Source organism: Mus musculus, chromosome 1 (genome assembly GCF_000001635.26).
Source record: "Mus musculus strain C57BL/6J chromosome 1, GRCm38.p6 C57BL/6J".
In the NCBI taxonomy this organism is placed as follows: domain Eukaryota; kingdom Metazoa; phylum Chordata; class Mammalia; order Rodentia; family Muridae; genus Mus; species Mus musculus.
Genome location: NC_000067.6, coordinates 134,055,393 through 134,108,495, shown reverse-complemented (window position 1 = coordinate 134,108,495; position 53,103 = coordinate 134,055,393). Strand labels below are relative to the sequence as shown.

Here is a 53,103-nt window from a genome sequence, read left to right as displayed (position 1 = left end):
TGTCCTGTAATCACTGGGCTGCATCTTCCCCGGGTTCCCTGGGTGTCAGGTTGATCTATTCTAGGGTGGCTCTTGACTATACGAGAGAACCAAGGAGGAAAGGTGACCAAAAGAAACCCTCTCCTAGGTGACAACAGGAGCCTTGAGGATTGCGTGTCACTCACTCCAGCAGACACACAGCCTACAAAGGTCCCTGGAGAGGTAATATGACGTCCCAACTTGGAGCCCATGCTGCAGGTAGCCAGGACTAGATAGGAGTGGGGAGAGCCAGCCCCTAACTCAGTCAAAGCACTTACTGATGATGAAGGTCCAGCGAGCAGAGACCAAACAGCCAGTCCCATGAAAAGCAGCACGTGTGCTCTGTCCCGACTGTGTGAGACACGAGCGGCCTCATGGCCCTGGGCATGCTGAGCACAGAGGGAAGGTGCCCAGGAGTCCCCTGGTAAAGACAGGCCTGGCCCACGCTCTCTGAGGAGATTCTACGTGACCTCCAGCCATGCCCTGGGTATGTGATATGCACTTCAGTGCTCCCTGGTCATCTGGGGTGCCCCCCAACCCCACTGCCCTTGGATGGAAGCTTCTTCATGGGAGAGATGTCACAACCTCTTGTCCCAGACTTAAGTACCCCCTACAGGCCCTTGGTCTGTTAGGGGCTTTTTCTGTGGATTCCTGTCTCCACCCACCTCATGAGTAGTCAGTCAGCAATGATCGATGTCTGCTCACCTCAGCTGTTCCTGGCAGAATGGGATTGGAATAGGGAAATGGTTCAGAGCTGGCCGGGATGGGGTGGAATTAAGAAGGGAGTTGGTGCAAGTGAGATGGTTTAGTAGATAAAGATGCCTAAGGTAACCTGATGACGAGTTTGATACTTGGGGCCCACATGGCAGAAAGGACTTTGGGACCCGCACGACGGAAGTAGAGAACCAAAGTTTTCTCTGACCCCTCGCCCTTCCACTGTGTTATGTTTATGTGAGCGCACACATACAAACACGTACACTGTAAATAAACTAAAATGAAAAGTGCCGGGGAGTAGGGCTATGGTTCGGTGAGTAACCTGAACTTGAAGGCATTTGCTTACCAAGCCTGAAAACTTGAGATGAATTCCCAGGGTCCATGGTGAGAAGAGAGAATTGGCTCCAAGTGTTGTCTTCTGGTCCTCACAGATATGTGCAAACAAATAAATAATAGTGGTGTTGGTGGTGGTAGTGGTGGAGGTGATGATGATGGTGATGGTGATGGTGATGATGATAACTTTTAAATGAAAAGAGGAGTGTTGGCTGATAGGGCAAGATCTGGAAGGAGGCTGACACATGAGCTGCCTGTAACTCTCTGTGAGCACTTTGAACACCAGCATCTCTTTCATACAGCAGAGAGAGGACGCCTAACTTTGGAAGGATGGGCAGAACTCACTGTTGCCTCCTAAAATAAAAAGAAAGAGATCACTGGGCGCCTACATCCTTCATCTTCTCCATAGAGTGAGACTTTTCCCAGCTTTTAATGGGCCCATCTTGGGGTATGTTCTCAAAGTGACCAGCAGGGGGAGGAAGACCTCCATTTTGGTCCCAAGCGGCACTTGATGGGGAGGGACCTGTCTGAATAGGTACGCTCCAGGCCAGGTGTGACTCAGCCCAGAAAAGGAACCTGTCGTTCCAAGAAGTCTGAACTGAGCCTGGATGTTTATTTATAAAGACAATCACTATTTCCCACTCTGACTTCCTCTGAGAGTGTTTGTGATTGGGAGTCTCTCTCTCTCTCTCTCTCTCTCTCTCTCTCTCTCTGTGTGTGTGTGTGTGTGTGTGTGTGTGTGTGTGTGTGTGTGCATGTATAACCCTGTCTGTGTGCAGGGGAGTCAGCCTAAATCCTGGACTCTGGCTGTGACCACCAGGATGATCCCAAATCTTGGAGAAGGGAACTGTGGAGTCAGGGCCAGGTCCCCTTCTGCAGAGACAGAGAACATGTGCGCAGATACCTTCTGCAGGAGAGGGATCTATGAATGATTCCCATGAGGGACATTCATCTAGGATGGGCATAATCTGAGAGGCAGGCAAGAAAGGTTGACCAGGCCCCTCTCCACTGCTTTTTTGCCCCTCCTGAACCCATCCCCTCTCCCTGGACACTGACGGAAGGGTCATCTTGAATTCCTCTTCAAAATGGGGCATGGGCAGGAACCTATAGAACAAGAGGTCATTGAACCATAACCCTGTGGAAGAAAAGCCCTGGAGGAAGTCCTGACCAGGGTCAGGTGTTGGAGAGGATCAGTCCAGTGGCCTCCAGAGGAGGTGATGTAACCCAGACCTTCACCCTTTACCCTGTGTCCAAGCAGGTGACAGGAGATGGCTACACTATTACTCCTGTCCTTCAGGGTCTGGTGGCTCACATGGTAGGCCTGATAATTCAGGGCTTTACAGTTTGCCATAATTTTGAACATAAACTGATTTTGCAAGGAAGAGCAGAAAGGTGAGCTCAGAGAAACTTGTGTAAACAACCAGTGCACTGCCCACACCTGTAGATTTAAATTCTCAGGTCGAGCCTAAACTAGTTCCTTAAGTGGCCTCTGCCCCTCCCTCTGCTGTCCCAACTTCCTGAGGAACAGCAGGTCGGGTCTTGGCTTAATAACTCTGTAGCTTGTTTTGTTTCCACCTTCAGATTACACTACCTGGCTAACATCTACAGGCTTGGCTCTCAGGCAACCACATATGCAGGAGACAGGTGTACAACAGACTGCTACTGTAATCCCGTGTGGTGAGTGTGCAAATATGTCTAAAAGGCTGGTGTAGGGAGAGTGTATAAGTGTGTGCACACAGGCTGGGTGCTGGGGATGAAACCCTGAGACTACACCCTGTCCTACATCATAGCCTGGGGTGCTGGGCATTTGTCAGCTTAGGGCATCCATTCTTCCCAGGGAGGCCCAGCAAGGCAGAGGGAAGGGCTTCCAGGAGGGTCACTTCACACATGAGAGGTGTGTGATGTGTGTGGGAGATCGGGGAAAGGTGCCTTAACTCTGCCGCATCTAAGTCCTCAGCACTGCGCACACAGCAGCTGCTCAAGCCCCCACCTTCTTTCCCTGATTGATGGAGACATCAGTCACTAAACACTTCAGACACCTTGACAGAACAAAAGAGAGGATATGCGTTGAACAGCCCTGAGAGCACAGTGTCCAAATCATCGTGGCTCTCATCGTTGGCAGGTACTAGGTGGTTTCCATGTCCCCAGATGGCAGGTTTACAGTCACTGTCTCCAAGCAGATCCTGGTCAATGCTAGTCCCTGCCGCAGACCACTTCTGCTTTCCTGAGTGCTCCTCTCCTCTCCTCTCCTCTCCTCTCCTCTCCTCTCCTCTCCTCTCCTCTCCTCTCCTCTCCTCTCCTCTCCTCTCCCCACGATGAAGCGCCCACTGGGCACAGTGTCCTCAGAGGATGTCAAAGGCGTGGAGAAGATCTGAAGATGCCTCTCAGCCTTCACCACACACCTTTCCTGATGTGCTGTCATCCAAGAAGATAGGCTTCCAAAGCCAGTGCCTGCGACAGCACCCTACTGTGTGTGACCTTGGTGCACTCTAGGACTGTGAGTTCTGAGTTCCAAATCTGTTGGCTGCAGCTCTCTAGCCATGCAGTTGCAGAGACAATTGCGGGAGAAATGGCAAGCCTCACCATGTTGCTCAGGCTAGCCTCCAACCCCAGGGCTTAAGCCATTCTCTTACCTTAGCCTGACAAGTAGCTGGGCATGCCATAGCCATAGCAAGAGAGGATTACAGCGCAAGCATGAGGCATGCCTGTGCCTGGGAGGCAGCATGTATGCACATGTACACAGACACATATTTGTAATTAAATGGTGATTATGATGGTGTGTGTGTGTGTGTGTGTGTGTGTGTGTGTGTGTGTGTGCATGCAGGTCTTCCAGTGTCAAACTGAGTTTATGGAGGTCAGAGAACAACCTATAGAAATCAGCTGGGATTGAATGCAAGCCATGAGGCTTGCAATACACAACTTGACCTGCTGAACCATTTCACCAGTCACCACCACTCCTCAGTGTAAAAAGAAAAATTCAATGTCTTTGTGTCTGTCTGTCTCTTTCCTTCCACTACTAGGATTCAAAGGATAAAGGTTCATGGAATCAGACATGGTAAAGTCACCCTGCCCTCCTTCTCTATCTCTACCCAGAATGGACCTGGGACCACTGGCTAGGGTTCCCCTCCCAACCCACTGTGGAGTCAGCTTATCCTTAACAGGCTCTTAAAGTGAAATGTTTGCTTGGATGTCCTAAGTGGGCCCAGGATATGACAATTACATTCCTGCCCGCCTCCCCCATAGCCTTCTGGGTAATGCTATTGCTGCTGCGACAAAGGCAGCTCAGGAGCCAAGAGGCAGAGGCAGAGGCAGAGGCAGAGCCAGAGCCAGAGCCAGAGCCAGAGTCAATGCCCTCAGGGTGCAGAGACTCCAGCCAAAGCCTGTCTGAATGTATTTATAGACCATCACACACATGCACACAAGCTGGGGGAGAGCACTGTGTATTTCCTGGAAGCATGCGCTCACTCTCTCTGTTATAGAAGATCTTCTGGGAAGGGCATTGTCTACAGGGAAAGGGGCCTCTCTGCCCTCGTGTCTGCCCTCCACGGAAGGAGAGTTCTTTGGGAAACTCAGGCCTGACACCTCACACTCTCCCATCCCCACCCCATTGTACCTTCAGAACCTGTAGTGGCTCCCTGGCCTCTGACTGCTGGCTCCAGGCCTGCCCATGTTCTTTCCAACCCAAATGCTGGGTTCACCCCTCTGAGTGGCTGGGCCATCCAGGGATGTTTGCCCAAATCTTATCTTGTGCAAAGCCTACTCCATCTCCACTTGGTACATCCTTCCAAATGTCTTCTCTCTCCTCCCCACCGTGGGCATGTGGCCTGTCTCTTCATCATCTCTAAGGCCCCATCTGTTTACCTAATATTATTTTTCATTACCTGGATCTCCTTCTCCAAACCATGCTTTTCAGGGTCAAAAACTGGACCTTACTCGTCTTGTGCTCCTACCTATGTACAGCCCAGTGACACAGAGCTGTTGTGCACAGGAGCAGGTGTGTGTGTGTGTGTGTGTGTGTGTGTGTGTGTGTGTTGGGGGGGGGGTACTCCAGGCTGTTCTCAGCAGAAGATTTGGCTTAAGCCAGGCCTAGTTATGGAATTTGCTAGCTAAGTGATTTTTCTCAAGCTCTCCAAAATGTGAGTTTTCCAATGTGCAAAGTGGGACATCAAAGTGACCCTTACATGATTAAGAGACTGCATGCCATGGGTCTCATGGACACACACTATCCTGTGGGGTTCCCTTTCAAAATAGCAGTGGGCTCCTGATTCCTGTTCAACAACAGCCCAACTCAAGTCACTGTCTATACTACCACTGTTTACCGATACCTCCCTGATCTCTGTCTGTCTTCACCCTTGTCCCACTTCATCTGTTCCCATCACAGCTGTCAGACACGATCCCTTAAGAATATGTCATGTGTTGTGACTCCTTCACACACTGAGAGAAAACGCCTGTGTCTTCACATGGCCCTGCTTTGTGATTTTCCTCTCTTGTTCTTCCATCTCCAGCCACACTGTTCTGGCCTGATGTCTTTCCACTGAATGCTTCTTATTAGAATCCTTCTGCCTTCCTACTTAGAGTCTTGAGTTCATGAGATGGTCTCTGCCTACCCAGACTAAACTCACCCCTGAGCCAAGCATAGTGGCAGATACCTTTAATCCTAGTACTTGGAAGAGACAGGCAGGTAGATCTTTATGAGTTCAAGGCCAGCTTGGTGGTCTAAAGAGTGAGTTCCAGGACAGGCAGAGCTACATAGTGAGACCCTCTTAAAAAGAAAGGAAGAAACAAACAACACCCATTTGATATTGCCTATCCCTTTTCTCTGCCATATTCTTTCACCTTAGCCTTTGATGTTGGCTAGTTTTTTTGTCAACTTGACACAAGCTAAAGTTATTTGGGAAGAGGTCCTTCAATTAAGAAAACGTTTCTATCTGATTGTCTGTAGGTGAGCTTGTAGGGTATCTTCTTGATTAATGATTAATGTGAGAGGCCAAGCCCACTGTGGGTGGTGTCACCCCTAGGCAAATGGTTGGAGCAGTCAGTACAAGAAAGAAGGCTGAGCAAGCCAAAGAGAAAGCCAGGAAGCACTGTTTCTCCGTAATCTTCACTTCCATTTCTACCTCCAGTTTCCTGCTTTACTTCCTACCCTGACTTCCCTCAGTGATAGATTGTGACTTGGGAAGTTTAAGATGAAATTAACCATTTGCTCCCCATCATAGCAGTAGCAAGCAAACCAAGACAGATGTTAATAAACACTTTTATTTTGTGTATCCACTGATTGGTTGTTTGTCTCCCCCAGTAGAAGATGAGCAACACAGGAGTGGGAATTTTTCCTACACTGTTTCCTGTGGTGTCCTCAGCCTCCTGTGATGCCTGGTATAAATAAGTGCCCTATAAATGCCTTATTAAGGGAGATCTGCTCTGGGCAGTGTATCTTGGGAGCTCTCTGAGCATGAGTGGACGACCCTGAGACCATGGGGATAGCATCCCAGACTGTGGTACAAACCTGCATAGGAGTCTTCCAAAGTCTGGGCTGGGTCTGGTCTCTTCTCTCTGGCCTTGGGCATCAGAACTGACTCAGAAGGCAGCACTAGGCCCTGGTTCTGCCTCAGACTGGACTTTCCCCTCCTCCTGCCCAGCCCAGCCACCTCCAGTGGAGGGTTTGGCTGGGAACTCCAAACTCATCCTTTTCTCTGGGATGAATGGGTACTGAGCCTCCACCCAGGGAGAGAGAGAGAGGGTATTAGTCACCTTTGCAGCCCGGTGACAAACATACTCGAGAGAATCAACTTAAGGGCTCATGGTTTCAGAAGTTTTAGCATAGGATCTCTGGATCCATCCCTTGGACCCTGATGTGAGGCTGAAGATGATGGTGGTGGGAGCCAGTGGGGAAGAAGATTTCTCATCCTGTGGCAGCCAGGGAGTATAGAAAAGGAGAGGAAAGGACACAAGACAAAATAACCCATTCAAGGCCCATTGCCTGCTGATAGACTTCCTTTGACCAGGCTCAAGGATACCCAGTCTATCCCAAGATTGACTAGGGTCTCCTAAGAGCACCAATTAGCTTCAGAACAAGCTTTCCTCCATGAGCCTTTGGGAGATATTTAAGATTCAGACTGTATTTTCAGCAGGAGATAGTCCCCAAACTAGAGCCCACAACACTGCCCATCGCTGCTTTTTGTCCAGTTTTATTGGGGTTCTCACAGGGCCTTCCTAGGGGGAAGTTAGTGTCACCATCCTGGGATTTAGATTCTAAGAATAGCAACATTCCTCTAAGTGAACCAGATCCTCACACTCTGGGATCAAGCCCGGGCTTGTTCCTTGCAACTCTTGTCTAGATATTCTCCGATCTACCCTAAGGGAGCTGGCAGGAGGATGGGAGGCTGCCTGGGGTAGGAATGGGAGCCTCTTCTGTTCTTGCTACTCAGGGTAACGTCTCCCTCTTCCCCACTATTTGGTTTCCTCATCCTCTCCTGTGGCCTCTGCCTATGTCTCATCTTCATCCTTAGGAAGTGCCTGGTAAAAGTCATGGATCTCTGTCCCCAAGCCCTTCTGGATGAGGGCTCATTAGCGGGGTAGAGCAGGTACTATTTAAGGAGGAAGGTGATAATCTCCCACAATGATCTTGTCCCCAGCCCACAAGGACTCACAGAGGCCCCAGATAGGGTGGAACCTGGAGTTAGTCTACCTATAAGGTGCTATCTAGTATCTTCTATGTAAGAGGCTTGCGCCACTCTACACCCTCTGCCACGGGCCTGAGTGCTGAGCTACTCACTCACAGAATGTGTGGAGCCTAGGTGAGGCTCTCTCTTCATCCAGCAATGCCCCCCCCCCCAATTTAAAGTAGCCACGACTCTGCAGCTCTCTCTCACCAGGAGGTTTACCTGAGCTGCCCTGCCAAACCTCCTCTGCTCTAGATCCTAAGGACCCAGTGGTCAGCACCATCATGGTAGTATTTGGTGGCTAGCCAGGCCACTGTGTTGCTCATGAGCCGTTCACAGGTGTCCTTGCGTTCTCAGGAAGCCCACCTGTTTGCTGATGGAATAAAGCCTCGTCTTTAGTTTCCTAGGTCAGCGCCTAAGCCTGGACATTTCTCGATGAGTCTTTGTGACCTTTAGAGAAAACCCACGGGGCACAGCTGTCCGTGTTCAGGTCTGGGATCATGCTAGGGCCTAGAAGGGCTCGCGTGACAGGGTTCCTTTAAAGTTCCTTTACCCTGGATGGAGGATGAGAAACCATACAGCAACAGGCATTTGTAGCAGTTAATATTTATTGAGGTTTTACTCCATGCTGGTCCAAGCATTCCACATGAGTTAGCTCACTGAATATTCACGGGTCACTGGGGCAAGGACTACTATTATACATACCACATGCAGCCCACGGGCCTGCGCTGTGTGGGAGAGGTGGTGATGGAGCAGGTGTTGGGTGAACAGGCATGAGACAAGATGATGAGCAAAGGGGACAGAGTGGCCTAAGAGACCCAGGGATATTCAAGAAGAGCATGTGCCCACAGTCCTGACACCTCAGCGTCAGACTTTCCCGGGACTTAGGAATGTCTGTTGGGATTTTCCAGTCTCTAGTCCAACCTCCCCAAACACAACATAGCAAAAGGCCAGGTGTTAGGAATGGTCTGTCCAGTGTGCTGGCCAGTTTTGATCCATTCAGCCAGACTTCTCCACCGTCTGAATTGGAGTGAAAAAGCTTAAATCACCTGACCCATCACTTAGACTCGAGCTTCACGGGTGAACTGGGAGAGGCCCTCGGCCGTCTTTCATTTTAACCCTCATAAGAATGGCAGACAGCAGGGCAGGGTGATATCATTCTGACTTTCTTTCCTGCCGGTCTCCCCTTCCCAAGCCTCAGTCTCCCAGTTAGGAACTGCTCCTGCCAGCTTCCCTCCACAGGTCTCATCGGTGAGTGACAGTCAGTGGTCAGTGAGACACTTCGGCTGGAATGTTGATCTGTAAGCGGAGGAAACTGGTAGGACGGGAGAAAGTCCGGAGAAAGCCGCTAGAGAAACCTGAGCTGGAAGCCAATGAGCTGCCAGTATGGAGGCTGAGCCATTAGACGAGCAGCCAATGAGCTACCGGTATGGAGGCTGGGCCATTAGACAAGTTTTGTAAATAACATCCGGCTTGTGTTTAGAACCGTGATGTTCCATTCCCCAAATAGAACTTGACTCTCTGCGTAAGGCATTCCTCGGGGCCTTGGGGAGCTGCACTAGTCCCTCCCCTAGTTGCTCTGGAGTCAGGACCGGGAGCACAGAGCGGCCCAGCTCAGTCTGGCAGGTTAGTGTGGACTTGTAGTCATTCCATGCAACACTTTGATACTAGAGGCAAGCCAGATGGTGTCTCTTCTCCCAAATACAGGCAGATTTGGTTGCTGAGGGACACCAGAACAGGCTCAATGGACATCTATTTTTAAGTCCCTCCAGACTTCATCCATTACCTTGTGTCTTGGATTTCCCAGGAGGCCCCTGGCAGGGTGTGCACTGGGCACCTGGAATCGACTCCAAGGCAGAGCTGTTGACAGTGTGGTCAGACCCTGACCAAAGTGAGATAGGGCTTTCTGTCCCGTTTGCGTTGTTTCCTGGGCCACCCACACACTGTTTTTAACTCTAAGAACCCCTTCCTGCCCCGGGGAGCAGCAGGGTCACTCTGAGGAGTCTTCCATCTGTCTTCACCATCCCACACTACAGGTCCTTACACAGGAGTAATCTAAACGACTTGGAACTCCAGATAAGATCCTTGCTTCCATTAAACATTGACAAGACCCAGGCCTGGCAACTGAGAGTGCTTGTGTGCAGCGGAACTTCTGGGAGACCATGGCAGCTGGACTATTAAAAATGAATGGGCTCCGACGCCTCCCAGGTTCTGCCTCTCAATGTGGCAGTTCTCCAGTGGCTGGGAGGAGGAGCCAGGAGGGTTCAGAAAGGGCCAGCAGGACCTAGACCTCAAGCGACAGCAGTCTCGGGCATCTGCTCCCTTATATTCCGGCTGGAAAGTATACAGCCTCTCTGTCAGAAAGGAAAGCCTGACCTAGCCCTATAGCATGGCACTCTGAGCTGAAATTCAAAAGCTGCTTCTTGGGTACTCAAAAGGTTCATATAACCTGGTGTGTGGCAGCACTTGAAAGCTGAGGCAGGAGGATTGAGAGTTCAAGGCCAGTCTGGGCAGCATGGTCTGACTGCCTCAAGGAAGGAAGGACAGTGGGAGCAGCTTGTGGTGTTTGGAGCCTGCAGCCTCCGCGTTCAGGAAGCGGAGGTAGAAGTACTGCGCAAGGTTCAAACCCACAAGGAGTTACTGGGTTAAGTGTGAATTCCTGACCAGCCTAGGCTAGCCTGAGTCACAAATAAACAAACACAAACTTCAAAACCTGCCCTCCTCCCCCGAGATCTTGATTTTTATCAGTTGTTGGCCTGCGGGTCCTCTCTACTACTCTGTGGCCACTGCAGATTTCTCCAGTACCTGCCTAGTGTGTACTACTAGTTGTTTGGGGAGTGAGGAAAAAAACATAACAAAAGGCCTTTAATAGGATGTACACAAGGCCAGCCAAGCGAACGCAAGTGGCAGAGGATGGAGGGCGTTGGGAGCACAAGGTACAAAGAAAATTATCAAGCTATCTGGGTATCTTAACTCATGGTCAGCCAACAATCCCAGTTTACAGTGAGGGAGACCGGGGCCCAGCAAGATGGTGGCACAGCCAGGGAGTTCCAGAGGCACTTGACTTCTGGCTTCATGCTGGAGAGCTGGGGTGGGTGGGCTGACTGTCTGTTCCCCATGGCAGGGTAGGACAGTATTATCCAGTAGGTACCAGTGGGCAAGGATACAGGACTCACTGACTCCCGCTTCTAGAGTCAGTTCAGAATGTACTTGGATCCAGGTATGTTTATGAATTCCAGGCCTCTGAGTACCTGAAGTGTTTGTGTAACAGGCTGTGTTTATACTGGGCTCTACTAACTTGAGTTCTAGCAATCTTGTCATGAACTTCCTTGATTCCAGGAGGGCAGGGATAAGACATCATTGAAGAGGGAAAAGGAGCCAATTCTGACATGGCCAGCCCTTTCCCTATACCATGTCTGCCCCAAATATTACCCATGGATTGACCCTGATACCAAGTCACCCTTCTTTGAGGGATCTTGAACTCCACTCCCAAACTCCTTGGGGCTTCATCAGTGGACCAGCCCAGGGCAAAGCTGCTGGGAGTGGAGAGGAGCTGCTGGGAGCTACAGGGCCCGGTTGGCCTCTCTAATCACATAGCCTGTCTATGAGATCATTGGGAAGATTGGAGGATAGGGTAAACCAGAAGCTATGGGAGATGATCAACACCGATCGATCGAAGGGGGGAAGAGGGGAATGTGCCAACGAGGCACTCTTAGGCCAATCAGATGTCTTTCATGTAAAGAGTTCTCAGAAAAGATAAACAGAAATGCCTTTTAGATTTCCTATCTCCCAGTCCCCTCCAAAGGATCGTCTCTCTCACTGCTATTGGTGAAGCACTCATGGGCTTTCACTATATACAGAGGAGAAAAAAAGCAAGGCCCTCAGCAGCCCTGGGGGTGTGGACTGATAAGCAGTGTGCCAGCTGCTCTTCGAGCAGAGTGTACTAGGCACGCTTGCCCCCACCACTCCTTCCGTGGAAACCCTGGGCTAGGTACTCGGCCTGGCGAGAATGGACAGCTGGGACCTTTATGACCGGCTCCCTTCATCCCTCTCCCAACAGTTCTCTGCGAAGCCCCACAGAGCTTGGTCCTCCAGCGCCTTCTGGACTTCTGTGGGCAGCTGCTTTCCCGTGCTCATTACTGGGTCCTGGTGAATCCAAAATTACCCCTACTCACAAGAAGGGAAAGACACACACCCTCTATAGCTGGAGAGCAATTTGTCTTTGTGGTTTTATGTAGTAGAAACATCCCCCCCCGCCCCCCGCAAGAAACCGCTTGGCTGTGTGCCCTCTTCCAAACACACACCCATTCAGTGCTGCAGGTTCTCCTGAGCTAGGGAGAACAAAGAGGTTCTGGCTGCTCTCCCACACTCCTGGCGTGACAGGCTTACACACCCTTACCATGCTGGGCAGGAGACCCAGAGTCTAAGAGAAATGCGCAATCTTGGGGGGGCACTTGAGGGTACTTTTCATGTCTTCTGCCCCACCCCCAGCAACAGATGGAAGTTAAATAAGTCAGCCCCAGAGAATCAGGGTAGGGCGCGCTCAGCTTCGGAGGAGGCTGGCCTCTACTGGGTGTTCAGAGAGGTAGGGCCACTTGCAGGGATGGCAGCTGGTAGAGACCCAGGGCTAGGAAAGGTGACAGACGGAAGAGCATGTGTACCCATGGTGGCATTGCTTAGGATAAGAGTCTCCTGAACACCTCACAGCCTCTCCCTAGTCTTCCCACAGCCTCAGAAAACAGAGTTCACCGTCATTTTCTGGATGAAGAATCTGAAGCTCCCATCATTTCTGAGGGGTCTGGATCTCAGGGCTTCCGGGACACCCTCTTTATGTTCTTTCCCTGTTGGCTATGCCCGGGGGAGTTGTGACCCTCTTTGGGAGGGTCAGCCTTCCTCATAGACATCTGCCTCTCCTTAGAGGGGTTCTTCCCACTTGGGAGGAAATTTCCCTAGGAGCCAAGTTATGGTGGTAGGAAGAATGAATGCCCAGGGCCATGCCAGTGGGCAACGGCAGGTCAGAAGACTCAGGACACAGGAGGGGCCCAAGGCATTCAGGTGTGAGTGGAGTAGGTCACACACGCACACACACATGCACACACACACACACACACACAGCCTCAGGAAAATAAGAATAGGTCTAAATGAGAGAGGTGTGGGCCCCAGGCTTGCCCCTGTGTACCAGAAAAGCAGGGTCTAAGCCTGGGAATACCTGATTGCCAAAGTTTTTAGCTAGCCCAGGTAAGAGGGGTGAGAAGTCCCATTTGTAAGCCAACCAGCTACAGGATAGCTGCTGTTTCAGTGAGCTCTGCTGAAAAGGGTGGCCGGACGCATGGGAGAGGGGAGGGGCAGGCTTTGGGGAATGTCCTAGCTGGGAGGAGGCAGACTTCTCACCCAAGGTCCCTTCTGTAAAGAGCACCCACCTTCCTCTCGGGAATAAGACAGGTGGGGCTCTCGACACGGAGGGCTGTGAACCCAGCTAGGAAGGCCCTTCCTCTTCCCTCCTGTCCCCCATAAAGAGGGACAGAGTTTACTTCCCCAAATTCTTTGGGGTCACTTCCTTCTGCCTTTGCCACTTGGGTTTGCTGATAGACAAAAAGAAACTGACTCTGATGGGGGCTCATACTGGGTGCCCTGCCCTGGGCTTGACGAGCTGCCCTGTATTAAGGCATCCTACCTGGTGAATGCTCACCGAGGGAGGCAGTATCAGCTTCCAGAACTTGGTGGGAAAGGGAAAGCTATCAACAAAGCTATGAACAGAGTGTGAGACAGCCCCAGCTACAGGAGCGGCTGGGGATGAAAAGGGAGATTTAAAATGGAGAGGCCAGGGCTGTTTGCAGAGTCCCTTTACCAACTTTAATCTCCTACCACAGGGGCTCCAATTTGAAGGTGTTCCCCCCCATTCCATGGAGTGGGGACACCAAGGCTCAGAAGGGTCCCATGTCACAGGCATGACAGAGATGGGGTGTAGAGCTGTCTAGTTTTCTTACCATGGGTACTCTTCCCTGGAAGCCTGGCTAGTGATTAGCTGCAGGGGGTAAGGGGAATGACAAGGGTCCTGGAAGAACTAAGAGGAAAGGACCCTACAGGCGAACCTGGAGCACCCGATGATCCCGGAGAGCATCCATTACTGTCATTGCCGCTAAAGCTGTAACCGTTACTGTGAAGTGTTCACTCTGTGCCTGTAGCTCAACACTGTAGAAAGAAGGTACGTATGTGCAACATGTTTAATAAGCACGTCTCCCCCCCCCCCCCCCCGTCAGTCCTCAAAGGAACAAATAAGACTAATACTTTCATTGCTATTTCTCAAATGAGGAAATCAGGATCCAGAGAAGTGAGAAGCTGGCCAAGACCTCACAGTGAGTGGCAGGGCTAACGTCCCCAAAGTTTACACATAGCCACATGCATGAACACAAACTCTATCCTGCTGCCGGCTCCACACCCACACCCAACACCGCTGGCATCATCCAATTCCCAAGACAATGGCTGGGAAGAAAGGCGCTGTTCCCGTGCCTTTAAAACACTGAGACTATGTGTTCATAGCCAAGACAAACCAGTCACATCCTTGCTCATGCCCTGTCAGAAGCCATCCCCTCCCTCCCTATAAGCCTGGCTCCCCTCTGTCACTGTGCCCAGAGGGTGGAATGGGGTGAGGCTTCCATACAGCGGCTCCACCAAGCAGAACCTGAGTTCAAGGAAGTGGACAGAGGAAGTGGGCCTTAGAGGAGGGAGGTTGTGTGTGGGTAAGCAGTGTGGTAGGCATAAAGAAAGTCCAGGGACTTTCCCTTCCCCATACCCCTCCCCTAGACAACCAAGTTCCCCAAGCCACCGCGGGCTGAGAGCTCTGGTTAGGTCTCACTCTTCCCAATTGCCTTCTGTGTGTCTCCCATCTTGTCAGCAATCTATCCATTCTCTCCGCCTCCGGGAATCTTTTACTACACACAGCTCCCATGGCCTTTCCACCCACTACGTCCTTGCGGGTGCATGGCATTGGGGCAGAGTTTGATACGGATGCTGTCACAGGTTTCTCTGGCACTGGGACTGGGCACCTTAGCTGCCCTCCCAGAAGTGTCTCTGGTTCTGTTCCCCCTCTCTCTAGTTCTGCTCCCCCTCCTGCTAGGCAGCTGCCAGATACCCCTGTCTCACAGCCTCTCCTCTATCTGCCCCATAGGCCAGGTCTTACCACCTGACTTGGCTGGGGGCAGGTGGGGAGGGAAGCCTGTCTCTTTACCCAAGGGAGGTGGAACCATGTTGTTTTTGTTTGAAGACCAGGTTTCCACTGCACAGTGATTGTTTTAAATACCCAGGAGCAAACTCCCTCAGCTTTCCATGAAAACCACACCCAAGCCCACTTGGGACTGCGGTGAACTGCCTTGCCACCTGGAGGTACACAACCAACCACAAGACGCTGTCCCATGGGCCCCAGAAGGGTGCCCGGCTGAGGAAGCTATCTGGCTACGTCGGATGACATGCTGGAGAGGGTGACCCTCTGGAGAGGGTACCAGGTTTAAGGGTGGGGGTGGGGTGCTCCCCGTCTGCTCCGGCCGCGTCACCGCGGTCTCCGTACACCTCCCCCGCGCCGCTGACGTGGCCGCCGCGCGTCAAGCAATCCTCCGGGAAGCGCTGTCCTTATTTGGGCGCAGACCCGGTGCGGCTGCGGGCGGGGAAATTGCGTGGCCGTAGCCGCCCTGCGCAGCAGCCCCGCCCTCCTGTCCCAGCCAGGGCGGGGCGGGCGCACAGCCAGTCACGTCTTGAGAAGGGACGCTGGCTCCGTGTCACCTCTGGGCCGGGAGGGGGGCCAGACAGCCTTCCCAGGCGTTATCTCCCATCTCCAGGGTTTCTCATGAAATGTCAAAGCTAGGTAGAAACACAGATGGCCAGTCACAGATGCCTTAATCCTTTGAGACCGGAAGGCTGGGACGCCAGGGCCTTTGTGAGCTGGTGCAAAGGGAAGGCTTGCACTTAAACTAATCCTAATGCCAACAGTTCTCAGTTTCCTCCAAAGAGCAGAGAGCATATCAGCCAACGTCGGTGTTTGTGAGGATATCTATCAATGCACCACCCGCCTTGGTGTGAAAAGTTTCCTAAACCGTGCTTGCTGTTCAGTTTTCCAGTGGTCACTGGGCGATGGGGAGGAACCTGGCCTGGTATCCATCTTAAGGTAAAGGCCAGTGTTGACACCTACCTACCAATCCGTGTGTCTGGGGCCTCATCCAGCTGCACTGAGAATGACCTCTGACTTCACTGAAGGCTTAAACTTTGTCAACAATGTCATCTGGTGTTGGCCTCCTTTTTTCTCAGGGCTGTTTGTTTGGGGCTGGTGACTACTCTTCCAGGATAGCCAGGAAGAGGGTGGGAACTGTCAAAGTCTCCAGGCAGTCATGGTGAGCAACAGGCACTGTGTACCACACACCTGTGTTTCGCTGCTAACAAGTCCTGTTTCCCCCTTTCCAATGTAACTCCGACTCCTAACCTAAGCCCTAGAAAGCCTTTCCCTGTAGGACTCCAGCTGCAGTTGACGCCCTCATTCCAACACTCTTGCTGGGTCTGAACTGTGTCCATTCTAGGCTTTGCTGCCCTTGTTCTCTGTCTGCTGGTGGCTGAGCACTATGCCCTGGGTGGCTCTCCCTTCTTGGGAATTTGGCGTGTCCAGAGGGCAGGAGACCTTTCTTTAAAAAATTAGAGCCCTCCACCTCTGGCCATGTTTAGAGGGTGATTACATCCTCTTCCCCTGATCTCTTTAGTCTTAAAACAAGGACAAAGGTGCTCAGATCCCACGGACAAATGATGGATTTATGATCCAACCACAAATGGCAGTGAGTCACAGGGCCAGGGAGAGCGGGCAGATCTCAGTCTCCTCCCCACACAAAGGATCTGTTGGGTGGCCAAGACAAAGATGGTACAGTGGACAGACAGGCACCTCCCTTTGGAGGTGGCTGTCCTCATTTAAAGAAAGTCCCTTGAGGATGACACCTAATCGCATGTATTTAAAGGGTGAACTATGTGTCAGGTCAGCTGTTCCTAAGTACTGGGTGAGGTTGGCCTAATATCTCCTTCTAAACTGGATAGGAGAGTCCAGGACTCCTCAGTTCCCCCTGAGAGTGGGGCAGAGGGCAAGACCTGTTGCCTCTGGCTGGAGCCCCTGTTTGCCTCAAGTCAGCTCAGTTTAGGGGGGGGGTGCTGCTACAGTTCTGGAAGGCTTCACACCGTGCCGAGGCAGAGCTCAGCCCTGTTCTTTGCTTCTACCTATGAACACAGAAGCCCTTGCCCCCTTCGAGACAGGGTCTCACTAGCCTCCCTTCAAACTCTTGATCCTCCCACCTCTGCTGTGATTCCAGGAGAGAGGCCTTCGACCTGCAGCACCTCAAAACATAGCTACTTGGCTGAAGGTGGAGCAGTAGCATGGTTGATTCAGCAAGGGTACGAACAACTAGGAAACGGGGTGGTGGTGGACACTTATGTTCTCAGAACTTCCTTCTCCCTCCCTGATGTGAGGGCAGAATAAGGTAGGCTCCTCTGGGTTTCCTCTTCCCCGTTTATGACTCTCACAGACAACACCAAGCCTCCCTAAAGAGTCATTGAGATGGTCCAGTGTTCCAAGGAGTCAGTTCATAAGCAAAGAGTCCTTCTCCTAAGCAGGGCTGCCAGGCTGGGGGTAGCCTCGGAATGGGTATAATCTTTCTCAGACTTAATGCTGCCTCTGTCTTAGGATTTCTAGTGCTATGATGAAAAACCATGACCAAAGCAATTTGAGGGAGTAAGGGGTTTATTTGGCATATACTTCCACATCATAGTCCATCACTGAAGGAAGTCAGGATAGGAACTCAAACAGGGCTGGAACCTGGAGGCAGGAGCTGATGCAGAGGCCATGGAGGGGTGCTGCTTACTCACTTTCTCCTCATGGCTTGCTTAACTTGCTTTCTTATAGAACCCAGGACCACCAGCCTAGGAATGGTATCACCCACAATGGGCTGGGCCCTTCCACTTCAATCAGTAATTAAGAAAATGCCCTAAAGCCAGATCTTACACAGACATTTTCTCAATTGGGATTCCTTCCTTTCGGATGACTCTAGCTTGTGTTGAGTCGACACAAGCATAGCCAGCACACTCGCTGACAGGAGACTTGACTTTAGATTCAGAAGCTGGGCAAAGAGAGACTGTCTTTCTCGGCGCTTGCTTACCTGTTTCCCCACTATGATCCTCACACACTTCAGATTTGGAGGCTCAGTAGAAAGACTCTAGATGTCAATCAAATTCCTCTGTCCATTCAACTTGGCTATGAGTTTTCCCTTGCTCTGCCCTGGTCTTTGGCTGGAAGAAAGCAGCTGGACACCTGGGGCACCAGGCTATTTCTGCCCCAACAGGGCTCATCCCTGACTCCACGGAGTTCCTGAGCCAAGAAGAAGGGGAGACAACTCTGGGCTAGAATGGAACAGATGTTTGTTTATTACCCCATGCCATTGTCCTGATTCTGAAGCCTCCTGACATCATTATGGTCCCTTATTAGTGGCCAAAGCCCAATTAAGGATGACACTAAAAGCCAAGTGAGGGGTAACTTTAGATTCCTCTGCTCCATACAATTTGCTAAACGCATGAAACTCAAGAAGAACGAAGACCAAAGTGTGGACACTTTGCCCCTTCCTAGAAATGGGAACAAAACACCCATGGAAGGAGTTACAGAGACAAAATTTGGAGCTGTGACGAAAGGATGGACCATCTAGTGATTGCCATATCCAGGGATCCATCCCATAATCAGCTTCCAAACGCTGACACCATTGCATACACTAGCAAGATTTTGCTGTAAGGACCCAGATATAGCTGTCTCTTGTGAGACTATGCCGGGGCCTAGCAAACACAGAAGTGGATCCTCACAGTCAGCTATTGGATGGATCACACGGCCCCCAATGGAGGAGCTAGAGAAAGTACCCAAGGAGCTAAAGGGAACTGCAACCCTATAGGTGGAACAACAATATGAACTAACCAGTACCCCGGAGCTCTTGTCTCTAGCTGCATATGTATCAAAAGATGGCCTAGTCGACCATCACTGGAAAGAGAGGCCCTTTGGACTTGCAAACTTTATATGCCCCAGTACAGGGGAACGCCAGGGCCAAAAAGGGGGAGTGGGTGGGTAGGGGATTGGGGGGGTGGGTATGGGGGACTTTTGGGATAGCATTGGAAATGTAAACGAGGAAAATACCTAATTAAAAAAAAAAGATTGTTCTGCTCCAATATTCCAGTGGGGCAAGAGGGTTGCACATGAATTCCTTTTGGGGGTGGGGTATATGCAAGTCATAGCATATGTGTGAAGGTCTGAGGGAAACTTGCAGGAGTGAGTTATCTCCTTTACCACGTGGGTCCCAGGTCTAGAACTCAGTTTATCATACTCGGTTGTAAGCATCTTTACTCCACTGAACCGTATCACTGACCCAAGTATTTTAAAGCTTTTTAGTTTTGTGTTTGTGCGCGCTCACGCGCATATGCACACATGTGTGTGTATGCCACTTGTGTGCACATGATCAGAGAGGCACCCCCTGGAGCTGGAGTTACAAGTTGTGAGCTACCCAGCATAGGCACTGTAAACTGAACTCTGGACCTCTGGAAAAACAGCTAACATTTTAATTGCTGAAACAATGCATCAGCCTTGGCCTGGGTATTTTAACAGGCTAACTTGAGTGTTTTCTTATGTTTCATAACAAAGCTATATAATGCATATATTTCTCCTTTGCCTTAGCTTCCTAGAAGTTGAGACATAGATTTAGGAGTTTAATACTAACAAATCAGCAAATGCCTACTTCCTCTCTCACCTCACTATCTTAATGTTTAATATAAGCATATATATGTTTAAATTATTATATTTTATATAATATAATTATTTCTAGTTTCTATGTGAGTCAGTATTTTAAGCTGCTGCAGAGTCTTCTTAGGACAAACCAAAGCTGGGGATGTGGGCTCCCACCTTTACTCTCAGCACCTGGGGACAGAAACCTCTACAAACAGAAGTTCTGCTGGTAGAACCCATTGGCAAGCCGCCTTATGCTTAGGGAAGATCGATTTCCTGCCCTAGCCCAGGCCTGAGCCTGGCAGCCAGGTTGAAGGGGAGAGAGTCTTTGTTTTGAGTTTAAGATCAGACTAGGGTACCAGGTGAGACCCTTTCTCACTAAACACGGGGCTGAAGATATATGTGTTGGCAGAGTGCTTGCCTAGTCTACAGAAGCCCTGGGTTTGATCCCCAGTTCTGCACAAACTGGTCATGGTGGCAAATGCTTGTAATAGCAGCAGTCAAGAGGTAAGACAGGAGAATCGGAAGTTCAAACACATCCTCAATTATCTGAAAAGTTCCAAGCCAGCTAAGACTACATGAGCCTCTGTCTGAATGAATGAATGAATGAATGACAATATTAATGGTTAGCATGTCCTCACCCTTTCCCACCAATAAGCAGACAAATGACAAAAAGTGGGAATAATGTCACAGGCTAGCATGCAGGGCAAGCACTCTTACATAGTAAAGAAATAAATTCAATTCTTTAAAGCATTTTAAATGTGAGACTGGGTGTAGTGTTGTGCACCTTTAATCCCAGAACTAGGAGGCAGAGGCAGGTGGATCTCTGTGAGTTTGAAGCCAGCCTGGTCTACAGAGCAAGTACTAGGACAACCAGAGCTATACAGAGAAACCCTGTTTAGAAAAATAAATAAATAAATAAATAAATAAATAAAATGCGAATAGCATCCACTGATTATTATGGGGTAGACAGTATTCTAGGCACTGTAAACTCTGACCACACTGAAGTAAGAGCAGTCATTTTTAGCCCCATTAAACAGATAAGCACACTGAGAGCCTTGATAACTTGCTTGTGAGCACAGAGCTAGCACTTGGACCCGGCAGTGTGGCTCCAAGGGATGTGCACTAGTCTCTGTGATGGAGCAAACGAATCACAAAGTCTGTCCGCTCACAAGTCACGTTACAGTCCATCAGGGGCAATGATCACAAAAACAAGATGAATGGAGCAAGCAGTCCAGACCTCCTATTCTGAATCTAGAGACATACCACCAATGACAACCTGATTCCTTTCTTTTAATTATTTCTTGGGGGCTGAGGGTTCAAGACTGGGTTTCTCTGTGTAGCCCTGACTGTCCAGGAACTCACTCTGTAGACCAGGCTGGCCTTGAACTCAGAGACCAACGTCTGTGTCTCCTGAGCAATGGAATTAAAGGCGAGCACTACCACCACCCAGCTAACAATCTGATTCTTGGTGGTGGAGGTGGGAAGATGGTACGCAGAACCCTCCCTACCTTTCCCCACCTTAATGGGCAGGATGAAGTACGTGGATGAGAGTATCATGCTATCAAAGTTCAAAGGATATGTCTGAAAACACACCCTGGGCCAGCCTATAAAGCCCTTAGAGGCAAAACGAAGAACTAAACTTTGACCCTTGTAGGAGCCCGTAGGAGCCCGTGAAGGCATTCGAGCAGGAAAGAGACAGACTAGGCTGGTGGCTAAGGACTCTGACTGAGGGAAGAGTAGACAGGGAGGGCTTCCCACAGGAATTCCTCTGCAGTGAATGGCTGCAGAGCCGGAGCCTTGCACTGGCTATCAGAGATCAGCTCAGGAAGTGGCCAGCAGAATATCTGTCCTGATGGGGGAGATTTCTGTCTCTACAGCGAGGGATCTCATATTCTGCTGGGGCCCAGGCGTGGTCAGTGTGGACCGCAGATGGCAGATTAAAGCTGAGCCGGCGGCAGATCTCCTAGCCCAATACTCTCTCCTTACAGATAAGCCGACTGAGGTGCGGGAGGAGACTGCCAGTCCAGCCATCTCTCCCTGTCTCTGGACTCCTTCCTCTGACCCACATGGATCGGGTGCTTGGCCTTTCCTGGACCTAAGCCTGCCATGCTGTAAAGAGATACCGTGGCCCAGAGCCAGGCGGCAGAAGGGGAGAAGCTGCCGTAGGATCCCTCCCTCTGTTCCTGCCCAGGCGTAGCCATTTCAGGAGACGTTTCTTCCACTCTTTACCCCCGCTGTCCTTCACAGATGCTTGTCCCAGACACTCAAGCCCCAGGAGGCCCAGCCGAGCAACATCTGGGGTCACTTCACCAGTCTCAGGGCCTCTCTTCTTGTTTTCTGTCTGGAGATGAAGTGAGTCTGCCCTGGGCCCCCAGGAAGGAGGAGAGGGGCTTTACAAGGGGTCTGTCCTCTAAGTTTGCAAAGAGGCAGTAAATCCAGCTTCAGATCTGCTGCTGCCCCGAAGTCCATGTGTTCCCTAGTGAGTCTCCAGCACTTGCGGTCACACCTTCGCAAGACCATTGCAGAAGGCCCATGAAGTGGAGGTGTGGGAGGTCCCGTTCTCGAGGCTTCGAGGATGACAGACTTTTAGCAGACAGTTCCCCCCTTTTGTTCCTAGGTACACCTAGGGAGTCACAGGAGGAAAAACATACAACTAGGATTTTTCCAGCCAATACTGGTCTGGCCATCTGTCTGTGTCTCTCCCCAGTTCCCTCTCACGCCCTGTTCTCCACCCCCCACTCCCCAGGCCGGCTTTCTTTTCCCCTGCATAACACAGGAACAGAATGTCCCCTCCCCCTAGACACTACTGAGGCACTGGGGCATAGCAGTCCAGGAGGAACTCCCAGGGCAGCAGACCCGTCTGAGAGTGACACAGCCAGTCTGCAGGGCTGAGTACCTACTGACCATGTAGATGAATGTGTGATACTTTCTAGCCTCTCTCTTCCAGTGATGGAGCTAGAGCCACCAGAGCTAATACCACACAGCATTTGGGCCGGGAGCAAGAGCACAAACAGACCATTGGAAGAGCTTTAATACATGGAGGTCACCTGGCAGTCGTCTAGGCTCTGGCTGGCCCATGACAGTAAACGTGGCTATTCCTGGAGAGTTTTGTTTCTAATTTTTGTTTGGATACAGGCTCTTAGGTATCCCAGGCTGGCCTTGAACTTGCTTTGTAAGCTGAAGATGACCCTGAATATCTCTTTACCTTCCAAGTGCTGGAATTATAGACATGCATTACGATACCTGGTTATTACCATGCCCCGGCAGTGCTGAGCATGAACCCAGGACTTTCTGCAGGCTAGGCAAGCAGTCTACCAACGATGCTACACCCCCAGAACTAGAGGTTTTTTTTCTTGCCCTGTCTAACACTCTGGGTCTCACCTTCGAATCCTGGTTATTCTCCCTGGGCCCTTGGGCTCAGTGTCCATTTTTGGAGCCTGGTTGGGACTTGACTCTTTTTTGTTTGTTTGTTTTTTGGTTTTTGTTTGTTTTTTTTGTTTTTGTTTTTGTTTGTTTGTTTGTTTGTTTGTTTTTTGATATGCTGGTCACTGTCTAAAGGGCAAATGCTTTTGTCCTGGGCTGCTGGCCACGTGTGCTGTCTGCCAGTCTGATTCCCATCTGTCCCTCTCCTAATAGCCCCATCCCTCCATTTCTTAAACTAGAAACTCTTTGTAAACCCTCAGTCCATCTAAGCGTGCTGCTATCTCTCTGCATTAGCTAGAGTAGCTGTCATTGTCTCAGAGGGAGACTGATTTTCTGTCACATCAAACACATAGATTCGGGTGGCAGAACTGTCTTTGTCACCATAGGTCTTGCCTGCGGTTCTCTGAGGTTCCCTTTGGTTTGATGTCTTACCAGTATCCGCCCTCCCATCCTCTCCTTGCTCTGAAACGGAGATCTCGCCCCATGAGGCTCAGAGTCTTTCAACCTCAAGATTCTCCTGTGAGAGAGAAAACTGGACACCTCCTCACCCAAATGCTGAATTCATTCTCTCGTGGCTCCCTTGTTCCCTGACCCCACATGCCACGTGATCATCTCTTGCACTCAGCTTCCAGTGCCCACCCACCTGGGTCCTCTGAGTGCTGAGAATAACCCCCAGATCTATCACTGCATTTCTAGAGTCTGAAACCCAAGGCTCCCCAACAAATAAACCTCAAGTCAATGGACAAATGAAAGAATGAGGCCAGAGCCGCAAGATGGGCACTGGGCCTAATGAAAAGAGCCTTAGATACTAGGGTTAGAGAATGAGATTTTAGTAGCAACCCTGCCAACAAGCAGCTGTATGTCACTGCCCCCACACACTGTAAGGCCTCCTTTCCATCCGAAATTTTTAAAAGAAGGAAAAAAAAATAATTGCGTAGTTCCCAGAAATACTTTGTGAGTCCATACCAATAATAACTGTGGTTTATTGGGTGTTCGTGACGTGAAAGCCCTGTGCTAGGTGCTCTCTGTGTATCACCTCTGATCTACCCAGGACCCTAGGAGTCCCTCTTTAAAGATGGCAAAACTGAGGAAGAGAGATTGAGGACATTCCTTGTCACAGAAATGATGGGTGCTGGCTGCAGCTCAGCATCCAGGTTGGCGTTTGGTAATCTTTGCATGTGAACTCTGGGGTGAGATTCAAGTAGAGGCAGTGAGCCAGTTGGGAAGAAGTCCAGAGAACCATACTGTAGAGAGAGTCGTGGCCTTTCTTGACTCACATTTTTGCCCACATCTCAGCAAGGCTCCCAGGTTGAGACAGCAATGGCAGCAAGGGCAGCCATGTCTCTTCCTACTCAGCCTCCGGGAGCAGCAGCTGGGCATGACTCTCTCCAGCTTTTTTGGTCACTCTGAAGATGAACTTGCAGCTGTCACCTGGCCATTTTCTGTGGCTGGATTTCATCCTTATGTACAGGTGACCTGTTCTGGGAGTGCCTGGGTCCCGTTGGAGCAGACATCCCCTTCAGCAACGCTCTGGACAGCGGCTCTCCTCTCATGAAGCTGCCTGGCCTACGCAGTCATGCACAGGTGGGTCTGTTCTCAGCTTCTGTCTTCAGAACAAATAATGGAATGGGTTACTCTCTAGCTTCCAGACTCTTCTCCAGCCCTCAACACATTGTCAAAAATGGTTCTCTAGGGTTTAAAATACGTCAAAACCCCCCAAATGAGGAAGCCCTTGTCTGAACTTCCTTTAGTCGGATGGCCAGTGATCTGCTTACTGCCCAGTTCCCTGTACACTGTCTGCGTCTGTCCCAACTCCCTGTTCACTTTTGGGTCGAGGAAAAGGTTGAAAGACAGACTTTGCAAGCAGAGCTCACATCCCCAGTTCCCTGTGAATAGGCTTTGGTGACAAAGATATTTTCTTCTGCTCTTAATTCCTATTTCTGAATGTCAAGGATAACTCCCAGACTGGTGGCTTAGAACGACCTTGGGTTCGGCTTTTGAGAAGTGGGCAGAGCCCCCTTTGTAGAGATGTGTGGAAGGATTCATCAGTACTTCCGGTCTGCTTAAGGAGGGGTGAAGAGGCAGCTGGTCCACCCTGGTGATGTGCCTTATCAGCTCTGGGCAGCATAGCAAGGTGCTAGCGATGTTGATGTCGGGAAGTGAGATCAAATTAGCATCTGCAGCAGCTACACCCAGGCAAACTCAGCACCCCCACCCCAAGGCCAGTCCCTTTCAAAGAGCAGGCTTCACCAGACACCAGGACACAGCAACCCTGTACTCCCTCACTCCCGCCAAACTCCAGCTCACGCATACACTTTAATACGTACACTCACTCAATTATAAATACCACCCTCCTGCCCACACTGATACACAGAGAGACCAACAGAATCACACATAGTGCCGTGTGGGAGGGAGCTGAAGTCATTCTCCCAGAATAGCTCAGCCCGGCCTCTGCCAGCAGAGCCACCGAGTTTGCCTCAGGTTTCCACATGTGGTAAGAACGGAGAGGTAACCTTGACAACCGAGCCAAGGCCCCAAGGCCCCCCACAGAAGTACATACCACTAGTGGCTTCTAACAAGGAAGCTGTGTGATTTCCTCACAGACAAGGCCGGGACAGAAGGACAGAGTCCCTTGGCCTAAGGAGGGCAGTTTGGAATGTCATGTCATTCTCCAATGATCCACACCGGTAGGCCAGACAAATGGATGGAATGCTGAACTGAGAGCAGAGGAAAAGAAGATCTGGGATCACATGGCATTGAAGTTTCTGGTGCAGATAAAGTGTAGAGCCAAGGTCATCCTCACCTCTGCTATCACCGAGGCACCAGTGACTTGAACTATGGAGTCATAGTCAGCACAGTGTGTCAGCATTTATGCTCACCACACAACCCATAGATGCAGGTAGAAGAATAAATAAAAGAATGGGGAAGAAGACATAAGCAGGAATGGCAGGAGGTAGAGAGGGTGAGGTAGAGCGGAGCCGTTCTCCTTATTCTGGTGTCCAAAACACTCCAAGGACAGGAGGCAGTGGCGACCTGGAAGAGAAGAGGAGTGACACCTTTACTTTGAAGCTTCTGCCCGTTCCCATCAACTTAGACCAGCTTTCCCCCTTTGTTTAGTTTTTGTTGATGTTTGAGATCAGATCTCACCATGTAACCCTAGGTGGTATAAAATCTTCTATGCAGACCAGGCTGGCCTTGAACTCACAGACACCTGCCTTCCTCTGTTTCCCCAGCGCTGGGGCTAAAAGTGTGTGCCACCACAGCTGGTGCTATCATCAACTAAAAGGCAGTTTAAAGGAATTTCTTTAAAAATTAGGACTCAAGTAATGTATTTGATGCTATCAGAAATCAGTCCTAAGTCCTAAGTGGCAGCCAACACCTTTAATTCCAGTGCTCAGAGAGGCAGGGGCCAGCTGGTCTACCAATGGAGTTCCAGGCTCGCCATGTTGAACATGTTTCAAAACAAACAAACAAACAAAGTAAAAGATTCTAGAACTTAAATCCTGATTTGGAGATGTTGCTTCTGTGTGGTGACTTGGGAATGTTGAGAGTAAGATAGTTAAGCCACTCTGTAGGCTCAGGAGAAGAGAAGCCGGGAAGGAGGAGGCCTGCCTTTGGTTCTTGGGGAGCACGGTGCACTACAGCATCAGAGTACAATCTAATGGTGTCTCTGCAGAAACCCAGCGGATAATACCACGCTGCAGCAGCACCCCCAAATCAGGACTTAAGTTCTAGAATTGTTTGTTTTGTAACACGGTTTCAAGGTGTAGCTCTGACTGGCCTAGAACTCTGCAGGTAGACCAGGTTGGCCCCTGCCTCTCTGAGTACTGTGATTAAAGGTGATTGCTACTACCACACCTAGCCTTAGAATTGATTTCAGGGTTGGGGACACCTTACCTGTGTGGCCAAGCAGCAGGGACTGGGGAAGCCAATGACAACAACACCACATTTGTAATCTGCAAGCTATATCCTGTCCTGGCTCTACTGAGTGGTCACTGCATAAACTGCAGAGAGATGTGAACATACACATAGGGGCATGTTTGAGTTAAAGAAAAACAAGGCTGATGTTTTGGGTTGCAGAAAGCTTTTTTCCATTAATCTGGTTATAGGATGTTAGGCCCAGAACACCAAACCCGAGCCAAAGACTCTGGGAGATGACAGTAAGAGTGTCAAATTCAGGAACTGAACAAACCAGTCAGATCAGGCTTGTGCGCTTTGACCTATTCGGCTGCCTTCCTTGGTGGCTAGCCTTGGTCAATTCTGGCCTTGCTGACAGCTGACCTCTCTGGTTCATTGCATCTAGGTTACCTTTCTACAAGGTCAGCCCTGCTTCCTGTTTAAAAAAAAAAAAAAGCAGGAATAATCACCTCACCCTTCCTGTCCCAGCCCTAGAGGAGGGGCAGTGAAGAAGCCATCCAGGGGTGTGTTTAATGCCAGATTGCTAGAGTCCCAGGGCATTTTGATTCACCCCGAGAAACAGAAGGAAGAACATTCAAAATGAGAGGTGTCCGGGAAATATGAGGCATACAACATAGTAGCCCACTCCCAAGTCCCTTGTAAACTGATGCTGGGCCAGGGGGAGAGGTCCTGCTTGTAAGGCTGAGGCAGGAGGATCCCCAGTTTGTGATGAGCTAAGTGACCACAGGGGTAACATCAGTTCAGCATTGGGAGGATGGCATGTGTTTTCAAGGTGAAGTTTCAGGGATCTGCAGGAGTATGCATTGGCGGCTAAGAGGTAGGAAGGTACTCCGAGTTAAAGACACAGCCATGGTGTGTGAGATAAGGGCCATGTTATAGACAAGTGAATAGTGGGGGAAATTCTGTGACCCAGATGGCAGAGCTGTCGTGATACTGTCTTCTGACAGTGACGAAAGGGACCCTATAGTACAAAGTGGTAGGAACCTACAAAGGTAGGTCGTTTGTAGAAAATGATGAAATGTCTTGCTGGTCAGGCAAATGAGTCCAGGCAACCTGGCAAGGGGGGGAGGGGTTGTCTCAGATGGTTTGAGCAAGGCAAGAGCAAGCAGATGGACACTTTAGAAAAAGACTCTTTCCGGGAAGGTGCTTTGGGCATGGGAGGGGAAGGAACCCACTGAGATTATTTAGGGATGAAGAAGCCAACAGTCTTGGGACCAGGTCTGAGGAAGCAAAAAGAGGGTCTGGGTGCTATAGGGACAGTGATCAGTAGCTTTGTCTGAAAGGGGGAACAGGGAGGGAGGTAGCTTTAGAGGGAGCACTAGACATTTAGAGGGAGGGATAGAGCATGTGGGAAAAGGGACAGAAGTATTGATGGGAAGTCCACTGAAGAAAAACAAGCAGCAAAACAGACAGTGGAGAGAAAAGGGAAGAGGGAAATGGGGTAGGGTGGATACAGAGGATCCAGGTAGGGAAGCTGGTGGCTCAGACCAGGGATACAGGGAGAGAAGCCTGGCTTAGAACTCAGGGAAAACAGGATTTTACACAAGCCATGGCGCTAAATTCAGGCCCCATCCTGTGCAGGGCTCAGAGATGTGGGTGACAAGTTGCCCCACTCAGTAGTCTGCCTAGCTTCCTGGCACCAGTCCCTGAGCCCCTGCGTGTAGACAAGCCAGACCTGAAGCCTTTCCTCTGGGGAGCTAGTGTTTACAAAAGCCTCAGTGCACAAAAAGGAAGGAAAACAATCAGGGAAGAGGGAGGGGCAGGGAACTGATGGAAAACTTTGTACAATTCACACCAGATTACTTAAACACACACACACACACACACACACACACACACACACACACACACACACACACACACACAGACACTGCCATTTAAAGGAAAGTGAGTGCTGGAAAAATAACCCTACGGACAGAAAATACTCTCCTCGACACTCCTCCCACCAAACAGTGAGAGCTGATTACTTTTAGGCAATTACAGAAGAGGAAGAGCAGAATTTGTTGGGGGAGGTGGAATTATTATGGAAGCAAAAAGAATACAATCCCCATTGCTGAAAACACGAGGAACCCGTTTTGATCAGCTGGGGGGATGAGTGGCAGAGATGTTCAGGTAGGGGGGTGAACGGCTCTGTCAGTGTCTGTCAGGAGACATGGGAGAAATAACATCGGCGAGGGCATCCTGGAGGAGGCAGCAGGCAACCTGGGTTTTGGCGCTGTGCAGAGACGACGTCCGGGCATGCCCGGTGTAGCGCGCTTCCTCTGCCCAGGTCCAAGGCCCTCTCCCGCCTGCCTCCCACAGCACGGGAGTCCGGTGCTTGTTCCCAATAATGACGTCAGTGAGCGATGACCTCAGCGCCTGGGAGGCGCGGGCGAGCTGGCGGGCGGGGCGGAGAGGGGCGGGCGCAGGCGGAGGGGAGAGGCGAGACACCGGAGGGGCACGCCCCCATCCGCCAGCGTCGGCCAATGGGCGCCACCGACGGCTCCCCGCCTCCCCGAGTGGTATGAAAGGCGCAGCCCGGGGAAAGTCCGGGCAGAGCCCGAGAGGTGGCCAGACCGTCATCATCGTTCTAATACAGCTACTTCCTCAGCCACCGGTATGAGCCACGGGAAGAGAACCGACATGCTCCCGGAGATCGCCGCCGCCGTGGGTTTCCTCTCCAGTCTCCTGAGGACTCGGGGCTGCGTGAGCGAGCAGAGACTCAAGGTTTTCAGTAGGGCGCTCCAGGACGCACTGACCGGTGAGCACACGTCGGGGTCTTGGAACCACTCGGGCGCGGCCACTTCTTGCCTGGGGTGTCTTTATCACTGTTCTGTGACGGGGACCCCTACGCGAACAACTCCGGGTCTCAGATGTCTTTCTCTAATTAATCTCTGAGGCCACTGATGGTCCTCTGTCCCTTCGGTTAAGTCCCCGTCTCCCAGCCCTCCAGTCCCCGCCTCGCTCCCGAGGCTCCGACCCTCTTCCTTGAGTACATTCTGAGACCCTGACAACACCATGAGAAAAGTCAGTGTGTGTGTGTATTCAGAGTCCGAGCTCACCCTTATCTCCGAATCTTGGAGAACAACAGACCCTCAGGGGATGTGAAGCCAGGCCAAGCTGTGCGACTTTTATGCGCAATTGAACTTTCTAGACAACTCTTGAGTCCTAGCCACTGTTGCTGTATAGTCCTGAGCCTGTCATCATACAGGCCCATTCTGCCGCGTGTTTACCCGCTGCAAGTTGTAATCTGGGCCCCCTTTGTATTTTTTCTTTTTTGGTCCCTCTTCACCATCTGCCACCTATTGTAGTACAGAAAAGAGCCTGGTAGCCTAGCCAACTGCGAGGGCGGGGAGGGGGTGTGTGTGTTATGGAGGCAGGGTGTGAGGGACGGAGGTGGAGGAGTGATAAGCCACCCTTTAGCCTCTGTCCGCAGCTGTTATAACTGGTTGGTTGCCTTGGGCTGCGATAGCCATCTCTCAACATGTTGGCACAGATCTGAGGACCAACAGCTGTTTCATCAAAACAAAACCATTTTTTATCCCCTTACCTTTGCTAAAGATCTCAAAACTCTTCTGATGCGGAAGGGATGAGAGGCCTTGTGACTTGTTGGGCAACCAACAACATTGGCCGCTTACCTACCGGCTTTGAAATTTCAGTGCCTTGGTCGTCAGAGGCCCTGCCGGTTCTTGCTAGCCCTTCCTGCCTTAAACAGGATTGTGCCAAAAATATCCATGACCACCATAGAGCATCTACCTGAAAGCTCTGGGGCTGCTTTCCAGTGTACAAAAACTTGGAAAGGACCCAGGAATCTTTCTAAGTGGCAGGGGGAGTTTAAGGAGAGGCTCTTAAATACTGTCGCTGAGAAGAGGAAGTCTCCTCCCCAGCCCTCTCCCCTCATCCTCCCCTTGTGGTAAACATCAGAGAATGCTTTCTAACGGCGCATCTTCCTCTTGTTTTTTTCCACAGATCATTACAAACACCACTGGTTTCCAGAAAAACCATCCAAAGGTTCTGGCTATCGCTGTATCCGTATCAACCACAAGATGGACCCCATCATCAGCAAGGTGGCCAGCCAGATTGGACTCAGCCAGCCCCAGCTGCACCGGCTGCTGCCCAGTGAGCTGACCCTGTGGGTTGATCCCTATGAAGTGTCTTACCGCATCGGGGAGGATGGCTCCATCTGTGTCCTGTATGAGGAGGCCCCGGTGGCTGCCTCCTATGGGCTCCTCACCTGCAAGAACCAGATGATGCTGGGCAGGAGCAGCCCCTCGAAGAACTATGTGATGGCCGTCTCCAGCTAGATAGGAGCCACCCGACCCTGGCACTCTACTGTTCTCATGCTGCCCTGACAACAGGCCACCGTATACCTCAACCTGGGGAACTGTATTTTTAAAATGAAGAGCTATTTATACATGTTTTTTTTTTTTTTTTTTAAGAAAAGAGGAAAAAAACCAAAAGATTTTTTTTAAAAAAAAAAGAAAAAGAAAAACAATTCTTTAAAGGGAGCTGCTTGGAAGTGGCCTCCCCAGGTGCCTTTGGAGAGAACTGTTCTTGATTGCATCTGTGAGCCAGTGTTTGCCTAGGGGAATGGGTTGGGGATTGGCCTAGCCAAGGTAAAAGGGGATTCTTGGCTGATCCCCCCAGGAGGTGGTGGAAGGGAGCAAGGTTAGCAACTGTGAATGAGAGGGGTCAGGGTCTGCTCTGGGTTACCGTCCCAGCTGGGATGCCTGTATGCCTGGTCCCTCTCTTACTCAGGGGCATTCAAGCCTGATCTTAAATAATACTACATTGCCTAATCTTCTCTTTTGTTTTTCGGCTGAGATCAGGGGCAGACTGAAAGGCCTCTCCTGTCCCTTCTGTTCTAAGCAGTCTCTTGAAGCCGTGTCTCGTTTCTGAGTCTACCCTTGGGGGCCTGAAGAGCTTGCTTCCCAGCCCGGAATCTGTCTAAACATTTTTTGGAGGGTGGGATGTAAGGCAGGCGCGCAAAGACTTTGGGGCTAAGATGGAGAGGACCTGCACAAAACCTTTGCTTTGCTCTGTGCTGCTTTGTATGGGTGGATAGTGAATAATTTAGGGATGATTTGCAATGGAATTTTGGGACCCAAAGAGTATCCAATGGGGGTAGGTCTTTTGGACCCAGTCCTTCCTTTTGGGAACCACACGACAGTCTGAATGCTGCTACCACTATTCCTTTGAGAGGTGGCTCAAAGCTCCAGGGAACTCCAAGTCCTTTCTTACTGCCTTCTCTTCAAGAGCAACCTTCCCCATTTTTTCTTTCCCCTTTCCTGCGGTTGGGTCCTGGAGGGCCCTATTTCCTAGGACAAGCGTTCTCAGTCACTGTGCAATAGTCCCAGGATGCTCTGAGACCGGACCTCCCAGCCCCTCCTGATGCCCTGGTAGGTTTTAGGGACCCATTCTTCCCATTCTTCTAGGGGTTCTGACTGGCTGGTGGGCCTTGCGGAGATCTTCCTGGGCCACAGGGAGGGCACCTGTGCACTGCAGGACTACCTGGTATTCTTGTAGGGCTGCCATGAAGAGTCAAACCTTGGGCACAGCTTTAGCTCCTTGGTGCTCAGAGCACCTGTGGGGGAGGTTACCTCTCTCTCTCTCTTAGTAAAATCCAAATTTATTTGTAGATGTGTGCAATATTTACTGTTCTGGGTTGGAGAAAATTGGGAAACACTGGGAAGAAATGGCTTTCCTTCAGGTTCAGTGACACTGATGAGGGCTTCTTAGAAGGCCTCAAGTCTCTCAAACTGAAGGACAGAGCTAGAGCTAGCCCGTCACCCCTTGGTGAGGATTCCCTTCCCCGTTTCTCTCCACCGCCATGGCATCCTGTGTCCTAGATTTCTCAGCTCCTCAGTTTCTGCTCAAAGGTGCTATTTACCAAACTCTCTGCCTGCCCGGGCAGACAGGCCCCAGCTTCGCACAGCCTTCCCAGGTGGCTTCGTCTCTCTTGCTTTAACCTTAACTCTGGGCCCACAGACCTGAGAGCTGTGGCCTACAACAAAGCTGTGAATTGTTCCAGATGGTTCTTGTGTTTTGTCCGCACACAGGTGCCTGCCGTTTAGAAGCTGCCTCCTGGTCTCATGCTTAAATCTTCAATTCTTTACTGTCCTTGTTCACTTTAGAAATGACAAACCCTAGAGCTGGACTGTTGAGCAGGCCTGTCTCTCTTATTAAGTAAAAATAAGAAATAGTGGTAAGTTTGTAAGCTATTCTGACAGAAAAGACAAAGGTTACTAATTGTATAATAGCGCTTTTATATGGAAGACTGTACAGCTTTATGGACAAATGTAAACTTTCTTTTTTGTTTTTAATAAAAATGTAGCAGATCGTGTAATGTGTAGAGAAGGTGGAATTCCATAGCGCTGACTGGCCCTCTTAGATACAAACCCCTTCGTGTTTCGTGGACTTCATCAGTTGTCCTGAGCTCCGTCTGCAGCATGCAGACGTTATAAAAGATACCCTAGGTTTGTGACGAGGTTGCTTCCATTGCATCCCCTCTCCTTGGGAGGCGGCTCCATACTTCTGTCCTTGTGAATATTGTCACAGGTCTCTTAAAAAACAAACAAACAAAAAAGCCCAAAAACCAATATGTTATCTGCACACTCTGCAGCCAGTTCCATAGTTTTGCTCTTGGCCATTCAGCACATTGAAGAGCTGGCCAGCTGTGTCCACATCTGCGCAAGCAAGCCACCACGGCTGGAAACTATATAAAGAAAAGAAACCATCCAGAAAGTTCCAAAGACACAAGACTTGGGTTTGGCACACACTAAGCACACCAGTGCACTCGATGCGACTGCAGTTATACACAAGCACACCCTGATGTTCCTCCTGGCGTCCCAGAGGTCACCCGTGAGGCCAGCGTCTGAGCATGGTTTGTTTCACGCCCCGTTCATGCATAGCAGCACTGGTCTACAGTGGCAGTGTCTTTACTGGGCATGGGCAGACTTTTCCTTGCTGTTCTGGAAACAGTCTAGTTTAACAACTATTTCCCATGTATTAGGCACTGCAGACCGTCTTAGGATTTAAAGTATGTGGGTGGGGAGGGGAGGAGAATACTCAAGTAAAAACTGCTAAGCCATTTTATAAAGGAGATTTTAGCATCTACAAGGCTCATGGAACCATTCCCCATGCAGATACCTAGTGATTAGGCTATATTGTCCATGAATATTAAAAGTAGTTAAAGCACACCCTGCTTTTCACAGACCCCTGGTGGTAAGCAAAGGATCACGACCCTTTTCACAGGTTGAGGCAAGACGATCTGCCATTCCTAGAATAGAGGCTCTTGTCACCTCGGCCACCATTTGTCAACTGCCATTCTTCTTGCCTTGTTAGACAGGATCATTTGGGCTTCAGGGTCTGTGCACTGGGGCCACACATGGCAGAACACCAGTGGCACAAGTTAGCTGGAGAGCAGCTCTTTCTGAGTGTACATGGGGTGAGACCCCATGGCTTATTATTCATTTATAACTACCTTTGACCACGTGGAGAGGGTCTATGCAAGAATAATAATCTGTCATGATCGACTTGGTTTTTCTTTAGAATTTTGTTATGCACTCAGCTCCCCACTAAAGCTACAGGTTCATTTTGACCCACACTGGATGTTTTTCTTGGCTAGAAGTGAGCTGCTCTGAAATTTTCAACTCTCTTTATTTCTGTTCATTCTCCATGACTTTGCATACAGATATGCAGTTTCTCCTGGGTGTTCTTGGTCACAGTTAGGTCAGGGAAGCTGTGTGCATCTGTCTGTATTCTGTGCCTAGGCTGGGAAGTCAAGGCATCTGGGTCACGAATAGAATTGGGTTGCCACAAGAACAGAGCCATTTTCATTTGTCTCTCTCTGGATGCAAGGGCAGGGTGGGGGTCTATGAGTGCTTGCCCTCCTCAGAGTTCTGTTATGTTATTCCATTCAAAGTTAGCATCTATCTTCTTGTTTCCTGAAAGGCCACACTCCTGAAAGGACAGTTCATCATCTAGTAGACAGCTGAAGGAAATTCAGGAAAGGTTGTCTGGAGGCCAAGGAGAGGGGTCAGCCCCATCTTTGTCAGGGAAACCAAAGATGGTGGGTTTATCTTGAGCTTGCTTTTGGTTCTTGGTAGGCTAATAATGTCTGCTCAGTTTGTACAGAGTTTTGTGATCCAGGAAGATGTTACTATTTTTAGATCTGGCCAATATCAGAAGGAGCAGTGAATACCTACTGGCTGGAGGTTTGAGGGTTCTGGGTGGAGTAACAGGCTTGCCTGGGCTCAGAAACTAGGCTTTCAGCTTCCTTGTGGCTTGGTTGGAAACCATGGTGGCGTAGGGTCCTCTGTATGGTCAGCTGTTTGGGCATGATAATGTCCCTCCCCAGAGAGTCTGGGCAAGGTGCTGGTAGCTGTAGATTAAAAGCCCATCCTGGTTTCTGATAAGGTTTGGGTGGAGGGGCGCTTGATGCTGCCAAAAATAAGCCCTAGGAGGAAGAAACCACTTCTGTGGGTCTGGCATTGGCTCCTGTAACAGCCCTGGGTAAGAAAGGATACTGAGGACTCGAGAGCCGTGGTTCCAGGGCAGCACCAGCAGCTGGTGCGCCTGACCCCAGGAGAGTTTTGCCATAGAGCTCGTGGTTGACAGGGTGAATATATGCTTTGTGGTCCTAGTTCTTTTCTGTGAGTAGCTGGGAAGGTTTTGGGGAAATTGCCCAGTTTTTCCTGTCTTAGAGATCAGCAGGGTGAGCTGAGGACGGTGCCTTATGCTTCTAATCCTAGCCCTTGGGATGCTGAGGCAGAAAGATACCTGTGACTTTGAGGCTAACCTGGGCTACAGAGTAAGATTCTGTCTCAGAAAGGAAAAGAGATAGAGAAGAGGAGAGGGAAGGAGGGAGAGAGGGAGAGATCGAGGGGCAAGGAGGAGAGAACAGATATATGTGTGGGTGTGGATTTAAAGTTTCCCAAGTGCCCCTGTCCTTGTTCTTAGTCTAAACCATCCCCACCACTGGCAAACACTGGAGGCCAAATGAGAACCATTTCTGTCGTTGAACGGAAAGGTCGTTTAGGTGGTCATAGAGTCGGGAGCTCATCTTCTCTGGCTTGCATCAGACTCCTGCTTGATAAGATTTCTATTCCCAAAGATAATGAGGTGGACATACGAGGAAGGAGAGAATGAAGACATAAGTGCCCGGTGCCCTGAGGAGGCCCAATTTCAGGGCTACTCCCTGCCCCCTGAGTGGGCTATCTGGGACAACATGACTTTAGTTCCCCCAGGTGTGGAGTGGGATTTCAAATACAACCCATAACAAGTCACATAGCCTATCAGTGGTTTAGACGAGTTCCAACACTCAGTGAATAAGAACCGTCATTACTAATGGAAATCTTTTAGTAATGACATCTTTTCCAGGGCCCTGAATTGGTCTTAGGTCAGTATCAAATGAAGAAAGTAATAGAACCTAGTAGTATCTTCAGGAATGGTTGCGGTTTGATACAGTCCTGGGGTTTCTTCCCTCAATCCTTTGTTTAAAAATCCTCCTACTTCTAGAGCCTGTGTGAGGATCGTATGAAAACAGGCTCACTGACTGAATGACCTCTGTCATTCTAGTAGAAAAGACATGGTGTCCTTGCTACTTTCTAGGCCTCTGATGGTGTTGGCTCTAAGGGCTTGCTTGTTGATTAATAGCAAACCAGCTACGTACGTGCTAATTCACACACAAAGTGGGTGGGGAAGGGGTTCTCCAATAGCAGCTTTGCCAGTCTGTGGACTCATACCACATGCTGTCCCTTCCCAGAAGACAAATGAATGGGGAAGCTGAGAAGGGCAAGCCTGGGCTCTCGGGCTTTGTTTCCACATTATTTCTTTGCATAGCTGGCAGAGAAACCATTCAAATCCAGTCTAAGAGGCTGCCAGGCCTTGAGATAATGATCTCCAGCACGGCTCTGCCCTGAATGCACGGCCTTTCCCCTGCTTTGATAGCCTGGTTCCTCAGAAGCTCCACGTTGTTTTGCTCCAGCAGAAACCTGGCCCTGCCACTTGCCACCCTGCATCCCACAAACGAGGGCGGGCCTTGGTTCAACCCTTGTCCAGTAAGCCGGACAGGCTGTCTGGAGTACATCAGATAAGAGGCAGTAACAGCTGGGTGGGTTAGAATAAGTGCTGCTTTATTTACTAGCACCCAGGGAGAGGGCATTTAAACTCTGACGGACATCAGGCAGTAAATGACTAAGGACAGCTGGGGAGAGGCTGGACTGAGCTCAGAGAGTGACAAGCCCTGTCAGAAAAAGGGCCTCGAGTGCTTGGCTCTAATCCACTGTCATTATGCACAAGAGGCTGTGATACAAGATACGCCCACTTTGTTTGTTTGTTTGTTTGTTGAGACAGGGTCGCAGGTATCCCCAGCTGGCCTAGAACTGGCTATGCACCCAAGGATGAACTTGAACACCAGACGCTCCCGCTTGTGTTCCTTAGGTACCAGGATTATAGAGTTAAGGGTGGGGATTAAACCCAGGGCTTCGTTTATGCTAGGCAAGTACCCTGCTGTCTAAGCTACATTCCACCCAGGCCGTGGCTGTTGTTGTTATTGTTGTTTGATAATATCTATATGCATAGGGCCCTGGGGTGTGACCTCTGATGAATCCAGAAATGAAGAAAGAGATGAGGTTCTCCCTTCAGCCCTCACGGGAGGAGGAAGCTGCTGTATTGAGATCATTGGGAAAGACTGACAGGCTCCCATCTCTAGGAAGACACATTCTGCCAGGTTCCTAATGTAACTAAAGCTATACAGGGACCCGCCTTTGCTTCGCCCACGCTCAGCCGGCTGCTAGTCGCCTGTGTAAGGGGCTGTGGTCTCTGAGTCTTTGCCCAAGGGATGCCTCTTCCGCCCACCCTGGTGAACTCCCAGCCTCAAGCTATCAGACCACCAGGGAACTCCTCTGTGGCGGCTCTTTCATAGACAACACGGCCTTCTTCCGAGTTCTCATGACCGTCAGTTCTCACCAGTGCCTTGTTCTTCGTAACTCTAAATCTACAGTAAACTGGAATGTGGGTCGGGCCCTTGCCTGCACGGTGTCTGGTCCTTAGTAGGTGCTAGTGAATACTGATCCAGGGAGGGAAAGTGGGTGGTGACCAGAGTGGAGAATGGGAGATGAAAAGAATTCAGATCAGAAACGATCTTTAAAAACAAACTCAAGTCCACTCAGGAATGTTTGTGAGGAGTGCGTTTCAGCTCAAAATATCTGTGACTTGCTGGGAGCTTGCGACCACATCTCCTTAAGAAACTTTACGTCTTTGAATCTTGCCAACTCTTAGGGATTGAGAACCTGCCACTATTGACACAGCATAACAAGCCTTAGTTACCTATTAACTCCCTGCATACATTCACCCAGTAATCACCAGTAGAGAAGAAGACTGGGCGGCTCCGGGGAAGGACTCTGACTAGCTGCTGAAGCTGAATAGAGACATTGCTGTAGAACACCCCCCTCCCCCACCCACACCCACCCACCCCTGGCCAGGCCCAACAGCATCCCTTCCATGGCTGATCAGGGCTAGCTGCTAGGTAATGGGGATAGCACTGGGACATGAGGAGTTTAGCTTTGGGGCTGGCAGTAGCTGGCAATGCTGCTGAGGTCATGGATCCTGGGATGTCCCTGCTTGTGGCTATCAGTTTTCTCAGTTTTAAGACAAGATATGGTAAGTCATCTCTCATAACTGCATTTCTGTTTCCAGATGGAATGGGGGAAAGGTCCCTGAAAGTTGTCCCATTCCCTGACAGCACAGAGCCCAGATCTTGCCCCTGTTACCCACAAGCACGCTGGCAACCTCTCTGAGCCTCCTCAGGCTCACTCTCTGCCTGGCCAGCATCCTGGGACAAGCACAGGTTCTATTGCATTGTGTCATTTATTCCTGTTGCTTCTCATTCCATTCCAAACCCACAAGAAGGAAATAAATGCCAAGTTGGGACTCCTTACCTTGCCACATTCTTTCCTGTTAGTCTCTCTGTAAAGCAGTGGCTCTCAGCCTTCCTAATGCTGCAACCCTTTAATAGAGTTCCTCATGTTGTGGGGACCCTGGCCATAAAATTATTCTTATTGCTACTTCATAACTGTAATTTTGCTACTGTTATGAATATCATAATGTAAATATTTGGGGGGATAGAGATATGCCAAAGGAATCTTGATGACCCACAGGCTGAGAACTGCTGCCCTAAAGCCCTGCCCGTGTCTGTAAGGTTTTCTGCTTTGACAGTGTATGTGTGACACAGAAGTTCTTTCTTTGGGGTTTGAACACCTCTCCTGTGTACCCAGGCACTCACCCTGACATCTTGCAATACCACAGTCCTAAGCTCACTGAGATATAATAGCCTGGACCACAGAGGAAGAAAGCAAAGCTGGCATCACCAGGAGGGGAGGGTGGACACCGTCTTAAAGCAGAACATGTGTGCTGGACCGCGGTGGCTCACACCTTTTATGAGGAGGCAGATGGCAGGCAGATCTCTGTGAGTTCAAGCCCAGCCTGGTCTACTGAAAGAGTTCCAGGACAGCCAGGGCCACACTAAGAGACCCTATTTAAAAAAAAAAAAAAGTCAAAACACAAACAAAGCCAAAAAGCCAAAACAAAACAAAGCACCCCACAAACAAACAAAAGAAAAAAGAACAGAAACAAAAGGAGAATGCATGCTGGGGATGGTGGCGCACGCCTTTAATCCCAGCACTCAGGAGGCAGAGGCAGGTGGATTTCTGAGTTCGAGGCCAGCCTGGTCTACAGAGTGAGTTCCAGGACAGCCAGGGCTGCACAGAGAAACCCTGTCTCGAAAAACAAAACAAAACAAAACAAAACAACAACAACAAAAAACCAACCAACCAACCAACCAAACAAACAAACCAAAAACAAAAGCAGAATGCACGCTTGTTCTTCCTCGTCTTGCCTCTTCTGATGCGTGCACCGAGTGACTGCACGGACCGCTGAGTATGTACTTACCTCGGGGCTTAGGAAAGCTGCGCACACTTTCTGAACACAGCCTCATTCCAGAGCTTTATGATGGACACACATTTTACTACTGTTTAAACTTATATTAAATGCAATTAGTATATACTCTCGTTTTTTCCTCACGTTGCCCTGCCTGGCCTTGAACTCAGAATGTACCTGGCGGTGATATTGGGCTTGTTTTTATGCTCTTGCCTCTCCCTTCTGACTGCCAGATTCCACGTGGACATCACCACTCCTAGTTTTCGTGCTAGAGACCAAACCCAGAGCTCTGTTCTGCCAACTGGGTATTCTACCAACTGCGCTACGCCCCCAGCTTCGAGGAGCAGTTCTTGTATTATCCTGTCGATGTCGTGGGGATCTACAAGCTTGGGTCCTATTTCTAACTGCCCACCATAAGCATCCCTACAGCAGGGACCTCAAGTCTTTTATTCCCCTTCATGGCTTGTGTGTTAGTCCAGAACTTTGTGCAGAGTGGGCCTAAGGTCACTGGCAGTCAAATGAAAAGACACACCACTTAATGGCTACAGGCAGCTGTAAGGTTTGCTCTGTAAGGTTTCCCCATCCTCCCTTTCTGGGTCTAAAAGAGACACTTCTCTTAGGGGACTCTTCTAAGAAGGGCGAAGGAGCTTCCTAAGTTGAGTCTGCTTACTCCGCGCTAGCCAACATCTTCTGGGTGGACAAGGACCGGGGAGTTCCTTTTGCTTTTCTAGTTAAGCCGGCTCCACTCTGAGCCACAGCTTGAGATACTATGTAGCAAATGGGCATATACAGGTGGACAGCTAGATGCATATGTTTGCAAATAAGTGGACATGTGCTCCTGGAAGACGAGCTTGTACATCCCTTAAGGAATCTGTTTTCATGCTTTGGACCCATGGTTCAAATTTACTCCATTTAAAGAGACTCAAAGTCAGAGGCTGGAGGTGAACAGATGAAAATCCCTCCAAGGAGTCTTTCTGGATGGTTGCTCTTGTCCTGGCACTGTGAAAGCTAGTGCCCAAGAGGATCGACCCTGTGTGTGTGTGTGTGTGTGTGTCTGTGTGTGTGTCTGTGTGTGTGTGTGTCTGTGTGTCTGTGTGTGTGTGTGTGTGTCTGTGTGTCTGTGTGTGTGTGTGTGTCTGTGTGTGGTGTCGGGTGGGGGTAGGGCAGGGGGCAGCATCACTTGTGTAGTTCAGCTGTCAGTTCTGGGCAGCTGGTGGATACCAAGAACAGTGCGATTAAGCACTGGGCCCCTCCCCCAGCTCTATACCCCTAAACCTTTCTTCTCCTTGGCAGAGGCAAGCTCCCTTGCCAGCTGCCCTCTCCTCCAGGTGTTTCCTGTACCCTCTCTATTTGCTGGCTGGAGCGAGGAGGGATTCAGTTCTGGTTTCTCCTTAGCCAATGGCAGCCGGCCGTGGGAGGTCCGTGCTCCTGTATCTGAGGAGAATAGACCACAAACAGCAGCTGCCTCTTGACACCTGACTTTTAAGAGAGTGTGTAAACAGTGATGGATAAGGAGGGAGGGCAGGGCAGGGCTGCCGGTGAGTCACGAGGAAGGGAGCATTCACATCTCTGATCCCAATTCCCCTTTGGAGGGAAATGAGGGCTCAGGGCTTAAAGTGAGGGCAAATCTCCCCCACCCCACCCCTGCAAGGAAGGACCTTGACCATTATTAATTCAAATCCCAGTGTAAGAACCTCAGATCATACCAGGTCACCCACTTCACCCCCCAGCCATGAGACAGATGGAATTGTCTGCAGGAGATCCTGGGAAAGTCTCAGTATCCATATCTCATGCTTTGAAACACCTAAATGCCTCTTACTTTGATTCTAACCCTTATATCCCAGCCACAGGCAGCTTGGGGCAAACCTGAGAAGTTTGAGGTCTCTCCCTAGCCGCTCACCCAGGTAGGCAGGGTAGTGATTTTGGTCTCATTTTCTTCATCTGAGTTGAAATGAATACATCTCTGCATGATAGTTTCATTTCTCTCTCTTCTGCTGCCGGGCTGTTAACTCTAAGAGGTCAGGGCTGTGGGATTGGATCCTGTGTTGTGTTTGTAATGTTTGCAATGGGCCTGGCACATAGTAGGACTTCAGCAATGCTGTAAATGGATGCATGAGAGTGTTACTGCCTTTCTCCTTTGCTGGGGTTAAGTTTGTGACGGCTGACAAAACCCATAATAAAGCATGACATTAGTGGGATGTACCTCATTTCATTAAACCCTCAGGGCAGCTCCGTGGGGTTGACATTATTAGGCTATCAGTCAGAAAACAGAGGCTCAGGTTAAGCAAACTGTCCACAGACACACTGTTAGCAAATGGCAGGAAACTCAAATATAGGACTGCCTAAATAAACAGAAGCAGCAGCGGTGGAGGAGGAGGAAGAGGAGGAAGAGGAGGAGGAGGAGGAGTAGGAGGAGGAGGAGGAAGAGGAGGAGGAGGAGGAGGAAAGAAGAGGCAGAAAGCAAGAGGGTAAAGAGATTATGAGGAAGCATCATTATCATCATTATTACTATCAAAGCCATGCTGAATCCAGCCTTTTTCCCATCTCTCCCTGCTGCCATTAGCCTTCTGGTCTGAAAGGCAGGGAATTTATACCACATCACAATTTACTCTCTGCAGGTAGTAGAAAAGGTGACCAGTCTGGAATCCAGTCCTTACGCATCTCTTATGCCCAGGCTTAGACCGCTTGCTTCTTCTCAGACCATTGTGACCATTTCTATAGTGGTTTTTATCTTGGTGGTAGCGGTGGTGATTGAACCCAGGGCCTCTTGAAAGCTAATGGAGCTCTCTACTACTCATCTATATTTCCCTACACTTTGTGTGTGTGTGAATCCTGCTATTTTTGCAGTCTTTCTCTTTCTTTGTTTCTTTCTTTTCTTTTTTGAATCATGGTCTCTGTAGTTCAGGCTTGCCTCAAACTTGCAGTGGTTCTCCTGCCTCTGGGGTGCTGGAGTTCTTGGCATGTGCCACCATGCCCGACTTTGCCTTTGGCAGTGGTAGCTTGCATCTGTGTGTGTGAGTGAGTGTGCTTGTGTGTGTGGTGTGCACATGTTCTCTATAGTGTTGTCTTTGTTTATCTGTCATAGTTGAACCTGAACGGAAGGGTTATGAGATCAGCTCTGAGATTACTCACCCTTCACAGTGTCTGTACTAAACACGGAGCAGAACAGGAAGTTGGGACAAGGGCTGTTGGCTGTAGGGAACAGCCTATTGGTCCTAGGCATGCACTAGAGTCTCCGTTGCCCTTTGACTCATTCCAGTCAGAAAACTCCTAGTCCAATACAGACCAACCAGCTGGATGGATTGATTGCTTCATCTCAGCACAGAGTTCCAGCCCCTGACTTCCCAGCCCTAATGCAAAACACAGAAACTCCTGTGTTGGTTGTGACCCACTTCCTCTCCTACCAGTCCAGCTCAGGGTGGAGGCTCAGGGCTTAGTGGCTTCTCTTGTTTTTACAAAAGGCAAATCACTTCCCTGTCACAGCTACTGCTTGGTCAATAGGCTTTCCTGTTGGCACCACCCAGGGGGAAAAAATGGAGCACTGATTATGTCCTAATACAATAGGACAGTATTCAAAGATACCCAGAAGGCTTCAACAGGCTGTAAACACACTTGTTAAGATCACAGTGCTATGTGAATTTGAGGGTTGATGAGGGTTACTGTCAGCCTCAGAGTCCAGGGGCCATACAGGGCTACACACAGCTGGGTGCACATGACAGCTTGAAAGACCATATATAAGGTTTCAACTTTCAGTCCTTTATCTGGCAGGCAGAGTGTCACTGGATGGGAGCCTCTTATGTGCAGAAATGGACTTTTGCACAGAGTTTGGGTTTGGCCAAGGGGCAGGGGACAAGGGTTTGGTCCTCAGGATGTCACCAGTCAGCAGGAGATGGCAGGGTAATTACACATAAAAGTACTGTACCCAAGGTGCTGACTCTTCAGGATTAAATGCAAACTAAGGGAATAACACAGATCAATGCATTCTATCCAAATGCCACCATCATTGCTGGGCAAGGGGATGATCAGACATGGGTGAGGTGAGCCTGAGCAAGGGCTGGGAAAGAGATGTCTTGAGAAGTACTGTTGCAGGAGGACACATCTTTACTGACTTACTGCTGAAGGCTAGAAAGGCAGACCAGCCGGAGTATGTGCACCTTGGCCAAAGTGAACAATAGGTGTGGTTAGGGTGGGCAGAAGAGCAAGACAAAGTGGTAACACAGAGGTGAGCTTTGATGGCAGTTGGCATGGTTCCCTGGTGCTCCCTCAGCATTGACCCCTCCCCCATCTGGCTCAGTCCCTCTGCAGAGAGGGCATAGAGGGTACTCAGGCCAGAGCCCAAGGGTATCAGGATGATAACTCGGGCACACTTAGGCCATGAAACAGTTTCATCTCTTCATCCTCACAATTAATGGTCTAGTTTTGGAATGGGAGTTGGGGGATGGAATCTAGAGTTGCACACATGTTTGGCCAGATATCCACCATGATAGACTGATGTTTGAAGGCAGACAAAGAGGAGCAATGGATCTGGGATTCTGGAACCTGGTGCAGGCTCTCTCTGTTCTCTTAGATGTCTATGTCACTTCTCTACTCTGCTGTCTCAGTCACTTAACAAAACTAAAGTGCCATTCCTGCTCCGGGATAGTGTGGACACAGAGAATAAACCCTTGTATTCCCACGGCCTCTCTGCTGTTTACAGAGAACTGGCTAGCACAGCAGCCCGTTTCCGCCATGCTGGGAGGTACCAGTGGTGGGTGTTGTTACTCCAATTTGCAGAGGAAATTGCAACTGAGACAGCCTCCGGATGACTGGTCGCAGCAAGCAGAGGACGAGCTGAGAAGGGAGCTTCCACTCTGGCCTACTAGCCCATTCCCAACGACTCCCTCTGTTAGTTAACCACAGAGTTCGGCTCTCCATCTGCCCCTCAGGGCTTGGATTTTCCATTTAACCTATTTCTGAAGAGGAAAAACAATGCAGGTCAAGGGATTTTCCCCTCAGTGACAGCCTGAGAACACAAAGCCCCAACGATTGCGGCTTAGTGAGCTGCCCCAGAGCGCGGTCTCTCTTCCCAGAGGCCCCGGCTCTGCTTACGGCTGGCCAGAAGCCGAGGAGGAGCGTGGGGGCAGAGCTCCCCAGAGGCGCACAGATGGGCAAGCTGGGCCCGGAGCCGGCCTTTCAGCAACCTTTTTGTTTGGCAGCCAAACAGCCAGCGTCAGCTCGCCTGCCTCTCACCTCCTGGGCCTCGCCCTTCCCCCCAACGAGGTGGGGGAAGCTGATGAGCTCCTGAGCCACCCGGCCTTCCTCCTTTATGGGGGGCGGGGGTGGGGGTGGGGAGAATGAAAGGAGGCCTGCAACTGGTGCGGGGCAACTGTTGCCATCTGTCTAGTGGGACGTCACTAGGCAGGGTCTCGCCCATTCACTCTTCACGCACCGCTGGGCCCCGGCCTTTTGTCGCTGGGCCGGGTGGCTGCGGGAGGGAGGACGGGCAGCCGGAGGAGGGACGCACGATTTCTTTGTGTCTAGACTAAACTTTCGGCTACTCACCAGAGTTATTTGCATGAGTGAGGAGGCTGACCAAGCCCCACACGGCTCAGGTGATTGACACCTCCTAGCCTCACTTTGACTTCCTAAAGTCTAAGCTCCTCCACGGAGGCTGACCAGGCTGGTCTACCCCTCTTTTCAGTCTTCCGTTCGGTCCCTGCCCGGTCCCTTTGCGAGTGCATAGTGGACCTGATGGTCTTCTCCCTACTGCCCCTCACCCCCAAACTGTGCTTGGCAGACAAGGAGGCAAAAGCAGGGGAAAAGCTCTATTAGCCATAGCCCGGCAGCTGAGCTGGGGAAAGAAAGGAGCTGAATAGAGGTGGTGGGGTTGGCAGCTCTCCAGCCCAGCTCCTGGGCTTTGAATAACACCCCAGGCCCGGGGCTGGGATCAATGGGGGGAGCTTTGGGGCATTTAATTATTTAAAGGTCTCAATAAAGGACCTAAGTCCCCGAGGGGGGGGGGGGGGGAGACAGATGGTGTGCTCCCTCCATGAGCTGGGAAAGGGGGGTGCCGGCTGGGAGGTGTGGGGGATGAGAGAGAAAGGGAGGGAAAGAAGGAGAAGGAATTGCTTGTAAAGTAGGACTGCCTGCCAAGTTCTCAGGCACTCGGTACTTCTGCCTATCACTCCTTAACTTCCAAGTTAGTGTCTGCCCTATTTTGGAAATAGACCACAAAGCTCTGAAGTTTAGGGGGACGTCTCTGGTGCTTGAAGTTGCTCTAAACTTGTTCAGTTAACTGGGCAGGACTGGACACGTGGGCCAGAAGATTGTCTTTGGACTTCTTTTTTAATTGTGGTAAAATTCACTAATATGAAACATTCCTGTTTCCTCTAGTCCTTCTTCATTCCCTCCCAACTCTGAGGGGTGCTGGACCTAGTTCCTAGGGACTTTTGCAAAAGTAGAAAATGAGTCTCTCTCTCTCTCTCTCTTTCTCTCTCTCCTGGGTTTTCCTACGTAGGACAGCCTGGCTTCAAACCTCACAGAGATCTGCTTGTTTCTGCCTCCTGGGGGCTAGGATTTAAGGCTTGTGTGCCACCACTCCCGGCTGAGCCACCACTTTCTTGGCAAAAGTAGAGGAAGGGCTACTTTGTGCAGAGGGGGACAAAGACTCATTCCTGGTCCTCCTGCCTCAGCCAACTAAGTGCTAGTGCAACAAGAACACACTACCACATCTGGCTGGAAGATTACAACTTAATGATCAAGATTGGAAGGGGTCCCCAGGAAAAGACATATTACCTGCATGCCTCATTACAGTAGGTGTTACGAAGCTTATCAATTGTTTTGCCATGGGATAAAAGTTTCTCTGGTTAATTCTGTTGTGGGTTTGGCGGATAGAAGAATCCAGACAGTGCTGGTTCATCTGAAGCTCACAGTAGCTGCTATTAAATACTGACATTATCATCATCCCCAGGTCAGTGTGCACACATTTAAGGCTATTCAATAGAAACTGAAATAGGGCTTGGGGGCAAAAGAGTATTTTGCAAAGGTCTTCCCATCTGTTAGAGACTGAACTATGGCTGAAATCGTGTGCTTAGAAAGTCCTATTCAACAGACCCCATTCCCACTTGCACCCTTCTTCACCTGCCCTAGCTCTTGTTTTGTAGCTGCCTGGGCATTGCTGGCTAGATCTTTAGATGGATGCTCAACTTAAACAGGTTGGTGGCTTGCCATTTAAGTCTCCTTTTTCCTTTGGCCTTTCGCCCGTCCAGTCCTGCCCACAGGAGACAGGATTGTCTGCATTTCACAGGGCGGCCCTAAACCGTGTGAGTTGGTGGCGTGAGCACCTCCTCCTGGAGGCAGTTCTGTCTTGCTCGGAGCTGGGGCGGCGGCAAAGGCGAGGCCTTTCAGCTGGGACAGCTGGGCACCTGGCGGTCCCACCACCGGTTGCTTTGAATCAGATCTGCCCAGCGAGGGGGAACAGAGTGGAGGAGGGCGAAGGCTGGCCGGGGCGACGAGGGCAGGCAGGTGTCTGCTCCCTGCCTCCAGGCTATGTAACTAGGGTGGAGCCCTGGGCCACCCACCCTCGTCCTTCAGCCCCCACAGTAGCATCTGGCTAGGATTTAAACCACCGAACGAGCTTTGCAAAGCAGCTTTGCTTGCTCGGCAACAACAGTGGGGATACAGCCTTCGCCGGGTCGGAGGGAAGCTCCGCCTTGGTAACAAGCTTCTGACTGGCTGGCCTAGGGAAGGAGCGGGCCAATCAAAGCTTGAGGGGGAGTTGGGTGGGGACACTAGGTTTGAGAGCTGGGTTCCTTGCTCACCGCGGAGCACGCACAGCAGGACCTTTCAGGAAGGGCGGGTGGCTGTGGTGCTTTCGGTGCCTCCCCACTTCACCACCTGCTGCTCGAGTGGCTAAGTCTCTGAAGCTTCGGATTTTTCCACAGTTTCTGGCTTTCCTTGAAGGTGATAGATGGTTGACCTTGCCCTTTGTGAGCAACCTGGAAGCTCTGGGATCTAGAACCTTTAATACTTTCCAGACTCTTTGTCCAGAGTGCCCCCGGAGTTGGCATCGCCTTCTTAGACTCCCTTCTCGGGCCCTTTTCCTTGTCTTGTACATCAGGGGTATTGGTGGTCTCGCCAGCACTTCTCTCCTTACTGTTGTTAGCCACCCTCCAACCCACTTCAGGAACTCTGCAGCTGTGGGAAACAGCTGGGCTCCTTTGACAGTGTAGGTGGTTTCTGAAGACATAGGTGGGCAAGTTTGTAAAACAAAGTATCTTTTCCTGGTTCCTCTTTTTACAGGACCTACCAACACCTGCTACCTTTGCTCCGAAACCAGGAGGAAGGTGGTCCAGGTCATCTCTGATGCACCGGACACTGGGACATCAGATCAGCCTCACTCCCAGCACTGCATCGGACCTTTGAGTGGCATCTGATGAAGCCTGCTCAGAGACGCCTATGAGCCATAGTTCATCAGACAGCGGGGTGGGATGAGGGCTGGAGAGGAAGGAGAGGTAGTGCTGTTTCTGAGATCCGAGTCTCGAGTCAGGCCACCACTGAGGTAGATCCTGTCACCATAAGGACACACAAAAGCTTTGGATTTGAGCAGATAGTTCTGCCTGCTGGTCTCTCAGCTGGGATGAAGGTCAAAACACTAGATGGAATCTTCAGTTGTGCTGTAATATTTTCAGTAAACTTGGAATACGACAACGAAAATATCGTGTGTGTTCCCTAACCCCACCACACATAAGCGCACATGCTCCTATAGACTCAGCAGTCAGCACCATAGCATCCAGTTCAAGATTTGAGAAAGAGGTGGGCAGGGCTGCCACTGTTCTCTGCCACCTACTGGCTGATTAGCACCTTGAGCAACGGTTACCCATTCTGAACCTTGGTTTCCCTCTGTGTAAAATACTAGTAATGTCACCTACCTTCTAGAATTGTGACCAAAGGCTGCATGCATAAAGATCTCACCTTAGCCAATAAAAACAAAGGAACCACTTTCCTTTCTCATACGTAGCCAGCCTTCTGTTGCGGTTTAGATGCTAGGGATGAGACTAAATTCTAGGAATATTAAAAATTCATCATAATAAAGCAATATAAGATCCAGGACAAAGTCTAGTAAAATATCAACCCAGCTACAGCCTAAGATAGATCCTGCTTTAGGTATCTCTTGGCAAGACAGGGTTCTTCTTTTTCAGAAAAGTCTCCCCCCCCCCAAATTCTTCCCTCTCAAAAATTTCAGAAGAGCAGTACCTAACAACTAGTTCTTCTCTACTTCCTCCCTGCCAGTTTTCAATATGTTTCATGAGCTGGCCCTGAACTTAAGATCCTTCTGTCTCAGCCTCCCAAGTGCTGACATTATAGGTACATGACAGACAATAGCTTATTTTGATAGATTTTAACATCCTCCTTTTATTATCGACTCTTAGAGTGTCCTTTCTGAGCTGTGTGTGTGTGTGTGTGTGTGTGTGTGTGTGATTTATACCAGCATCAACATATGCTGGAACACCTGCCCAGAGTCGTGTCTCACCTGGAGACTCACCCACTATGTTCTTTTGTCTGTTCTGAAACAGTACACAGACTTTCTTCAGTGAACGTAGAGATTGGCCAGCCACAGCTCACAAATCCCTGGCAGCTATCCAGTTCTGTTACCTGGTAGGCTGTGCTGATGTCAGACATGGACCTCTGTTGTTGTTTTGTATTATTCAGAACAAAAGTCCGGATGTATCTGGGGTACTTGGTAAGGCTAGGCGACTGGGGACAGGAAGGAAAACAAGAAGCAGTCAGCCGTAGAACAGAGTTCCCAGGAAGTCCGGGGACCTGGGCTTCAGAGTTAAGTCTGTCTTTCAGTGCTAGTCAATTAAACCTGGTAGGTGTCAAATACTGCTTCTGTAGAGTGAATGAACCTATTTCCTTACCATGTGGACATTTTAGGAAAGAAATGGGCCACAGAACTGAAAGCACTTTTTATATTCATTTTTGAAAACAAGTGTGTGTAAGAGAGAGGCAGATGGGCTAGTAAATCCACTCACTATTTATCATTCTTTACATGAGACCCAAAAGAATATGATCCCATAGGTGTTATTAAAAACTCATGAACACAGCTCTGTGCTAACTGTTGGGGGAACATTGGGAGGACTCGTGTGACAAGATTCCTCCCTTTAAAGAATTTGCAATCCAAGTTGCTCAGCTAACCCATGAAACATTGATGGGCGGCATTGGCTGCGGCTCTAAACAATGGCTCTCCAACATAGCCCGTTCTGTCCTCCGGTGGGAGGACCATCAGACCATGTGACCATGGAGCCCTCTGAGGGACAGGCCCCACCGTAGGTATCACAGTCCTCTCCCTCTCGGTCATCTGGGCCTTCACAGATGCCTCTCAAGCTCACTTGTGAGGCTGCCTTCCTCCTGTGGCAATGCAGATACCTGTTCCTAGTGTTGGCTCACCTGTGCCTGCCTGTCCCCGACTGTCCACCAATGCAGTGATAATTGTGGCAGTTGCTCTCAGGTGGGCCCTGGGTTGGACAGTAGAGTGCTACTGAAGGGCCATCACTGCCCGCTTCTGCAAGAGAAAGAGTGTTAAGGTGCCCTTCTAATTGTTTACCCCCCTAAAGGTGGGTCACTAGCAAAGGTGCAAACCACTTAGCTTTCCCCACAGCCCAGACAAGGAGGCGTGACCTTCTTGGTGGAGGGAGCTGGTCTCAGCTGGGGCCGAGGATATTTCAAGTAAAAGTAAAATTAATACCAACTCACACCCTTTGTGGCAACCACGGGTTGTGGCCCATTGTTCTGAAGCCATGTTTGGCCTTGGGAAGGTGTCCAGACGTGACGTTCCCAGTGACTCTCACTTTAAAGAGAACACCACCTACTTTAAAGCAGCTCATGAAAGCAGTGCCTTCTTCCCAGATGTAGACGCCTGAGTGGTGCTGGTGGTGCTTTTGCCTTCCAAGGACCATTTGGCAACTTAAGATACTTTGATGGTGTTCGCTGGGGTGGGAGGGGGATACCCCGGAGACACCCAAATGCAAGGACAAAGAGATTCTGCACCAGCTGTACCTAACAGGAATGGACTAAAAACAGCTGCCCTTCAACAACGACAGCAGAGAGATAAATGCACAGTGGTTGGGATGGAGAAATGGGAACTTTAAACGTCAATGTGGATAAACCTTGAATACACAATGTTCTGTGGGGAAAAGTCAATTATGGACATTGTGTGAAGTACGGTTTAAAGACACAACCTGGGTAGCCGATTAGATCGGCTGTTTAGACTCTGGTGCTAATCAGCACAGACAACTCTAGCCAGTCTGTTATCTATAAATATGTAATAAAAGCCCAGGCACTCCTTGGTTGATGAAACAACCCAACCTAATAAACCAACCAGAAGTTGAAAGTGTATTTATCAGACCTTGGGCTTTCTAGCTCGGCCTCACAGTGTCCTGCACTCCATAGCCTGGAGAAGATAAAAAGCTCCGAAGTGCACTTTCTACTGACTATGTACCGCTCGCTCTCTCACTATCGTAAAGTTAAACTAGAAGGCAAAGGTGGACTAGAGAGAACTTAACCTCCCGAGAAGGCGGATAGCAGGAGTTTCAGGCACTGTTCCATTTATAGGAAGCAAATTTGAAATTATATTAAGTGTGTACTACACCTGAACGGTGGGCTCACGGGGCTTGTTACATTGATCTTGAGGCTTCAGTGTATGTTTTGGGGTAATTCACAATTGATGAAGAGAAAGATGTAGGTTCAGGGACATCACTCTCTGTGCACACCAACCCAAAGGGGGGCGGCATTCGGTTATAGAATGCCCACTTTATCGTTTTTTTTTTTCTTGTCAGCTAGCAGAAGGTAGCCTGGGTTTGTGGTGCTCAAACTGTAGGAACATACATATAAAATCCCCCACAAAGATCTTTCAGCCCTCCTTAGGAAAGTTCTTGTGGGATGGTATCATGGGCTGCATAAGACCTGACTCCGTGCCCACAGTCACCCAGACCATTAGAGCATGAGCTCATCGGAGACACTGTCTTTGCAAATGTAATTACCGAAAGCCTTGGATGAGAGCATCCTGAATCAGGGAGCTCCTTGAAGCTGTGCCCCGTGTCTTAGCAGAGATTACCAGAGGGACAAAGAGAAGATTCTAGATGGAGATGGAGACAGGAGAAGAGCTGCAAACCAAGCACTGCCAGGACCTGCTGGGAACCGGAAGAGGCAAAGGAGATGGATTCCAAGACCTCCAGAAAAAGCACAGCTCTGCAAGCACATTGTGTACTTCTGGCCTCCAGGATAAACAACAGAGTAGATAAATTCTAAACATTGCTAGACCACCTTATTTGTTGAGGCTTTGTCAGGCCAGCCGTGGGAGATGAACACTGATGAGTGTTTGAAATCAGCCTCAAAGCAGTGCACAGTTCCCACCAGAGGCAATCGTCTCTGCACTTCAAGGAGGCAGGAATTTGTAGGTGACAGCTCCCCACACCCATATGGATTCTCTACATCCTGGTGGTGTCTCTTACTCAGCCCTTTGGGTGGCACCTCGCAACCCCCATCCAGAGATTTCCTGGAAAAAAAATTATCTGCCATGTGTTTGGCTGCTCAGCATCTGAGCCTTTTCTTTATTATGGAGATGTCCCACCATGAGAGACAGAGACAGCTCCTACTCATTGATGTGAGATCGGCAGCAGCTGCTCCCTTGGCAATCCCTGATGCTGCTGGAGCACCGGTATGGGACTGGGTCTTGCCAGACTGATCTAGACCTCAGAGTTAGTGACGTGAGAAAGCAAAGGCTTCCTGGAACCTGTCCTGGTGAAGGTGGAAGGTAAAGGCAACAGTAGCCAGACTCCACACAGAAGCTGGGCACAGTTCTCAGCACAGCTGACCAATGCATGGGCCCAGACAGTTGGGGGCGGGACCATGATCTTCATGGACACGGTGACCTTGCGGCTGGGTTGCACAGGATCCACGTCCATGTTGTCAGAAGTCCTCTGCTCCTGAATTACTTTTATCATTAGGCAGGGAGCTGTGTGCCCTGAGCCCTGATATGCTCCGTTCTGCTTGGGGACTTGGGCTTTCTGGTTCTTGATATGCAACATCTTTAGTTCCACCTTCTGAGTACCCAGCTATTATGGCTCTTATCTGGCTCCCATCTCCTCCTAAAACTGCTGGCCAAGCCTGAAGCCCATGGCACTCCTCTGTTTTCTCAGCCTGTCTCTAGAATCTAATCTCATCAAGACCCAAGGCTCAACAGGACAGCTGGGAAGGAGAGGCGGGGTTGAGATAGACTACAAGTCCAAAGCTGTTGTTGATCCTCTGTGGACCTACGGAGATTCAACACTTGCCATTCAGTTTTCCTCCTTGCTCCAGTCA

General features: G+C 50.1%; 1 protein-coding gene and 3 long non-coding RNA genes across 6 annotated transcripts, besides 3 other annotated features; 3 read left to right on the top strand and 1 right to left on the bottom strand.

Moving 5' to 3' along the window:
* The first annotated feature begins 13,319 nt into the window (after positions 1 to 13,319).
* On the top strand, positions 13,320 to 17,676 carry Gm32039. Of its 2 annotated transcripts, none has more exons than XR_387412.1 (3): positions 13,320 to 13,929; positions 14,045 to 17,141; positions 17,650 to 17,676. It is a non-coding gene; the product is annotated as a predicted gene, 32039 (long non-coding RNA). The 2 variants fall into 2 exon arrangements; XR_387413.1 differs by lacking the exon at positions 17,650 to 17,676 and having other exon boundaries at positions 14,045 to 16,105; positions 17,060 to 17,411.
* Positions 15,280 to 15,551: an enhancer, noted in NCBI's record as "Btg2R9 preCRM_Gm fragment; positive regulatory potential score and consensus GATA1 site only in mouse". NCBI's record gives its function as "erythroid enhancer when transiently transfected in human K562 cells" and the evidence as "EXISTENCE:reporter gene assay evidence [ECO:0000049][PMID:17038566]".
* A 6,209-nt stretch (positions 17,677 to 23,885) lies between the features above and the next one.
* On the bottom strand, positions 23,886 to 26,040 carry Gm31974. 2 transcript variants are annotated; one of them, XR_001779450.1, is made up of 3 exons: positions 25,730 to 26,040; positions 25,487 to 25,643; positions 23,886 to 24,533 (listed from the first exon to the last, which is right to left on the bottom strand). It is a non-coding gene; the product is annotated as a predicted gene, 31974 (long non-coding RNA). The 2 variants fall into 2 exon arrangements; XR_878547.1 differs by having other exon boundaries at positions 25,487 to 26,040.
* A 3,300-nt stretch (positions 26,041 to 29,340) lies between these two features.
* Btg2 (BTG anti-proliferation factor 2) lies at positions 29,341 to 33,631 on the top strand. Its single transcript, NM_007570.2, has 2 exons — positions 29,341 to 29,584; positions 30,793 to 33,631. The coding sequence occupies exons 1-2, from the start codon at positions 29,443 to 29,445 to the stop codon at positions 31,125 to 31,127; spliced, it is 477 nt and encodes a 158-aa protein (NP_031596.1). The 5' UTR covers positions 29,341 to 29,442; the 3' UTR covers positions 31,128 to 33,631.
* Positions 35,170 to 35,320: an enhancer, noted in NCBI's record as "Btg2R3 preCRMcc fragment". NCBI's record gives its function as "erythroid enhancer when stably integrated in mouse MEL cells" and the evidence as "EXISTENCE:reporter gene assay evidence [ECO:0000049][PMID:17038566]".
* Positions 42,324 to 47,942: an enhancer, noted in NCBI's record as "VISTA enhancer mm1445". NCBI's record gives its function as "enhancer in: neural tube[4/4] | hindbrain (rhombencephalon)[4/4] | midbrain (mesencephalon)[4/4] | dorsal root ganglion[4/4] | forebrain[4/4] | trigeminal V (ganglion, cranial)[4/4] | cranial nerve[4/4] | other[4/4]" and the evidence as "EXISTENCE:transgenic organism evidence [ECO:0001131][PMID:17130149]".
* On the top strand, positions 47,549 to 48,456 carry Gm19497 (predicted gene, 19497). Its single transcript, NR_165647.1, has 2 exons — positions 47,549 to 47,703; positions 48,043 to 48,456. It is a non-coding gene; the product is annotated as a predicted gene, 19497 (long non-coding RNA).
* Positions 48,457 to 53,103: the final 4,647 nt, after the last annotated feature.

Bases quoted from the DNA above. Each gene is read 5' to 3' on its own strand.
- Btg2 (NM_007570.2), top strand. From the start codon at position 29,443: ATGAGCCACGGGAAGAGAACCGACATGCTCCCGGAGATCGCCGCCGCC. The intron at 29,585-30,792 runs GTGAGCACACGT...TTTTTTCCACAG, and splicing joins GCTCCAGGACGCACTGACCG to ATCATTACAAACACCACTGG.